The sequence below is a fragment of the Phyllostomus discolor genome, chromosome 6 (assembly GCF_004126475.2).
Source record: "Phyllostomus discolor isolate MPI-MPIP mPhyDis1 chromosome 6, mPhyDis1.pri.v3, whole genome shotgun sequence".
Lineage (NCBI taxonomy): Eukaryota > Metazoa > Chordata > Mammalia > Chiroptera > Phyllostomidae > Phyllostomus > Phyllostomus discolor.
Window position 1 is genome coordinate 158,310,242 of NC_040908.2, and position 72,089 is coordinate 158,382,330.

Below are 72,089 nucleotides of genomic sequence, written 5' to 3' on the forward strand. Positions count from 1 at the left end.
TATAACTCTTCAACTTAAACTATATCAATTGGGAATTCCATGTTTTCAAAACATTGATCAGTGTAATGCTATGAACATGTTGTAAAGGGAGGTAAAGTAACATACATTAAGCACACTTGATACATTAAGAAGATAGTGACGATCAGAGAAGGTCAAGGTCCTTGATCCCCAAGCATCATTCATACAGTTTCTGTAGAGTTGTCAAGAGCATGGATCTATTCCCCAGAGTGAGGGCAAGAGGCAAATCCAGAGTCTGATGTGAAGGCTATGATGTGCCATATAAATGTAGAGCTGCTGATCCTGCTGACCCCTGGGGTAGAATGATCAGAAATAGAGGATCTGAGAAGTTGTCTTCATGACATGATCTGTGTCCCTGGCACTTACTCAGCCTTGGGCAAAGAAGTACAGGTGAATTCTGAGTAAAATGAACATGCTAGAATAAAACAAAAGAAAGCTATTTTCTTTTCCATTCACAAAGGCTGCTTTTTACATGTGTGTTGCAGGGGGAACACCTTCATTCATTCAATCAATGTTTTTGAATGGCATCCTGAAAATGAGCATTGTAAATGACAAAGTAGAAATACCAGTGAAAGAGACACACAAGAGCCTTGCATTTATGGGATTCTGATCTAAGCCATAAGAGTTTTAATTTATTCTTATTCATTCATTTACTACTTATTACTTCTAAATCTTATGGTGGGACATTTATAGGATGGAACAAGCACAGATGAAGAAGAAAATGAAAGTTAACTTGAACTATTAAAACTCCTTTCTGGCACAAGTTTATCAAGATCATTGCTTAAAAAAGTGGAACTTTAAATACGTAAGAAGACGGTACGGTGCTCGTATCAGTCTGGGATATATATACTCATGAATAGAGCAGAGTAGTACACCAAGATCCTCTTTGCAAAACAGTAGAGTAAACCTATTACTTCTTTCCTTTGGTTCAAAGCGATAAAGATTCATAATGAATACTCTTCACATTCAGATTACGCACAAAGGTGGGTTAAGGAATATCCACAATTGTATTTGTGAGACTATAGAAAACTGTGCCAATGTCCATAAACTTTAGTTGTCAACATCTGCAAATAAAACCTTTGTGACTGAACACACTTTCACCCAGTACTTGATTTAATGCCAACTGCTTTTTTCAGGGCACCTTTCACATCCTTATTCCTCAAACTGTAGATCAGTGGGTTTAACATGGGAATGACAACTGTGTAGAAAACAGAGGCCACTTTGTCAGTATCCATGGAGTAACTGGAACTAGGTCTGAAATACATGAAAAAGACTGTCCCATAAAATATAGCCACAGAAGTTAAATGGGAGGTACAGGTAGAGAAGGCTTTGTGTCTGCTTGCAGCTGACTTCATGTGAAGGATGGTGGTCATGATGTAGCTATAGGAGAGGAAAACAGTGATGAGGCTTGACACCGCAATACAACTACAGGAAATGGTCATTGCTATTTCAGTGGTGGTTGTGTCTGAGGTGGAGAGGGCTAGTAAGGGTGGCACATCACAGAAAAAATGATTGATGATATTGGACTTGCAGAATGACAATCGAGTTGTGCAATAGGTAAAGATGGTGGTATTCATAAAACCTGCAGTGTAGGCAATGGCCACCAGCTGGATGCACACTCTCCTGGACATGGTAACAGTATACAGAAGTGGATTACAAATGGCTACATAACGGTCATATGCCATCACAGACAGCAAGGCACAGTCCACAGTTCCAAAAACACCAAAAGAGAACATCTGCACCATACATAAGTGATATTCAATCTTCTTTTGCTGAGATAAGAAATCAGCCAGCATCTTGGGGGAGACAGAAGAGGAGTAGCAGACATCACAGAAAGACAAGTTGCTCAGGAAATAATACATGGGCGTGTGGAGTCGTGGGTCCATGCTGATTAGCATGATCATCCCCAGATTGGCAATCAAAGTGATGCCATAGAGCAGCAGGAAGACCACAAAGAGTCCCTGCTGCACATCCTGCCTGTCAGAGAGTCCTAAGAGTATGAAGTCTGTCAACACGGTGCAGTTCTCAATGGTCATCACTCAGGTATGGAAATCCCTGGTTGTGGAGGAAGGAAATGCAAGTGAAGGGCAAATCATGTGACCGTCTTAGCAGTTACACTGCTGGTTCTTTCTGTTTGTCAGCAGTTAGAAAAAGAGCTCAACAATGCACATTCTCTTTAAGTAAACAGACTCTCTGCAATATTTTCAATTTACTATAATTGATGAAATGATAGTAATGCAGCTTATATAGAATAGGTGCCACACTTTGGTACAAAATAAATAATTTTCAAACCTATATAGTATTTTTTATCTTATAGATTAAGAGATTGATGTCCTCAGAGTTGGCCAAGTTGTTCTTAGAATGATTTAGTTCAAATAAACCCCTATCTAATTATAAAGTTGTTTCTGTTCTTGATGTAGTATAAGTGTTGTTATATTCTGTAATAAAAAAGCATAGTGAAGTGAGAGGTGCAGATAATGAATATATTTCTCGATTCTTCCCCCCTTATCCAATACTGTAAAGCATGCAGATCACTGGCTTGTTTCTTGATGTATTGTGTCCCCACTTCCACATGATCCCCTGGTCCTATCCAGCCTCAATCTACAAGGAATAAAGATAGTCTGTGATCCAGGACTCCCAGAGCAGGGGCGCAGGTCAGTAGAGAAGAAGTTGGCGGGGTCCCTGTGGATGATAGATTTGAGTGCTCACACTGGAACCTGTAGGGTTTACCTACCATGTGCCCTTAGACAGAACTGATTGGGGGAGTGGTGTTCGGACCCCATAATAGGAATTCTTTTAGCACAGGTGACTGAGAGGCAAGTGTGGATTACTGTGTAAGACCCTCTACTCTAATCTGTTAGAATCCACTTAATCTATTCAGCAAAAGATCACATGTGCAGGGTGCAAGGCAATGTCCTCATGTGTCCACAGTCCCACAACCTCAGAGAGATTTATAGCTGACATGGGTCCCATCCCATATCCCTAGAAATTGTAAAATTGCTTGAGTGTGTTCCTGATCCCCTTCCTCTTGAGAATCTCTGAAATCTGCTTTCCTTTGCTTAAAAAACTTGGTGCTTGGAAGGCCAATTAAATTCTATGTTCTGCTGTTATATTTCACACAAAGCAGGCATTTTGTTTATAATATAATATGTGACTTCATCTATTCTTTGGGAATATGAGAAATATAAAATGGACAAAGAATTGCATTTATATAATGATGTACTAATCCTTATGCAGGTCTGTAAAAATCCTGGTCTGAACTCATTCAATTTCCTGTGATAGTAGAGATATTTTTTTTAAAGTTCATATCAAACTTTACATATTTATAAAATATGTAAAAGGACAGGTGAGAGAGTAAAAAAAATTTTCCAACTACCTTCATAAGTAATAGTCACATTTTGTTCTTCATTGCCATTTATGAATGTCTTTAAAATAATGAAATTGATAAAAGTAAGTAAAAATTTGCATACTATTGCTTTCCCTCAATTAGTTTCATAACATGCTTTAGGTCAAATAAAGATAAAAAGCTAAAGAAATCTAAAATAGAAATTAGAAAACCATAATTTAAACCTGTACCTGTTCCAGATCATGGATTTTTTGTTGCCTGCATTCTGTCTGCCAGAGGGTTCAGCACTGCCCCCTCAGTGACCTGGCTTATATCACCATGGCTTTGCCTGGACCCGGTGCTGGTCTCTCAGGAACATGGGACAGGTATAATAAGATGTTTCATCATCTATTATTCCCTGCAGGCTGGATAATTGAGAAAGAAACGTAGGACTTTTTAAAATGTTGCTTTTTTCCCCACCTACCTTATGGCCTCATGTACTTACTTAGCAATACTACAATGACCATACTGAACACTCTTTACTTCCAGCTCACCAAATCTTATACATGTATGTTGTTTCCATCTCTTAATTGACAAAAAACAACCACTCAAATTGCACACTAAGACACACATATACAAGGACGTTCACACTGAACATTTTTAGAAAATGAAGGTTTCTGTAAATACAAAAATAATGCACTATAATCATACTGCTTAAGGAAAACTAGATTTTGGTGTCTATTATAGAATTTTTAATTCAAACAAAAATTCCATGATAATAAATATAGTTTATATGCAAATAACTTTTCTGAATTATGTCAATGTAGCCTTTCTTATATTAATTGATTCATTCTTCAATTGCTAGTATCCTATAGATTTATAAAGAATCTTTATACCATCAAATTTTGATTTGAGTATAATTATACATTCATAATTTATCATAGCTATGTTCTTCTTTAAAATAAATTGTAAGAGATGAACTTTAAGGGCATATAAATTTGACTGTAAATAAACTCAATTTTGGCCTTTTTACCAGAGTAAGATGTTTTATGTTGTTTAATAATCACCATATATTATCATATTGTTATGGCACATACATCGTGAGTTGTTTTTAATAAAGTCATTATTTGATACAGAAATGGAAAGGTACTAGAGGTAATAAGTGACTAGAGTCTTTTAGACATTTTCACTAAATTCATAAAAATTGCTCAAAATAGGTGTTCTCGACTGTTTGGTAAAATTCATCTGGGAAGACATCTGGTCCAAGACTTTCAGTTGTTTGAAGTTTTTTGGTTACTGCTTCAATTTCCCTAGTTGTATTCTGTCTATTCAGATTCTTTGATTCTTCCTGATTCAGTGTTGGAAGATTGTGTGTTTGTAGGAATTTATCTATTTCCTCCTGATTGTCTGATATGTTAGCATACAGTTGTTTGTACTATTTTCTTACAATCATTTGTATTTTTTGGTATGGGGAAGAGGGATGTCTCCTGAACTGTTTGTGACCTTTCAGACTGGTGCAGCCATGTAGAAAGTATGCAGTTAACTAAAAAAAAAAAAAAAAAATTAAAATGAAACTGTTTTATGAGCAAGCTATTCCATTTCTGGGAGTTTATGCCTGGTAATGACACCAAAGGAAATGAGTTTCATTAATCTCCTCGTTCCTGGGAACAATATTAGAAGTGGCAATACCATAAAAGTCCTAGGGGAGAACATAAGCAGGAAAATTTCAGATATTTCAAGCAGCAATAATTTCACCTATATCTCCCCTAGAGAAAGGGACATAAAGGAAAGAATAAACAAATGGGACCTTATCAAATAAAAAGTTCTGCTCAGCTAAAGAAAACAGCAAAATGAAAAGGGAACCTAGCACATGGGGAAATGTATTTGCAAATGATACCTTGTACAGGGATTCGTTCTCCAAAATATACAAAGAACTTACAGGACACCACTCCAGCAGAAAAAACAACCCAATTAAAAAATGGGCAGGAGACTGCTGGCCAACATGGGGGCATAGATAGACATACTGTGCATCATCACACAACCAAATTAAGGAAACAAACAAACAAACAAACAAACACAGAACTGACAGAAAATTGAACTGTACAGAAGTTCAACAACCAAGGAGTTAGACACATTCATCCAGTCTGGTAGGAAGGGTGGAGTTGGGTGACTGGCCAAGTTGGGTGCGGGGCTGAGACAGGTCGCAGCAAAAACAAAAAAAAAAATGTGGTGGCTTGCCATTCCCAGGTGTACACATGGCAGCAGACAGACCCTGGGTTTAGGGTGTCAGTGGGCAGAACAAGTGAGGTGTGCAGGGATGTGGCTGACCACGCAGTCCCATATTGTGTGTAGACAAACCAGGCAAAGCTGGGGAACAAGATAGACCACACAACACAGGGCCCCAGAGTGGGAAAATAAAGCCGGAAAACACTGATTGAAAACACCTGAGGGAGTTGAGGCGCAGGGAGAGACTCCCAACCTCACAGGAGAGTTTGTTGGAGGGACCAACAGGGACCTAGAATGTATACAAGCCCACCCACATGGAAATCACCACCAGACAGGCCCAATATGCTTATGGGAAATGACTGAAGGGACTGAAATGTGAGAGAATGAGGAGGAAGCGCCATTGTTCCTTCTGAAACCCGTCTCGGACAGACAGTGTCACAATCCAGCGATGGGGTTAACCCGCCCTGGTGAACACCTAAGGCTCCAGCCCTCACACATAACTGATGTGACAAGACCAAAAAAAAAAAAAAAAAAAAAAGCCCAAATGGAAGAACAGATCAAACTTCAGAGCAATTACTTTTAAGAGATGAAGAGATAGCCAACCTATCAGATGCACAGTTCAAAGCACTGGTGATCAGAATGCTCACAGAATTCATTTATTTTGGTGGCAAGTTAGACGAAAACATGAAGGATATGCTAAGTGAAATGAAGGGAAACACACAGGGAACCAATAGTGAAGGGAAGAAAACTGGGACTCAAATCAATGGAGTGAACCAGAAGGAAGAAAGAAACAACCAAAAAGAAAAGAAGGAAAAACGAAGAAGTCAAAAAAAAAATGAGGAGAGGAGAGGTTTAGGAACATGTAGGTCATCTTTAAAAGTTCCCACATCTGAATTATAGGGGTACCAGAAGAGGAAGAGGAAGAGCAACAAGTGGAAAAGTTATTTGAACAAATAATAAAGGAGAACTTCCATAATCTGGCAAAGGAAGTGTAACAGGGTGCAGCCAAGAGGGTAGCCTCAAATAGGGATCTGTAATAAGATCCAGAGGAGCCTGGAGATAATTGGCTCCACACCACAGGGTCACACCTGTCCGGAATCTGGCAGCTGTAGGCAATTGTGAGAGTGTAACAGGGTGCAGCCAAGAGGGGAGACTCAAATAGGGATCTGTAATAAGATCCAGAAGAGCCTGGAGATAATTGGCTCCACACCACAGGGCCACACCTGCCCAGAATCTGGCAGCTGTAGCCAATTGTGAGAGGAGCCGGAAATGGGGCTGCAGAGGAAGATTGGCACCGGGATTTAAACCGAGACGCAGCAGCCATTGAGGGGGAGAGAGATGCGCAGCCCTGCAAGAGAGAACCCCACAGCTTTGGCAGAGTGAAGACTCCCTTGGCCCTGAGAGGAGAAGGAGAAGCATGTGGACTTGACGTAGTGTAGACTCCTGCAGCCCTGAGAAGAGAACCACGCGGCGGCCCTGAGGAGAGAACCACCTGGCCTGGCAGAGTGGGGCCCCCACAGCTTTAGAAGGGGGAACCACCACCTGGTTTTAGCAGAGATCCCGGTGATTCAGCCGAGGGTGCCGGGAACCCAGGGAGGTCTCCCAGTCAAGAAGGAGTACTAACTGAGAAGAACCAGAGGACTAAGCCATGGACTTCTATTTCCTTCCCTGAGATACGGTACTCTGGACTGGGCAAAGGGGGAAGGAAGGAAGGACTGTGTGTTTGTGGGTGTTTTAAGGGACTTTGGGATTTTGGTGAAGACATTAGGTCACTACTTTAAGTTTGTATATAGCATTAAATAAACGTTTCCTTTCCTTTTCACAAATCTCTGGCATTGAGAGACGTCTTTCCTCTGGCGGCGGGCATAACGGACCCGGGGCCTTCTTTCAATAATAGTATATCATCCCAGGCCCCCCTTGTTGTGTGTTCTGTAACAGAAATAGACTTCTAGGAAGTCCAGGAAGCTCAGAGAGTCCCAAAGAAGTTGGACCCAAGGAGGAACACACCAAGGCACATCATAATTACATTACCCAAGATGAAAATGAAGGAGAGAATTCTAGAAACAGCAAGAGATAAGGGGACAGTCACCTACAAAGGAGTTCCCATCAGACTGTCAGCTGCTTTCTCAAAAGAGACCTGACAGGAAAGGAGGGGCTGGTAAGAAGTATTCCAAGTCATGAAAGCTAAAGACCTCCATTCAAGATTCCTCTATCTAGAAAAGCTTTCATTTAGAATGGAAGGGCAGATAAAACACTTCTCTGATAAGGTCAAGTTAAAGCAGTTCATCATCACCATGCCCTTATTATATGAAATGTTAAAGGGACTTATCTAAGATAAAGTAAATAAAAAGTATGAAAGGTAAAATGACAGCAAACTCACAGTTAGTAACAACCACACCTAAAACAAAAGCAAAAGCAAACTAAGCAAACAACTAAAACAGGAGAAAAACAACAGAAGTGGAGATCGCATGGACGGTAATTAACAGGGGTGTGGGAGGAGGAGAGGGGGGGAAAAGGTGCAGAGAATAAGTAGCATAGAGGGCAGGTAGAAAATAGAGAGTGGGAGGGCAAAAATAGTATGGGAAATGTAGAAGATAAAGAACTTATGAGACATGGACATGAACAAAAGGGGGGAATGTGGGTGGAAGAGGGTGTGCAACGTGAAGGCAAATGAAGGGGGGAAATAGGACTACTGTAAAAGCATAATCAATAAAATAAAAAAAAGACGAAACAAATTGAAAACAGATGTTCCAATGAAAAAGAAAATGGAAAAAAAGACATGAATTGAGAATTCTCCAAAGAGGACATACAGAGGGCCCAGAGACACATGAAAGGATGTTAACCCTTAGAGTGGGGCAAATTAAACCCATAATGAGATACCACTCCACACCATCAAAATGGCCAACATAACCAATCAACAAACAAGTGCTGGTGAGGCTGTGGAGAAAAGGAAACCCTAGTGCACTGTTTGTGGGAATGCAGACTGCTGTAGCCACTCTAGGAAACACTAGGAATTTTGTCAGAGAACTAAAAATGGAACTGCCTTTGGACCCACCAATTTCCTGCTGGGATTATGCACTTAGAATCCTGAAACACCAATTCAAAAGAACCTATGCACCCCAACATTCATAACAGCACAATTTACAATAGCCAAGTGCTGGAAGCAACCTAAGTGCTTATCAGTAAATGAGTGGATCAAAAAATAATGGTACAGTTACCCAGTGGAATACTATGCAGCAGAAAGAAAGAAGGAGGTCCTACTCTTTGCAACAGCATGGATGGGTCTGGAAGCATTAAGCTAAGTGAAATAAGCCAGGTGTTGAAAGACAAATATCATAAAATCTCACCCACATGTGGAACCTAATCAACCAAACAAGTGATCAAACAAAATATAACCAGAGACATTGAAATAAAGAACAAACTGTCAGTAACTAGAGGGGAGAGGGAGTGTAATAATGCAGCAAAATAGGGGAAGGGTTATCAATGAACATACATAAAGGACACATGAACAAAGTCAAAGGATGGTAAGATCGAGGATGGGAGGAGGGGATGGGTGATGCTGGTGGGAGTAGTGGGGGAAAATGGAGACAACTGTAGTTGAACATCAATAAAAAAGAAAGTACTCATATTTTAAAGACATATTTGCTTAAAAATGCAGTAATCATTTATCAGTGAAGTGACATTATCACAGAAATACTCCTTAAAAGTTGGTCTGTTATTTCCCAAAAATATACTGGAATTTATTGTAGATAAGGCAGCAGTGGAACTAAACCTTTTAGGACAATGAATTTCAGAAGTTTCTTAGAATCTAATGGAGCATACATAGATTTGCTTTCAGGATAACCTTTTTGGGATGTAATGTGCAAGAGATTACTTAAGTGGAAAGTATATAGCTAAATAAATTTAAAATAAATAATGTAGCCAAGACAAACAACAGATAGAACACTACCAGAATGACAAAAGCTGTCTACTTGAGGATATCCTTTTTGAAAAAACATTTTATTGATTTGTTTTTAGAGAGAGGGGATGGGAGGGAGAAAAAGAGAGAGAAAAACATATTGTGAGAGGGAAACAGCAGTTCATTGCCTCTTGTGCACTACTCCACAGGAGACTGAACCTGCATTCCACTCCTGTGCCTTGATTGGGAATCAAACTGGTGACTTTTCATTTTGCATATGACACCCACCAAACTGAGCCAGACTGGTCAGGGCACCAGAAATCCTCTTAAGTCACTTGTCTCTTCATCCAAATATGTAATTGCATTCTTTACTCTTATCATGGTTGAATAGTTTTGAACTGAGCACAAGCAGACACATAAAGTATGTGCTACTGTAGGCAGTTATACACTTGTTCACATCGTTGCATTTAGTTGCAAAGATGGATCCCACTGGTATAGAGCATTCTTTTGTACAACTATATTGATTGTATTGATCTACTTTAACCAGCATGGGAGGCAGCAGAGTTGTTTTCTCTCTTGTTATTTCCAACAATCTTAGTGTGAACACTCTGGTAATGCCCTTTGGTAGACAAAAACACCCATTTATCGTGTATATAAAACCGGGAGTTGAAAATGTCTGTGGGTGTGTATTTAAAATTTAGATTTAGTAAATATCGTCATACAGTTTTGCATGAAATCTGCCAATACATGTGGCCGTATCACGCTACCCTTGTGTGAGTGCCTTGTTGAACATCCTCACTAATAACTAACAGGTTTTTTTTCCTTTAAATGTAGCCATTATTTGGAATGTTTGATATTCCTGACAACGAACAAAGTTGAATATTCACTTTTACAAACTGTCTCAAAACAAAAATTCAGAACTGAAGGCTTGTGAAGTAGACCAGCTTGATGGCAGTGAGACTCCTGCATCCCAAACTCTGTCTGCTCTCACTGCAAGTTCCAGGTCAGGTCCGGTTTGCCTACGCCTCTATGGCATTCCATTGGAATGAGTGTATTCCCAGCCATCTGCCATTGCTCAATCATGCCCAGTGGGTACGTGCACTGATAGCCTCATGTTAATATAATCCAGGATGCAGTAACTTGAATAAAGAATTAAGATGATTCAGCTTCAGCCCCTCATTTGACAGAATGGAACCTGAAGTTCCAAGAGAGTGGTTTGTTGAAGGCCACAGATAGAGTGAGATAGGAGGAGGCATTTGGACTGAATGTCATTGTCAATGTCTATGCAGTAAGGGCGTGGTTCTACACAAGATTTCAAGCTCACTTGAGTATGCTGCCCCTTCAAATGGAGCCACAGGCTTATAGACATCATGAGAATTATATCTGTTTTGATTTAACAAATCTTGCTAATGATATATTATGACACATGCTATTGGGTTCGATTATTATACATAGACAGTAACTGTCATCCCTAGTAATGCTTGTGTTTGGAAGTATTAATGCCTGAGCAGAAATAAGGAATGATAGTTCTTTTTTTTTTTTATTTATGTTTAGAGAGGGGAGGAGGAGAGAGAGAGAGAGAGAGACAGACAGACAGACAGAGACAGAGACAGAGACAGAGACAGACAGACATCAATATGCGGTTGCTGGGGGTTATGGCCTGCAACCCAGGAATGTACCCTGGCTGGGAATTGAACCTGGGACAATTTGGTTCCCAGCCCGCGCTCAATCCACTGAGCTACGCCAGCCAGGGCCAGAATGATAGTTCTCTTACTAGTCTTACAGTGAAATACAGGGTTACAATATGTAACACTGATTGATTACACAAAATTTCTGAAGGAGACTATGCTCTGGGGCCAGAGATGGGAAAGGAAAACTACAGATGGTGAGACGACAGTGTGGTTGCCATCTGGGGAATGAACCCTACTGAAGTTAGGAGTGTAAGTTGAAAGCATATCAAGAGTGTCTGGAAAGAGTCCAGCCATTGTTAACATAAGAACAGCTTGTGTCACATCATTGTAACCTGTCAGCCAAAAAGAGTGGACTGGGATCCCCATGAATGGACAATGAGCACTTTCCTACACTAGTTGGATGGTAGAAGCCACTGAATGAGCATTTGTGTTGTGTGGCCAATGCATTCACAATGACTAAGCAAGTAGAGCAAAGAATCTGCATCACATTTGATATTAAGCTGAACGTATCTGTGTAAACTGTTAGGATAGCTCATGAGGACAGAGCTACAGGCAACTGGTGATTGGCAGCTTCATCTGGACAATGTGCCCCCTAGTGCATCATGTGGCCTGCAGGGCATTTGACTAAACATCTGATCACCCAGGTGACTAAGACCCCTCCAGCCCTGATTTGGCACCCTGTGACTCTGCCTTTTCCCAAAACTAAAATCAGCTTTGAATGTAATGAGATTTCAGAGCCTCAAAGAGATCCAGGAAAATATGACAGGGCAGGTGATGGCTACTGGGAGAACTGTAAGAGGTCCCAAGGTGCCTACTTTGAAGGGGAATGAGATATCATTGTCCTTTGAGCAATGTTTCTTGTATCATGGGTCTCCCTGAGTAAATGCCTCTCTTTTTCATGTTCCATGGCTGGATACCTTCTGGACAGACCTTGTACACCTCAGGTGAGTTTGAGTGGAGAGATGGAGTAATGAGGGAAGCCTTCTGACAGTGAAAATGTATGTTGGGTTACAATGTGGATTACTTTACCCTTTATTGCAATGGAAGCTATCTTCCCAAAGAGGGAGTTGTCTATGCAGATCAGTGGTGAGGTAGGGCTCTGGCCAAAATTGGGTTTCAGTAGAGAAGAATGGAATGGTGACCTATAAGTGAAGAGAATCAAATGCTTTTTTCTAAATACTGAGCAGAAAATGTCCAGAGTACAAGACTTCACTGTAACAGATAAATATTAGTTTCTTTGTATCTAATTGTAACATTATAGCCACAGTCCTTGGGACAGGGACAAACAGAATTCCACGAAATGAGGCACTCTAAGATTAATGATCTGAACTCATTTCTTGGCAGTGTGGGGTCTGGGGTTAGACTAATAGAGTAGGTCCAGGGATTTGTCCTGCACATGGGAATAGTGTGGGCAGCATAGGTGGCCATGAGAAAACCTCCATGCAGCTCTAAGAGTGAAGGCAGGGTCAGGACAGACAAGTTCTGAGATGGATGGCAGAGAGCCCCACAACCTCTGAGGCTAGGATGCACACAGGAATGTGACTGTGGGGTGAGCAGGCTCTACTGCAGATGAAGGTGGATCCTGGAGACTTCACTCCCTGACATGAGTACAGGAAGGATACAGTCTCTTCTTTCAGCACCAGGGCTTTATCTCCTGATGAGCAGAAGGTTGGCTCTGTATGATATTAGAAACTCTCTTCAAGAATCACAAACGTATGAATATATATATATATATATATATATATATATATATATATATATATATATATATACTAATAATGTATATATTAAGCCTGTGATAAAAAGATGAGGAATCTGAGACTTATAACAATTAAGTGCTTTAAGCTTACACAGTTAATGCAGACAGGATTTTTTCTCCCTTTTTTTTTTCTTTTTATTGAATTTACTGGGGACAGGAAAGGATTTGAACAGATTTGAATTCAGGTGTGTCTCACTTCAAAGTCCAGTTCTTATCCTAACCTGTCTGCCATTTGATCATTCCCTTAAAATGAAAGTAAGACACAAACGGGAACAAAAATTCCACTTGCTGATGATATGTAACAGCTATTCTTTCAGTATCTTTAAAGAAAAATGTAACAAAATGCTATATTTTCCCCGTAAACATATATGTGAATCATGACAATCCAATGCAAATTTATACATCATGAAGAGATTTCATTTTTATAAATATGAATATATTTAGTATGTTTTTAATAAGGTAGTTGAAAGTGGAAGGGGTTTGGACAATGATTAGAGGTTCTGATGTGTTAAATATTCTATGAACAACAACAGAATCATTTAATATTATAAAAGAATAGAGGTAAGAGTAATATTATTTTGTCTTAAAATTTTCAATCAGTAATTGAAAGCAATTTACCTGCTGAGAATTGCATGCTTTTAGTGTACTGTTTAATTCTTATAAATGCTTCCATGCTTGGAAGCGTGAGACATTCAGCACTTTTCATACACTGATAACACTAGGCACAGATAACACTAGGGATGAGGACCTAAAGAGAAAGTCTTCTATGACGCAGTACCTGTCCTTTTGGACTCAGAAAAGAATGTCTCCTTGTTCCCTTCCTGACAACTACATAAAATAAAATAAGCACTCATTGGAATCGGACATTGTGCTCTGTTTTTCATACCTGGTAATTGTCAATTGACTGCCAGGAGACCAACACAAGCAATTAACTTAATTAAGCTATTAGAATAGCAATGACATACTCAGAAATGACCACTATTAGAGTTGTCTATAATATGCTTCCAGTTTATTTCACAGATATACAGACAGCAAATGTAAATCATTACAAATGAAATACTACTAATTTTCCTTATTTTTCCATTGAACATGTATTTTTGTTTATAACTATGACTTTACAATTTAATCTGTATCAATTGGGCAATTCATTTTTTAAAATTTTGTTTTAACTAGTGTGGAGCTATACACACATCAAGATGGAGTTTTCCTTTCCAGTGACCTTGAGGAGGTCCTGGTGTTTTTAAGCCCAACTTCCATTCATGCATTTCTGTACATTTATCAATAAGGTAATGTCTGTTCTCCACAGTGAAGGGAAGGAGGGGAACCCATAGGCTGATGTGAATACTCTGAGGTGCAGTATGAATCTACAGCTCCTGATCCTTTGGATACATGTTAATAAATTTGGGGCAGAACGATGAGGAATAGAGGATTCAGGAAGTTTTCTGTATGTGATCTCTGTCCCTGAAACTTATTCAGCTTAGACTGAAAGACAAGGAGAACTGATGACCTTTGTGTAAGTTGGACATAACAACACAGAATAAAATAAAATGAAGGGAGTTCAGTATTTTTTAAAAAATTTACAAAGGCTCTTTATTGCTTCAGTTTTGCAGAGGGCACTCATTCAGTGATTCAATAAAAAACATCCTGGAAGAAGGGCATTGTCAGTAGGCAGGTAGAAATATTTGTGAACAAGAATGGAAAGGGTCATGCAGGAATGAAACTTTCAGTTCAGGGCAAAGGTTTTTTTAATTGTTATTTATTTATTTACTGCTTATACTTGTAAGTGTTCTGATGCAATATTTATAGAGTGAGACAATTACGCAGGAATTAGACAAAACAAACCTATTTTAACCCATGAACTCTCCAGAATGAGAAAGTTTATTACACCCATTGATTAAATAAATGGAACCTTGGGAGGGTGAGTTGAATTGACATGGGTAGAGGGGTTGCTCAGACCATGATGTCTCACTGGGACTTACCAGTGAATAAAGAAGGCAGGGATAAAGTCCTCTCTGAAACACAGTGAAGTTTACCTATTACTAGTCTCCCTTAGCTTGGGGAGAAGATTAAGATCAATAATAACTGTTTCCTATGTTTAATTTAGAACAATGAACAGTAAAGGAAAATATTTATCATTGGGCACTAGTGAGTCAATAATAATGTATACAGGCCCTGGCTGGCGTAGCTCAGTGGATTGAGCACGGGATGTGAACCAAAGTGTCGCAGGTTCGATTCCCAGTCAGGGTACATGCCTGGGTTGCAAGCCGTGACCCACAGCAACTGCACATTGATGTTTCTCTCTCTCTCTCTCTTTCTCTCCCTTCCCTCTCTAAAAATAAATAAATAAAATCTTTAAAAAAATAATAATGTATATCAAATACATGAATCAATTAAGATCATTAATGACTGGTCCCTATGTTTAATTTAGACACAATGATAAGTAGTGAAAAATACTTATAACCAGGCACTGGTGAACCCATACTATTGTATATCAAACACCCAAAATTTAGCTCTCAGGATCTTCAAATAAACACTTTGGGTAAAAACATGGCTTCCATCAGAACATAATTTAGTGTCAACTGTTTTTTTCAGGGCATCTTTCACATCCTTGTTCCTCAAACTGTAGATCAGTGGGTTTAACATGGGGTTGACAATTGAGTAGAAAACAGAGGCCACTTTTTCTGTGTCCATGGAGTGACTTGAGCTGGGTTGGAAATACATGAACAGGATGTCCCATAAAACATAGCCACAGCAGTTAAATGGGAGGCACATTGAGAGAAGGCTTTGTGTCTGCCCTTGGCTGATTTCATTCTAAGGATGGTATTTATGATATACTTGTAGGAGAGGAAGACAGTGACAATACTGAACCCCAGAACACAGCTACTGGAAGTGCACATCACTACCTCATTGATGGTTTTGTCTGAGGTGGAGAGGGCTACTAAGAGTGAGAAGATGCAGAAAAAGTGATTGATGATATTGGAATTGTAGAATGACAATTGAATTGTGCAATAACTAATAATTGCAGAGTTCACCACACTTCGGATGTACACAATGGCCACTAGCTGGGTACAGACTCTTCCAGACATGGCTGTTGTATGAAGAAGTGGATTACAAATGGCTACATAACGGTCATATGCCATCACAGACAGCATGACACATTGCACATCTGCAAAGGTACCAGAAAAGAACATCTGAACAGCACATAAATTATATGCAATCGTCTTTTGCTTAGATAAGAAATCAGACAGCATCTTGGGGAGAGACAGAGGAGAAGTAGCAGACATCACTGAATGACAGATTGCTCAGGAAATTGTACATGGGCATGCAGAGTCTTGGGTCCATGCTGATCAGCAGAATCATCCCTGGGTTTGCAATCACAGTGATGCCATAAACCAGTAGGAAGAGCACAAAGAGCCCCTGCTGCACATCCCGCCTGCCAGAGAGTCCTAAGAGTAGAAGTCTGTAAACACAGTGCAGTTCTCAGTGGCCATCACTCAGGTCTGGAAATCCCTGGTTGTGAAGGAACAAAATGGATGTGCAGTGTTAACGTCATCTGTCTTATTAGATATATTGCTGCGTTGTTTTTTTTTATAATTTTCAGTAATTAGAAAAAGCAGTAAAGAATGGTAGATCTCCATGAGGAAATCTGACTCTTTGGAAATACATGCTATATCATGTAAATATAATAAATGTTAGTGAAAATATCTCTTACATTTACATAGCATTCTACCAAGTTTTTGGCACAGTTTTTATATTAAGTCATGCTATTTCCATACCAACCTATGTAATATTTGTGATAGTTTCTGTTACTCCTTTGTTAGAGATTAAGAAATTGATGTTCTCACAGCTGAAGCAATAGTTCTTAAATTAATTGGGCCAGTAACCCACACCTCCTGATAAGATTGTTTTCTTTTTTTTAAAGCCTTCTATTTATGCTTAGTTTAAAGGTAGAACATAAGATTGAGAAAAGATTGCAACTGAAAAATCTGGTGAGTTCTGCTCATTGGGTTGGTTTTTGCATTGTTGTTCAAGTACAGTTGTCTCCATCCCCCCCGCCATTACTTTCCCCTGCTCTACCCACCTCCCACCTTTCACTATCTCTCCTCCCTACAGTTGTCTTTGTCCATGGGTCCTTTATACATGTTCCTTGACTTGACCCTTACCATTCTTCCCCCTATTTTTCCCCTTCTCCCTATCCCATCCTCACTGGTAACTGTCAGGTTCTTCTTTATTTCCATGTTTCTGTTTCTATTTTCCCACTTTGTTTGTTTTGTTGGTTAGGTTCTGTGTAGAGGTGAGAGCAGATGGTCTTTCCCTGCTTTGCCTATTTCACTCAGCATAATATTCTCCAATTCCATCCATGCTGTTGTAAAAGGTGAGAGTTCCTTTTTTCTTTCTGCTGTGTAGTGTTTCATTATGTAAATATACCACAGTTTTTTGATCCCCTCATTTACTGATGGGCACTTAAGCTACTTCTAGCACTTGGCTATTGTAAATTGTGCTGCTGTGAACACTGGCATATATAGGTTGTTCTGAATTGGTGTTGCAGGATTTTTAGGATATAATCTAGCAATGGAAATGCTGGGTTAAAAGGCAGTTCCATGTTTAGTATTCTGAGGAAATTTATTAGTGTTTTCTTTGATTCGTCTTTTCCTTGAGTAGCTCTGGAATCTGCCTCACTTTGCTTTAAATTGGTCTCAGGAGGTTAATTGCGTTTTATGTCCCACTGTTACAATTTACCCAATCAATATATCATGTATGTGATATGTGACCCCTTCTGGACTGTGAGAATATAGTGACAGTGGAGCTGAAGCTAGGAGAACAGAAAAAGAAAATCTGTATAATGATGTAGTGATCAGTATGTAGTTCCCCAAACACCTGGCATGAACTGATTTGAATATCTCTTTCCGTAGACACATCTTTTAAAAAAAAAGGAAATATTTCTTTTAAAAATATACAAAATATAGGAAATGGAGAAGTCAAAGAACTTATATATATGACCCATTGCCATGAACTAAAGGTGGATGTAGGGGGAATGGGGGTGTGAGGGGGTGTGAAGGTAGAAGGGAAATAAAGGAGGGGAATGGAACAATGTAATAACATAATAAAATAAATAAATAAATAAATAAATAAATAAATAAAATATCCACACTGACAGTAATTAAAAATATGAAAAGTACAGTTGGGAGATTAAAAATAAAAAATCCTCCCACTCCTGAATCTATGCTTGCATTTTATTTTATATCCTGCCATTTATGTATACATCTTTAAAGTATTTAGATTGGTAAAAATACTTAAAATTTTCTATAACCTTTTGTATCCTCTATAGCTTTCATAGCACCAATTCACTCCAAGGAAGATAAAAATTAGAGAAATCTAAAACAGAAACCAGACAAACAGCGAGTCCCTGCACCGTCCCGGTGCACTGACTTCCATATTCCATCCAGTCCATCTGCAGCAGGATTCAGCCCTGCCTCCCGACAGAGCTGGGTTATATCGCCAAGTCCGTGTGTGGTCCCTGGGCATTGAACATGATCTCTCAGGAATATGTGGTAGATATAATTAATTATATGTTTTATCATGTGTTATTTTTCTATGGGCAGGGTCATTGAAAAAGAACTACAGACTTTAAAAAAATGCTAGATGTGTTGAAAAACTACCTAAGAGTGTTTCCACCAGCTAAACTCAAGAGAGTGCTGCACCTGTTTGACTGAAGAGCTCTAACTGTAACTGGAAAAGACACCGGCGTTCACGTTGCCTGTCACTACCAAATCCAATAAGCAATGACAGTGATTGAATCTTTTATAGGCGCTTTATTCAGATGGCCAGCGATCCGAGAAGATGGCAGGTTCATACCCTAACAAACCATCTTTCCCTTTCTTTCTTGGCCAGATCTTTTATAAGGGGGTTGGGGGAGGGCAAACAGGAGTTAGTGAGAGTCTTTGAAATTCCAAGGGGAGGGGTAGTCACCTGGTAGGGATGTCTCCAGGTGGTATCTTTAGCCAGCACTCCAGAAGGTCACTTTTTTTTTTTTTCCTCAGGTGCCAGATGGGCCTTATCTGTAGTTTCTGAAACAAAAAGCTTAACATACACATGACTTGCTAGATTTATGACTATTTACCTTCAGCTAAATTTTCCCAAGTCTTAAACCCCTATCATAACCACTGTCTTATTTCTCTGGTATTCATGTGGAGGAGGCAGAGTCCTCCTTGGTCACCTTCTTCAGATTCCTCCCCACACTCATTCTCCTTCCCCTTCGGTGCTCCCTGTCTCCAGGGATGCAAGCTACCTCAGGCAACACTCCCTTCAAGAGGGATGCACAGGTCATCTTCATAAACATGAGAGCGCTGTAGTGTAACTCCCACTCCCAATGACATCCACAGTATGGAGTGCAATATGCTGTCAAAAAGTGGATAATTTAATTGATTCCCAGAGGTTTTATTTTCTAATAGAATAGCTTTCTTTAAGTATGCATTGAAAGGCAAAGATTCGCAACACAATTTAAGAGTTCAGAGCAAAGAAGAGAGAAAAAATATTCTATATCTACAGCGTTTTCCTGATATCACAGGTGCCCCTCTCCCCACAGCCTTGCACAAGGAATAGTTGTCTCAAAATATCGTTCTATCAGCTAATGGCGGGTTGGCCCTGAGGCATGGGACCTTATCACAAAGTACAGCACATGTCAATGCCTCCAAGGAAAACCAGTTCAGTGAGGCTTCCTGGTGCAGGAAAAAGGAAAGTGGTGAGTGAAGGCTGCTAAAAATACCTCTGATATATAAGGGAGGTAGCGCTTTCTGGTAAAACAACAATCTTTGAATGAAATAGTTTATGGAAGTTGTATGCTTTGTTAATTTTACCATAATATTTTGAAAATGTGTGTATATAAGAAACCGTTAGTGATTAAACATTAACGATGAAATCCCACAATCATTTATAATCTGATAGTAAATGGTCTTTGCTTTTAGAAACCCTTTTAAAGATATGTATATGCATATTATAAAATGTACAATTTAGAAAGTTAAAATGTCCCTGGACCCAAACTCTGAACAAAAATCAGAAAAATAGCCTTTCAGAGACTCTTTGTGGACCCTAACACAACTGATGTCAAAATGTAAATAGTTGTGTATGTTTTTATAAAGTGTACAGAATTACAATCATTCTTTTATTATCTCATGTGTGTATCCTTTGGTTCAGTACTATGTACCTGAGATTCCCCCAAGCCATTGCATGTAAGGACAGTTTATTCATTCTCTTTGCTGTGCAGGATTCCAATGAATAATCATACTAAATATTTATGTCAAAATCAAAATAATGCTACATCGATCATTTTTGTATGTACACACTTCCTCATTTCTACTGGGTATAAAACTATTGGTGGGATTTTAGGGGCAGTTGCAAACAGAAAACTGCCATATAGATTTCCAATTCTGATTTTTGTCAGTGAGTGAAAGCTATCTACATTTCACATTCAAACAGGTACTTGATATTAATGGATATTACTGATATCAGGGTAGCTGCTCGTCAGTCAGTCATGGCGCAGCATATACATACAGAAAATGCATAAGTGGTAAGTATACAACTTGTTTTTAAAAATACCCTAGTAAAAAGTATCCAGACCAAGACACAGATTATTTGAATCGCTAACCCTTCTACTTTCTCCCTTCTTTTCAGTTCTCTTTAGTTCACACATTACACTCATCTCTGTTTATAGTAGCTATAGCATATGCAATCTGAATTTAAGTATGTCTTAGGTGTCTTACAGGGGAATAGTGTGCTAGCTCAATGCTGTTATTTTTGCGCTTGTAGGGTTGACACCCATCTCTACTTGGGCATTAGTCTAGTCCAGTTGCACTCCTACCATGTTGCTGTTCAAGACAGGACCCAGTCCAGAGGTAAAATTTCCAAGGCCATGGGTTAAAATGGACGTATTAGTGCCACAAGAAGTATCCACTATTGTTTTTCCTCCATACTGTGTTTTAGAATCTCAGAAATAATACCTGCTTAGAGACAGAGCAGTCTTGTTGTCCTCCTTGGGTATCCCTAGCAATCTGAAATGTTTTTGAAATTGGTACAGAACCATGTTCATGCTGCCGGTCATGTGCCAAATTCAGTAAACAGAAACAGGGATTAAATTTTTATGGGCGCTTTGTTCATATGGCCAGGGATCTGAGAAGAAGGAGTGTTGGCATCCTAAAAAATCTGTCTTACATTTTCCTCCCAAGCCAACATATTTTCAACAGGGAATAAAGACGGTGCTTTGAGTGGTTTTAAAATTTGGGGAGAATTAGGTGAAAGAAACTTTAGCATTCTTCTGGGCAGTTAGCTGCTCCCTGGGGCAGGTGATTGTCTGTCCTTCCCTGGAACAAAATGGTCTGGATGCCTTCACTTTTCCACTGGGTAATCATCTTTGACAGTGCTCCAGGAGGCTGGCTGTCTTTCCCAGGAATCAGGATGGGCCTTATCTATCTATAGTTTCTGAAACAATAGCTTTAACATTTGTGTTACTTACTAGATTAATAACTATTTTCCTTAAACTAAAAATTTCCAACTCTTTAGTCCCCTATCATTTTCACTCAAAGGCATTTTGTAAGGGCATCTAGAAATGGAATGACTTCTGGTTTGTGTAAATAGTTAAGATTGCCCTTGCTTCTTATGTGATCCTTCAAATTCATATCCTTGTCCCTGTTTGCTAAAGAAGACACTTCCAGTGCTTGGATCATCAACAAATTTGAAGCTGTCAAATAGTTTGATAAATGTTGTTTGGTTTATTTATTTTTCAAAGGATTTATCTGTATGTCTTTAACATTCCCTTATTTTAATATCCACAACCACTTTATGTTCTTGCATAGAAGCAACAAAAAATGAAATGAAGGCATGTACTAGGCTGTGAGGGAATTTTTTCTGCCTTAGATGTAAAAACATTCAGTATCAGTGAACATGTTTGATATCTTTCTTTCAGGTGCCATGCTGGAGCTTGGGTAAAGAAATAGAAAGCACAGTCCTGAATCTCAGAATGCTTGAAACCCCACCATGATGACAATGATGGGAAAAAGAATCATAGATTCCACAATGTCCTAAGGCACATGATGGTGTATGGACCAGTTTAGAGAGTGCTGGAAGGAAGGACAGCCCCTGGAGGAAGCCAATGAATTGTGAATTGTAGCACAGGGATTGACTCAGGAGTCCAGTCCTCTTTGCTTTTCATACCTTAGCCACATTGGTGGCTAAGCTTTTAAATCCAGAGAAACGACATGGTTTTGTCCAACTCAAGGCCTCTCTACTAGCTGATCCATTAGCCTAGAATGCTTCTCTAACTACTCAAAGCTCTCAGTTAATTCCCACTTATCTTTTTGTTTGCAAGTAATTGTGTTCATATGAGGAAGCACATTTATTCTTCCTTCTATTTGATCACTATGCTTTCGAGATATAGGGCCTTGTCTTTCTTCGTTATGGAATCGTTAGAGTTTATTATAAATAATTCAAATGATCATTTATCAAAATTTGTCAGTTCCAATAGATGATAAGCTGCCTCAGTACAAAATGTGCAGGAGTTGCTGTGGGATAAAATCTCATAGAAGTGAAGTAGACACTTTGGAAATCTCAGTGAGTTTTAGAAAATTAAGTGAATGTACAATTAAAAGATCAATGCAATAAAAATTGGTAAGTATAAGTCCACAGCATTTGTACAAAAAGAGTGTACCACGTATACATTCAAGACATAAAAGAGGGCATACAGTATTTAGGAAATGACACATTTTTCTGTGGCTGAAACATAGTATAAATAGTTACTGGTTGATATGAAATGAATTAAAAGCAGTTCAGCTTTTTGCAACACAGTACATTTAACATTGGGAGATTATACATACACACACACACACACACACACATTTCCATAGCCCAATAAATAATTTTTCAGTGGAGCCATTGTTTGTTTCTAAGGTTTTCCAGGTCCTTTTTCCCATCTTCAGCTATAGGTTATAAGTCCCAGGGTTTAGCATGAGCATCGCAGGGTGTAAAACAATGATCACACTTTGTCTTCAACTATGAAGTAGGAAAAACTTGGCCTGAAATACATGAAGATCAAGTTCCCTGAGAAATTACCACCACAGTTAAGTAGGAGGTCCAGGTGGCATAAGGTTTGAATCTCCCCTCAGCACAGTTGGTTTTCATTAGTGCTAGGATATATAACAATTGGAACAAAATGTTCTGATACAGTAATCAGTTAATGAAGCCCAAAACTGTGAATATCACCAAGTCATTCACCTGAGAATCTCATCAATATAGCTGATGGTGAGGTGGGCCATCTCAGAAGAAATGGTTAATGTCATTTGACCCACAAGAACATTAGTACCAAATTAACATTGTATTTATTGAAGTATCTATAATTCCCATCATATGCTCCCCAGCCACAAGCAGGGTGCACACTTCACTGGACATGGTGAATGTAAAGAAGAAGTGGTTGCTACTTGCCTTGTGTCCATCAAGGGCCATCACTGCCAGTTTCAGACACTCAGACTCTGCAAAAATGCAGAAGAGCAAGAATTTCAGAGAGCAACCACAGAAGAGAATTGACATCTTGCCAAAGAAACCTACCAACATTCTAGTTCCAGTTGCTGTTGTCCAGTTGCTGTTCTAGAAGTCACTGAAAGAGAGGTGGCTGAGGAAAAAAATACATTGGCGTGTGCACCCAGAATGAGGCCAAAACAAAAAGAACATCACTAGCATCTCAGAAATTATCCCCACACCCATCACAAATTGATGTCCAGTATGCTAAATCAGTTTGTATGTTTTTGAGGTATACAGTAATCAAGTCATATAATATTTTACACATCCTTGTCTGGCTTGTTTCACTCAACACTATGTTTGTAAAATTTCTCTGTCCTGTTGTATGTGGAAGCAGTTCATTCATCTTCATTCCTGTGTGGTTTTTCAGTGTACAAACTCATCACGAAATAATGTGCCAAACCTAGACCTGGGTCAGCAAACTATAGCACATAAAGTTGTATTGAAGCTGGGATGCACCATTTCTTTATATATTATTGATGTTTTCCTTTTTTGAAACAAAAGCAAATCTCAGTGGTTGTGGAAAAATTTTATAGCCTGCATGTCTTTAAAAAATGTACTACTTATCACTTTAAGGAAAAGTTTGTCAACTTCTGATTTAATGTGTTGAGAAAAACTGAGTTGTTTTCACTTTCATACTGTTGTAAATAATTCAATGGTGAATATTTTGTACAAGTGTTGGAGTGAACACACTCATTGGTTTCTCTTGAGTATAGTTATAAGATTGTTATTTGGGTCGTAGACTATACATGTGATTAACATCGATGAAGTACTTCAAATGGCTTAGACAGTCTTCTCGACCTTCACTTAGTTAATTATGTAAAAATCAATGACAGGTACTATATTCTCCCCATTTCACAGAGTGTTAACTGAGGCATAGAAAAATTAAGTAACTTATTCAAAGTGCCACTCAGTGTCTGGGCACAGAGCTGGCATATGAATCAAGGGAATCTGGCTTCTTCCCTCATCCAGTGATCTACCCTTGTCAAAGGGTAATTTATAGATGATCGCACTCACTTACATATACATACACACACATCTTTCTGAGGTATTCACTATATCCTTTAAGGCAATCAACTATAATCCTTTGCCACATCGAATTTAAGCAGCAATTTTAAGAATTTTAAATGTTTTCTTATACTTTGGGCCTATAAACTGCATTAGACTAAGTGAAAAATGAGTGTTTGGTGAAATTCTTGTGAGAGAAGTTGTGTGTGTGCTGCTAAGTCTGTTTTGAGTTTCCAGTTAGAGCTTGTGGTTTGGGAAATAGACACATCTTGGAAAGTTGTATCTTACAAGGAATCTTCCTTCAGTCCTGTGGCTTTCTTAGTGGTGTCATTTATGTATTTGTTTGTCAAGCTGTAACTCAACAAGTTTAAGAAGAGGGTGACCATGGTGTAGAACTGAGACAAATTTACCAATTTATCTCAATACTTCTAACAATACTGGGAGAAGACTGCCCAGATGGGTGGACACAGAAGTCAGGTGAGAGTCTCATAGAGAGAAAGTTTTCCTCCTCCCAGTAATAAAGTGGATTTAAGACTGAGAAAAGGGTGAACAAGTAGGAGATGATGATGTGATGAAACCATGTCCATTAGTTGCCCTAAGTGGAGAGATGCCACTTGTTAAATGATGTATCTGTGCAGGCTGGCTTATCCAGGGGAGGGGACTACAGACAAAATGATTCACAACATTTTTTATCACAGTGCTTCAGAATAAATGCAAAGGATGTGTGAACCAAGGGACTCATGTTGTCTCCAATGTATGACAAGAGAGCAGCTTTCTTGAGTAACTGAATTTCAAAGTAACCATTATGCCAAAGCAGCATTTTGTGGGGTAGTATAACTTCTCTTCTTTAATTGTATAACATTGAATTCCCCTGGTACACAATTTTTTTTTTAATTTTACATATATATGTATGTATGCATTTTAAATCTATCACATTATCTATGTGATCTATATGGGTATAGATATGATTTTCTACATTCTCATAATTGTGAACATACAACTTATATGAATAATGACACAGTAAATGTGTGTTTTGAATATTTTCCTCTTTTTGGGCTGGTGGATATTCAACAGAGTATAGAAATTAACAGCCATTAAAAGCTGGATCTGATAATATAGTTCATTTGCATGGGGATCTTTTCAATCATTTATTTTCATTGTATTTTTTCATTACCGTTATCACATTTATAGTTTCACCCACTTCCACCCACTCTGTGAGTATGATCTTTTATTAAACATATGTTGTTGGTTTATGCTTAAAAATACAATGTATTCTACTATACTGTTGCTCATAATATACTTCCAGTGGAAAGTGGAGCAGAGATGGATGAAACAGACAAATCTGAGGAATATTCAGAGAGATGAATGCTGTTTGCTTAGAATGTAAGTCATATGCAGGTCTTTACAGATCCATCACTTTGGCATCCTCACCCATTTATGTACTTTCTGAAGAATGATGAAAGATGTATTGCCAAGCCTCCTACCCTAAGATTTGTTGTTTCAGTGACATCTAACTAGAGGTAAAATGTTATCAAGTACCTCATTTTTGCATGTATTTGTCTGTTTTGTCATAGTGTGTCACTGACATAATGCAGCTGCTTTGGATAATAGACAAGGAATGCTCAGTCCTTGAGCTAAGAACACTCACAATGTCATATAGGAGATGGTGATTTAATAAAAGAATGATATGAGTACAACGCTGAAAGGAGATAGATGTCTGTGACTTAAGAATGGGACCTTTGACTAGAGCTGAGAACTGTGTTGTTTCATTCTAATGATGTTTGAAGAATGTACATATAGCACACTTTATATGTTAAAGGGACGTGTGTGAGTGTGTGTATGTAAAGAGAAAGAGACCTAAATGAGAAGCCTTGTGCAGTCTATTATTCTGTCTTCCATGAAGAAGAAGAGATAGCCTCCAGGTTTTTTTAATAAAATGGAAACCTTAAAATTAAATGAGTATTCTGAAAACCTGAGATTATACAATGTTTTTATAACAGCATTGTTATTCAGTAATAATGTAAATACAAAGTACAATCACCTTAAATTATAAAATAGATCTTAGCATTACTTACCATCAAATCATTAAGCAATGAGCACAATTCAATTGTGTTTAGACTAAGGTTTCAGTTTATTTCACAGGTTGACAGAGAACCAATTTAAGTCATTACAACTGGAATAGTAATGTAAACACTTCTTGGTTGTTTCTTTTTCTCCATCAAACATAAATTTTTGTTAATAACTCTTCAACTTAAACTATATCAATTGGGAATTCCATGTTTTCAAAAAACATTGATCAGTGTAATGCTATGAACATGTTGTAAAGGGAGGTAAAGTAACATACATTAAGCACACTTTATACATTAAGAAGATAGTGACGATCAGAGAAGGTCAAGGTCCTCGATCCCCCAGCATCATTCATACAGCTTCTGTAGAGTTGTCAAGAGCATGGATCTATTCCCCAGAGTGAGGGCAAGAGGACACATCCAGAGTCTGATGTGAAGGCTATAATGTGCCATATAAATGTAGAGCTGCTGATCCTGCTGACCCCTGGGGTAGAATGATCAGAAATAGAGGATCTGAGAAGTTGTCTTCATGACATGATCTGTGTCCCTGGCACTTACTCAGCCTTGGGCAAAGAAGTACAGGTGAATTCTGAGTAAAATGAACATGCTAGAATAAAACAAAAGAAAGCTATTTTCATTTCCATTCACAAAGGTTGTTTTTTACATTTGCCCTTCAGTGGAAACACCTTCATTCATTCAATCAATGTTTTTGAATGGCATCCTGAAAATGAGCATTGTAAATCACCAAGTAGAAATACCAGTGAAAGAGACAGACAAGAGCCTTGCATTTATGGGATTCTGATCTAAGCCATAAGAGTTTTAATTTATTCTTATTCATTCATTTACTACTTATTACTTCTAAATCTTATGGTGGGACATTTATAGGATGGAACAAGCACAGATGAAGAAGAAAATGAAAGTTAACTTGAACTATTAAAACTCCTTTCTGGCACAAGTTTATCAAGATCATTGCTTAAAAAAGTGGAACTTTAAATACGGAAGAAGACGGTAGAGTGCCCGTATCAATCTGGGATAAATATACTCATGAATAGAGCAGAGTAGTACACCAAGATCCTCTTTGCAAAACAGTAGAGTAAACCTATTACTTCTTTCCTTTGGTTCAAAGCGATAAAGATTCATAATGACTATTCTTCACATTCAGATTAGGCACAAAGGTGGGTAAAGGAATATCCAGAATTGTATTTGTGAGACTATAGAAAACTGTGCCAATGTCCATAAACTTTAGTTGTCAACATCTGCAAATAAAACCTTTGTGACTGAACACACTTTCACCAAGTACATAATTTAGTGTCAACTGCTTTTTTCAGGGCACCTTTCACATCCTTATTCCTCAAACTGTAGATCAGTGGGTTTAACATGGGAATGACAACTGTGTAGAAAACAGAGGCCACTTTGTCAGTATCCATGGAGTAACTGGAACTAGGTCGGAAATACATGAAAAAGAGTGTCCCATAAAATATAGCCACAGCAGTTAAATGGGAGGTACAGGTAGAGAAGGCTTTCCGTCTGCTTGCAGCTGACTTCATGTGAAGGATGGTAGTCATGATGTAGCTATAGGAGAGGAAAACAGTGATGAGGCTTGACCCCGCAATACAACTACAGGAAATGGTCATTGCTATTTCAGTGGTGGTTGTGTCTGAGGTGGAGAGGGCTAGTAAGGGTGGCACATCACAGAAAAAATGATTGATGATATTGGACTTGCAGAATGACAATCGAGTTGTGCAATATGTAAAGATGGTGGTATCCATAAAACTTGCGGTGTAGGCCATGGCCACCAGCTGGATGCACACTCTCCTGGACATGGTAACAGTATACAGAAGTGGATTACAAATGGCTACATAACGGTCATATGCCATCACAGACAGCAAGACACAGTCCACAGTTCCAAAAATACCAAAAGAGAACATCTGCACCATACATAAGAGATATTCAATCTTCTTTTGCTGAGATAAGAAATCAGCCAGCATCTTGGGGGAGATGGAAGAGGAGTAGCAAACATCACAGAAAGACAAGTTGCTCAGGAAATAATACATGGGCGTGTGGAGTCGTGGGTCCATGCTGATTAGCATGATCATCCCCAGATTGGCAATCACAGTGATGCCATAGAGCAGCAGGAAGAGCACAAAGAGCCCCTGCTGCACATCCTGCCTGTCAGAGAGTCCTAAGAGTATGAAGTCTGTCAACACGGTGCAGTTCTCAATGGCCATCACTCAGGTATTGAAATCCCTGGTTGTGGAGGAAGGAAATCCAAGTGAAGAGCAAATCATGTGACCGTCTTAGCAGTTACACTGCTGGTTCTTTCTGTTTGTCACCAGTTAGAAAAAGAGCTCAACAATGCACATTCTCTTTAAGTAAACAGACTCTCTGCAATATTTTCAATTTACTATAATTGATGAAATGATAGTAATGCAGCTTATATAGAATAGGTGCCACACTTTGGTACAAAATAAATAATTTTCAATGCTATGTAGTATTTTTTATCTTACAGATTAAGAGATTAATGTCCTCAGAGTCGGCCAAGTTGTTCTTAGAATGATTTAGTTCAAATAAACCCCTATCTAATTACAAGGTTGTTTCTGTTCTTGATGCAGTATAAGTGTTGTTATATTCTGTAATAAAAAAGCATAGTGAAGTGAGAGGTGCAGATAATGAATATATTTCTTGATTCTTCCCTCCTTATCCAATACTGTAAAGCATGCAGATCACTGGCTTGTTTCTTGATGTATTGTGTCCCCACTTCCCCATGATCCCCTGGTCCTATCCAGCCTCAATCTACAAGGAATAAAGATAGTCTGTGATCCAGGACTCCCAGGGAAGGGGGGCAGGTCAGTAGAGAAGAAGTTGGCGGGGTCCCTGTGGATGATAGATTTGAGTGCTCACACTGGAACCTGTAGGGTTTACCTACCATGTGCCCTTAGACAGAAGTGATCAGGGGAGTGGTGTTCGGACCCCATAATAGGAATTCTTTTAGCACAGGTGACTGAGAGGCAAGTGTGGATTACTGTGTAAGACCCTCTACTCTAATCTGTTAGAATCCACTTAACCTATTCAGCAAAAGATCACATGTGCAGGGTGCAAGGCAATGTCCTCATGTGTCCACAGTCCCACAACCTCAGAGAGATTTATAGCTGACATGGGTCCCATCCCAATTCCCTAGAAATTGTAAAATTGCTTGAGTGTGTTCCTGATCCCCTTCCTCTTGAGAATCTCTGAAATCTGCTTTCCTTTGCTTAAAAAACTTGGTGCTTGGAAGGCCAATTAAATTCTATGTTCTGTTGTTATATTTCACACAAACAAGGCATATTACATATAATATAATATGTGACCTCATCTATTCTTTGGGAATATGAGAAATATAAAATGGACAAAGAATTGCATTTATATAATGATGTAGTAATCCTTATGCAGGTCTGTAAAAATCCTGGTCTGAACTCATTCAGTTTCCTGTGCTTGTAGAGATATTTTTTTTAAAGTTCATATCAAACTGAAAAGATTTATAAAATATGTAAAAGGACAGGTAAGAGAGTAAAAAAAATTTTCCAACTACCTTCATAAGTAATAGTCACATTTTGTTCTTCATTGCCATTTATGAATGTCTTTAAAATAATGAAATTGATAAAAGTAAGTAAAAATTTGCATACTATAGCTTTCCCTCAATTAGTTTCATAACATGCTTTAGGTCAAATAAAGATAAAAAGCTAAAGAAATCTAAAATAGAAATTAGAAAACCATAATTTAAACCTGTACCTGTTCCAGATCATGGATTTTTTTGTTGCCTGCATTCTGTCTGCCAGAGGCTTCAGCACTGCCCCCTCAGTCACCTGGCTTATATCACTATGGCTGTGCCTGGACCCGGTGCTGGTCTCTCAGGAACATGGGACAGGTATAACAAGATGTTTCATCATCTATTATTCCCTGCAGGCTGGATAATTGAGAAAGAAACGTAGGCCTTTTTAAAATGTTGCTTTTTTTCCCGCCTACCTTATGGCCTAATGTTGTACTTACTTAGGAATACTACAATGACCATACTGAACACTCTTTACTTCCAGCTCACCAAATCTTATACATGTATGTTGTTTCCATCTCTTAATTGACAAAAAACAACCACTCAAATTGCACACTAAGACACACATACACAAGGACGTTCACACTGAACATTTTTAGAAAATGAAGGTTTCTGTAAATACAAAAATAATGAACTATAATCATACTGCTTAGGGAAAACTAGATTTTGGTGTCTATTATAGAATTTTTAATTCAAACAAAAATTCCACGATAATAAATATAGTTTATATGCAAATAACTTTTCTGAATTATGTCAATGTAGCCTTTCTTATATTAATTGATTCATTCTTCATTTGCTAGTATCCTATAGATTTATAAAGAATCTTTATACCATCAAATTTTGATTTGAGTATAATTATACATTCATAATTTATCATAGCTATGTTCTTCTTTAAAATAAATTGTAAGAGATGAACTTTAAGGGCATATAAATTTGACTGTAAATAAACTCAATTTTGGCCTTTTTACCAGAGTAAGATGTTTTATGTTGTTTAATAATCACCATATATTATCATATTTTTATGGCACTTACATCGTGAGTTGTTTTTAATAAACTCATTATTTGATACAGAAATGGAAAGGTACTAGAGGTAATAAGTGACTAGAGTCTTTTAGACATTTTCACTAAATTCATAAAAATTGCTCAAAATAGGTGTTCTTGACTGTTTGGTAAAATTCATCTGGGAAGATATCTGGTCCAAGACTTTTAGTTGTTTGAAGGTTTTTGGTTACTGCTTCAATTTCCCTACTTGTATTCTGTCTATTCAGATTCTTTGATTCTTCCTGATTCAGTGTTGGAAGATTGTGTGTTTGTAGGAATTTATCTATTTCCTCCTGATTGTCTGATATGTTAGCATACAGTTGTTTGTACTATTTTCTTACAACCATTTGTATTTTTTGGTATGGGGAAGAGGGATGTCTCCTGAACTGTTTGTGACCTTTCAGACTGGTGCAGCCATGTAGAAAGTATGCAGTTAACTAAAAAAAAAAAATGAAAATGAAACTGTTTTATGAGCAAGCTATTCCATTTCTGGGAGTTTATGCCTGGTAATGGCACCAAAGGAAATGAGTTTCATTAATCTCCTCGTTCCTGGGAACAATATTAGAAGTGGCAATACCATAAAAGTCCTAGAGGAGAACATAAGCAGGAAAATTTCAGATATTTCAAGCAGCAATAATTTCACCTATATCTCCCCTAGAGCAAGGGACATAAAGGAAAGAATAAACAAATGGGACCTTATCAAATAAAAAGTTCTGCTCAGCTAAAGAAAATAGCAAAACGAAAAGGGAACCTAGCACATGGGGAAATGTATTTGCAAATGATACCTTGTACAGGGATTCGTTCTCCAAAATATACAAAGAACTTACAGGACACCACTCCAGCAGAAAAAACAACCCAATTAAAAAATGGGCAGGAGACTGCTGGCCAACATGGGGGCGTAGGTAGACATACTGTGCATCATCACACAACCAAATTAAGGAAACAAACAAACAAACAAACACAGAACTGACAGAAAATTGAACTGTACAGAAGTTCAACAACCAAGGAGTTAGACACATTCATCCAGTCTGGTAGGAAGGGTGGAGTTGGGTGACTGGCCAAGTTGGGTGCGGGGATGAGACAGGTCGCAGCAAAAAGAAAAAAAAAAATGTGGTGGCTTGCCATTCCCAGGTGCACACACGGCGGCAGGCAGACCCTGGGCTTAGGGTGTCAGTGGGCAGACCAAGTGAGGTGTGCAGAGATGTGGCTGACCACGCAGTCCCATATTGTGTGTAGACAAACAAGGCAAAGCTGGGGAACAAGATAGACCACACAACACAGGGCCCCAGCGTGGGAAAATAAAGCCGGAAAACACTGATTGAAAACACCTGAGGGGGTTGAGGCGCAGGGAGAGACTCCCAACCTCACAGGAGAGTTTGTTGGAGGGACCAACAGGGACCTAGAATGTATACAAGCCCACCCACATGGAAATCACCACCAGACAGGCCCAATATGCTTATGGGAAATGACTGAAGGGACTGAAATGTGAGAGAGTGAGGAGGAAGCGCCATTGTTCCCTCTGAAACCCGTCTCAGACAGACAGTGTCACAATCCAGCGATTGGGTTAACCTGCCCTGGTGAACACCTAAGGTTCCAGCCCTCACACATAACTGAAGTGACAAGACCAAAAAAAAAAAAGCCCAAATGGAAGAATAGATCAAACTTCAGAGCAATTACTTTTAAGAGATGAAGAGATAGCCAACCTATCAGATGCACAGTTCAAAGCACTGGTGATCAGAATGCTCACAGAATTGGTTTATTTTGGTGGCAAATTATATGAAAACATGAAGGCTACTCTAAGTGTAATGAAAGGAAATACAGAGGGAACTAATAGTGAAGGGAAGAAAACTGGGACTCAAATCAATGGAGTGAACCAGAAGGAAGAAAGAAACAACCAAAAAGAAAAGAAGGAAAAACGAAGAATTCAAAAAAAATGAGGAGAGGAGAGGTTTAGGAACATGTAGGTCATCTTTAAAAGTTCCCACATCTGAATTATAGGGGTACCAGAAGAGGAAGAGGAAGAGCAACAAGTGGAAAAGTTATTTGAACAAATAATAAAGGAGAACTTCCATAATCTGGCAAAGGAAATGTAACAGGGTGCAGCCAAGAGGGGAGCCTCAAATACGGATCTGTAATAAGATCCAGAAGAGCCTGGAGATAATTGGCTCCACACCACAGGGCTACACCTGCCCAGAATCTGGCAGCTGTAGCCAATTGTGAGAGGAGCCGGAAATGGGGCTTCAGAGGAAGATTGGCACCGGGATTTAAACCGAGACGCAGCGGCCATTGAGCGGGAGAGTCATGCGCAGCCCTGCAAGAGAGAACCCCACAGCTTTGGCAGAGTGAAGACTCCCTTGGCCCTGAGAGGAGAAGGAGAAGCATGTGGACTTGACGGAGTGTAGACTCCTGCAGCCCTGAGAAGAGAACCACGCGGCGGCCCTGAGGAGAGAACCACGTGGCCTGGCAGACTGGGGCCCCCACAGCTTTAGAAGGGGGAACCACCACCTGGTTTTAGCAGAGATCCCGGTGACTCAGCCGAGGGTGCCGGGAACCCAGGGAGGTCTCCCAGTCGAGAGGGAGTACTAACTGGGAAGAACCAGAGGACTAAGCCATGGACTTCTATTTCCTTCCCTGAGATACGGTACTCTGGACTGGGCAAAGGGGGAAGGAAGGAAGGACTGTGTGTTTGTGGGTGTTTTAAGGGACTTTGGGATTTTGGTGAAGACATTAGGTCACTACTTTAAGTTTGTATATAGCATTAAATAAACGTTTCCTTTCCTTTTCACAAATCTCTGGCATTGAGAGACGTCTTTCCTCTGGCGGCGGGCATAACGGACCCGGGGCCTTCTTTCAATAATAGTATATCATCCCAGGCCCCCCTTGTTGTGTGTTCTGTAACAGAAATAGACTTGTAGGAAGTCCAGGAAGCTCAGAGTCCCAAAGAAGTTGGACCCAAGGAGGAACACACCAAGGCACATCATAATTACATTACCCAAGATGAAAATGAAGGAGAGAATTCTAGAAACAGCAAGAGATAAGGGGACAGCCACCTACAAAGGAGTTCCCATCAGACTGTCAGCTGCTTTCTCAAAAGAGGCCTGACGGATAGGAGGGACTGGAAAGAAGTATTCCAAGTCATGAAAGCTAAAGACCTCCATTCAAGATTCCTCTATCTAGAAAAGCTTTCATTTAGAATGGAAGGGCAGATAAAACACTTCTCTGATAAGGTCAAGTTAAAGCAGTTCATCATCACCATGCCCTTATTATATGAAATGTTAAAGGGACTTATCTAAGATAAAGTAAATAAAAAGTATGAAAGGTAAAATGACAGCAAACTCACAGTTAGTAACAACCACACCTAAAACAAAAGCAAAAGCAAACTAAGCAAACAACTAAAACAGGAGAAAAACAACAGAAGTGGAGATCGCATGGACGGTAATTAACAGGGGTGTGGGAGGAGGAGAGGGGGAAAAGGTGCAGAGAATAAGTAGCATAGAGGGCAGGTAGAAAATAGGGGGACGGCAAGAATAGTATGGGAAATGTAGAAGATAAAGAACTTATGAGACATGGACATGAACTAAAGGAGGGAATGTGGGTGGAAGAGGGTGTGCAACGTGAAGGCAAATGAAGGGGGGAAATAGGACTACTGTAAAAGCATAATCAATAAAATAAAAAAAAGACGAAACAAATTGAAAACAGATGTTCCAATGAAAAAGAAAATGGAAAAAAAGACATGAATTGAGAATTCTCCAAAGAGGACATACAGAGGGCCCAGAGACACATGAAAGGATGTTAACCCTTAGAGTGGGGCAAATTAAACCCATAATGAGATACCACTCCACACCCATCAAAATGGCCAACATAACCAATCAACAAACAAGTGCTGGTGAGGCTGTGGAGAAAAGGAAACCCTAGTGCACTGTTTGTGGGAATGCAGACTGCTGTAGCCACTCTAGAAAACACTAGGGATTTCATCAGAGAACTAAAAATGGAACTGCCTTTGGACCCAGCAATTTCTTGCTGGGATTATGCACTTAGAATCCTGAAACACCAATTCAAAAGAACCTATGCACCCCAACATTCATAACAGCACAATTTACAATAACCAAGTGCTGGAAGCAACCTAAATGCCTGTGGGTAAATGAGTGGATCAAAAAATTATGGTACAATTATCCAATTGAATAAACACAGCAGAAAGAAAGAAGGAGCTCTTACTCTTCACAACAGCATGGATGGATCTGGAGAGCATTATGCTAAGTGAAATAAGCCAGGAGTTGAAAAACAAACACCATATGATCTCACCCAAAAGTGGAATCCAATCAACCAACCAAGCAAGCAAGCAAAATATAACCAGAGACATTGAAATGAAAAACAAACTGAGGGAAGGGGGGAGTGTAATAATGGAGTAAAATAGGGAAAGGGTCATCAACGAACATACATGAAGGACCCATGAACAAAGTCAGAGGATGGTAGGATCGAGGATGGGAGGAGGGGATGGGTGATGCTGTGATGTTGGTGGGAGTAGTGAGGGAAAATGGAGGCAACTGTAGCTGAACATCAATAAAAAAGGAAGTACTCATATTTTCAATAAGACATATTTGCTTAAAATATGGTAATAATTCATAAGCAAAGTGACATTATCACAGAAATATTCCTTAAAAGTTGCTCTGTTATTTCACAAAAATATACTGGACTTTATTGTAAACAAGGCAGCACTGGAACTAAACCTTTTACAAGAATAAATTTCTGAAGTTTCTTAGAATCTAATGGTGCATGCACAGATTTGCTTTTTGGGTAACCTTTTTGATATATAATGTACATGATATTAATAAATGATAAATATATAGCTACATAAATTTAAAATAAATACCCTTGTAACCAAGACAAAACAACAAATAGAACACTACCAGAATCACCAAAGACATCCACTAGAGGATATCTTTTTTAAAAAAATATTTTATTGACTTGTTTTTAGAGAGAGCAGAAAGGAGGGCAAAAAAGAGGGGGAGAAACATGTTGCCAGAGAGAAACAGCAGTTCGTTGCTTCTTGTGCACTACCCCACAGGAGACTGGATCTGCAGCCCACTCCTGTGCCCTGATTGGGAATCAAACTGGAGACTTTCCATTTTGCGTATGACACCCAACAAACTGAGCCACACTGGTCAGGGCACCTGAAATCCTGTTAACTCACTAGTCTCTTCATCCAAAGAAGTAATTACATTCTTTATTATTATCACGGTAGAATAGTTTTGAACTGAGCACAAGCAGACACCTAGAGCATGTGCCGCTGTAGACAGTTATACACTTGTTCACATTGTTGCATTCAGTTGCAAAGATGGATCCCACTGGTGTAGAGCATTCTTTTGTACAACTATATTGTTATTTATTGATCTACTTTAACCAGCATGGTAGGCAGCTGAGTTGATTTCTCTTTTGTTATTACCAATAATTTTAATGTGAACACTCTGGTAATACCCTTTGGTAGACACAAACACCCATTTATCTTGCATATAAAACCAGGAGTTGAAAATGTGTGTGGGTATGTATATAAAATTTAGATTTAGTAAATATCCTCATATAGTTTTGTATGAAGTCTGCCAATGCACCTGGCCATAACACACTACCCTTGTGTGAGTGCCTTGTTGAACATCCTCACCAGTAACTAACAGGATCTTTTTTTTAAAATGTAGCCATTATTTGGAGTATTTGATATTCCTGACAATTAACAAAGTTGAATACTCACTTTCATAAAGTGTGTGTCACAGCAAAAATTCAGAACTGAAGGCCTATTCTGAAGTAGACCAGCTTGATGGTGGTGGGACTCCTGCATCCCAACTCTCTGTCTGTCTGCTACCACTGCCACTTCTGGTTCAGGTCCGGTTGGCCTACAGCTGTAATGTATTCCATTGGTATGAGTGTATTCCCAGCCATCTGCCATTGTCTCAGTCATGCCCAGTGGGTATGTGCACTGATAGGCTCATGTTAATATAATCCAGCATGCAGTAACTTGAGTAAAGAATTAAGATGATTCACTTTCAGCCCTTCATTTGACAGAGTGGAACCTGAGGCCCAAAGAGAAAAATTGGTTTGTCGAAAGTCACAGGTAGAGTGAGATGGCAGGAGCCACTCTGAATGAATGTTGTTGTCATTGTCTCCGCAGCTCAGAGTGTGTTTCTACAGAAGATTTCAAGCTCAGTTGAGTATGCTGCCTTTTGACATGGAGCCACATGTTTATAAATATCATGAGAATGATTTCAGTTTTGATTTAACAAATTTTGCTAACAAGATTTTTACCACACAGAGCTATTTGCTTGGGTTATTATCATTGACCCTTCATCCTTGGTAGTGCTTTTGCTTGGAGATATTAATGCCTGAGCAGAAATAAAGAACTATAGTTAAGGATTTGACATGAGACACTGATTGACTACACAGAATTATTGAAGGAGACTTTGCTCAGGTGCCAGAGATGGGAAAAGGGACCTACAGATGGTGGGATGAGGGTGTGGTTGTCTTCTGGGGAATGACCCTTACTGAAGTTAGGACTGTAAGTTGAAAGAAGGTATATGAGGCATGTCTGGAAAAAATCCAGACATTGTTAATATAAAGAGAACAGTTTGTGCAACATTGATATAATTGTCAGTCAAGGAGAGTGGACTAAAATGCACCTGTGTGAACAATGACCACTTCCTGCACTGGTCAGTGGGGGCAGTAGATGCCATTGAGTGAGTATGTGTGCTGTGTGCCATCGCATTCAGAATGACTGAGTGACTAGAGCAAAGAATATGCAACAATTTTTATGTTAAGTTGAACATTCCTTTGGAAACTGTAGGGATGACTTAGAAGGCTGCAGCTATGGGTGGTGGTGACTTCAGCTTCATCACAACAATGTGCCCCCTAGTGCATCATGTCTCCTGCAGGGCTTTTTGACTAAACATCTGATCACCCAGGTGACTAAGACCCCGCCAGCCCAGATTTGGCACCCTGCAATTTATGGACTTTCCCTAAACTAAAATCCTTTGAAGTGGAAGAGATTTCAGAGCCTCAAAGAGATTCAGGGAAATATGACAGGGCAGATGATGGCTATTGGGAGAACTTTGGGAGGCCCCAAGGTGTCTACTTTGAAGGGGACTGAGATGCTTTGTCCTTGTTATTGTCCAATGTTTCTTATGTCTTGCATCTTTTTCAATGAATGCCTCTCTTTTTCATATTCCACGGCTGGATACATTCTGAGCAGACCTTGTAGCCCCAGGGGAGTTTGAGTAGAAGGACAGAGGATGGAATAGTGAGGGGAGCTTTCTGATAGTGAAAATGTATGTTGGGTTATAATCTAGATTACTGTACCCTTGATTGCAAGGGAAGCTATCTTCCCAAAAAGGGACTTGTGTTTGCAGATCAGTGGTGAGGTAGGGTTCTGGCCAAAGTGGGGTTTCAATAGAAAAGAATGGAATGGTGACCTATGAGTGAGGAGAATTAAATGCTTTTTTCTAAATACTGAGTAGAAAATGTCCAGAGTATATGAGTTCATTGTAACAGATAAATATGAGTTCCTTTGCAGCTAATTGTGCCATTATAGCCACAGTCCTTGGGAAAGGGACAAACAGAATACCATGAAGTGAGGTACTCTGGGATTAATGATCTGAACTCATTTCTTGGCAGTGTGGGTTCTTGGGTTAGACTAATAGAGTAGGTCCAGGGATTTGTCCTGCACATGGGAATGGTGTGGACAGCATAGGTGGCCATGAGAAAACCTCCACACAGCTCTAAGAGTGAAGGCAGGGTCAGGACAGACAAGTTGTGAGATGGACGGCAGAGAGCCTATACCCCCTGAGGCTAGGATGCACAGGAATGTGACTGTGGGGTGAGCAGGCTCTACTGCAGATGAAGGTGGATCCTGGAGACTTCACTCCCTGACATGAGGCCCGCAAGGACATAGTCTCTTCTCTCTGCAGCAGGGCTTAGCTCCTGATAGGCAGATGGTTGGCTCTGTAGGTCTTAGAAACTCTCTCCAAGAATCACAAATGTCTGATTATACATATATATTTCTCCAAATAATGTATACATTAAGTCTGTGATAAAAAGATGAGGCACTGAGGCTTAAAAGGATTTAGTGCTCTAAGGTTACAGAGCTAATGAGGAAAGGTTTTTTTCTCCTCTTTTTCTTTTTATTGAATTTACTGTGGACAGGAAAATTTAATTTGAACAGATTTGAATTCAGGTGTGTCTCACTTCAAAGTCCAGTTCTTATTCTAACCTGTCTGCCATTTGATCATTCCCTTAAAATGAAAATAAGACACAAACAGGAACAAAATTCTGCTTGCTGATTATATGTAAAAGCTATTATTTCAGTATCTTTAAAGAAAAATGTAACAAAAAATATGGGATATTTTCCCCCTAAACATATATGTGAATCATGACCAACCAATCCAAATTTATACAACATAAAGTGATTTCTTTTGTACAGATATGAATATATTTAGCATATTTTCAATCAAGTAAGTGGGAGTGGAAGGGGTTTGAACAATGATTAAAGGTCCTCCTTATTTAATAATCTATGAGCAACAAATAAATTACTTGATATGATAAAAGAAACGAGATAAGAGTAAAAAATTACTTTTGTCTTAAAACTCTCTCCAATCAGTAATTGAAGGCAAGTTACCTGCTGAAAATCACATGCTTTCAATGTACTGTTTTATGCTTATACTTGGAAGCACATGACAGTCAGCACTTTTCATACACTGAAGGCATAGATACATAACACTAGGGATGAGGAACTGAATGGAAAGCCCTCTATCACCCAGCACCCTGTTCTTCTGGACTCCGAAAAGAATGTCTCCTTGTTCCCTTCCTGACAACAACATAAATGAAATAAGCACTCACTGGAATCTGAAATTGTGTTTTGTTTTTCATAACTGGTAATTGTTAATTGACTGCAAAGAGAACAACACAAGCAATTAATTTAATTAAGCTACTGGAATAGTGATGACATACTCAGAAATGACCACTATTCAAGTCGTGTATAGTATGGTTCCTGTTTATTTCACAGATATACAGACAGCAACTGTAAATCATTACAAATGGAATACTACTATTTTTTCACTGAACACATATTTTTGTTTATAACTATGACTTTACAATTTAATCTGTATCAATTGGGCAATTCATTTTTTTAAAGTTTTGTTTTAACTAGTGTGGAGCTATGAGCACATCAAGATGGAGATTTCCTTTCCAGTGACCTTGAGGAGGTCCTGGTGTTTTTAAGCCCAACTTCCATTCATGCATTTCTGTACATTTATCAGTAGGGTCATGTCTGTTCTCCACAGTAAGGGTAAGAAGGGAAATCCATAGGCTGATGTGAATACTCTGAGGTGCAGTATGAATCTACAGCTCCTGATCCTTTGGATATTTTTTTAATAAATTAAGGGCAGAATGATAAGGAATAGAGGATTCAAGAAGTTCTCTCTATATGATCCCTGTCCCTGAAACTTATTCAGCCTAGGCTAAAAGACAAGGAGAACTGATGATCTTTGCCTAAGATGAACATTATAACATAGAATAAAATAAAATGAAGGGAGCTCAGTATGTTTAAAAAAATTTACAAAGTCTCATTATTGCTTCAGTTTTACAGAGGACACTCATTCATTGATTCAACAAAAAAACATCCTGGAAGAAGGGCATTGTCAGTAGGCACGTAGAAATATTTGTGAACAAGAATGGAAAGGGTCATGCATAAATGAAACTTTCAGTTCAGGGCAGGGGAATTTTTAATTCTTATTTACTTATTTACTGCTTATACTTATAAGTGTTATGATGCAATATTTATAGAGTGAGACAATTACATAGGAATAAGACAAACAAACCTATTTTAACCCATGAACTCTCCCTGAATGAGCAAGTTTATTACACCCATTGTTTTAAAAAAATGGAACCTTGGGAGGGTGAGTTGAATTGACATGGGTAGAGGGGTTGCTCAGACCATGATGTCTCACTGGGACTTACCTATGAATAGAGAAGGGAGGGATAAAATCCTCTTTGAAAAACAGTGAAGTTTACCTATTACTAGTCTCCCTTAGCTTGGGGAGAAGATTAAGATCAATAATAACTGTTCCTTATGTTTAATTTAGACACAGTGATAAGTAAAGGAAAATATTTATCATTGGGCACTAGTGAGTCAATAATAATAAATATCAAATACAAACAATCAATTAAGATCATTAATGACTGGTCCCTATGTTTACTTTACACACAATGATAAGTAATGAAAAATACTTATCATCAGGCACTGGTGAACCCATACTAATGTAGATCAAATACCTGAACTTTAGCTCTCAGGATCTTCAAATAAACACTTTGGGTGAAAACATGGCTTCCATCAGAAGATAATTTAGTGCCAATTGCTTTTTTCAGGGCATCTTTCACATCCTTGTTCCTCAAACTGTAGATCAGTGGGTTTAACATGGGGATGACAACTGTGTAGAAAACAGAGGACACTTTGTCTGTGTCCATGGAGTGACTTGAGCTGGGTCGGAAATACATGAACAGGAGTGTCCCATAAAACATAGCCACAGCGGTTAAATGGGAGGCACAGGTAGAGAAGGCTTTGTGTCTGCCCTTGGCTGATTTTATTCGAAGTATGGTGGTTATGATGTAGCTGTAGGAGAGGAGGACAGTGACAATACTGAACCCCAGAACACAGCTACTGGAAGTGAACATCACTATCTCATTGATGGTTGTGTCTGAGGTGGAGAGGGATAGTAAGGGTGGCACATCACAGAAAAAGTGATTGATGATATTGGAATTGCAAAATGGCAATCGAATTGTGCAATAAGTGACGATTGCAGAGTATACCAGACTTTGGATGTACACAATGGCCACTAGCTGGGCACAGACTCTTCCAGACATGGCTGTTGTATAAAGAAGTGGATTACAAATGGCTACATAACGGTCATATGCCATGACAGACAGCATGACACATTCCACATCTGCAAAGGTACCAAAAAAGAACATCTGAACAGCACATAAACTATATGCAATCTTCTTTTGCTGAGATAAGAAATCAGCCAGCATCTTGGGGGAGATAGTGGAGGAGTAGCAGACATCACTGAATGACAGATTGCTCAGGAAATAATACATGGGCGTGTGGAGCCGGGGGTCCACACTGATCAGCAGGATCATCCCTAGGTTGGCGATCACAGTGATGCCATAAACCAGCAGGAAGAGCACAAAGAGCCCCTGCTGCACATCCCGCCTGCCAGAGAGTCCTAAGAGTATGAAGTCTGTAAACATAGTGCAGTTCTCATTGGCCATCACTCAGGTATGGAAATCCCTGTTTGTGGAGGAAGGAAATGGATGTGCAGTGTTAACATCATATGTCTTATTAGTGAAATTCCTGATTCTTTCTATTTTTCAGTAATTAGAAAAAGTAGTAAACAGTGCTAGAATTCCATGAGGAAATCTGACTCTTTGGAAATACACACTATATAATGAAATCAATAAATGTTAATGATAATATCTCTTACATTTACATACCATTCTACCAAGTTTGTTGCATTTTTTATATTAAATCATGCTATTTCCATACCAACCTATGTAGTATTTATGGCAATTTTTGTTACTCCTTTCTTAGTGATTGAGAAATTGATGTTCTCATAGCTGAGGCAATAGTTCTTAAATTAATTGGCTCAGTTACCCACACCTCCTGATAAGATTGTTGCTGTTTTTCAGTACTGCAGAGGCTGTATTATATCCTGTAATTGAGAAACATAGTTAGTTGAGGTTAGTTACAAATAATGACTATGTTGTTTGATTTTCCTTCATTTTTACAATTGTGGATGGGCAGAGATATGGTGGGTTTCTGGATATAACATTCCCCTGTTTTCCTATTCCCTATTAACCCTCTTGTCCCTTCTAACTTCAGTGGATAGGGATAGAGATAGTCTGTGATTCACGACCCACTGGAGCAGGAGGTGCTGGTTGCTGGAGAAGAGGCTGGGGGTTCCCCATGAGTGATAGTTAGAGTACAATGGGCCTGGGCTAACCATGCTCCCTCTGACAGTGGCTGTACAGCGGAGCTTCTGCAGAATGTTTGGGACCTGACTCCAGGCATGCTGGTCTCAAGGGTGACAGAGAGGTTAGAAAGGGCTGATGTATTTCTGTGTGAGTCACTTTCCTCTAATCAGCTAGAATCCACACCATGTATTCACCAAGAGAACACATGTGTCAGTCAAAGGATAAAACTCCTCATTTGTCCACAGTCCAGTAAATTCAAAGAGAAATCATGTTGAATTGTGTTTCCATTTCCCTAAAAATTGAAATATTGCTTCTTGTTTTCTTTGATCCCTATTTTTCTTAAGTAGCTCTGAAATCTTCCTCTTTCTGCTTTAAAATAATTGGTCTGCGGGAGGTCAATTGAGTTCTATTTCCCACTGTTATGGTTACCCAATCAATATGTTGTGGATGCCATATGTGACCCCTTCTGTTCTGTGAGAATATAGTGACAGTGGAGTGGAAGATAGAAGAACAGAAAAAGAAATCTCACTAATGATGTAGTGTCCATGTGCAGTTCTCCAAACCCTTGGCACAAACTCATTTGAATATGTGTTCCTATAGAAACATCTTTAAAAAATATTTTGCTTAATAAAAGGAAATATTTCTTTTAAAACATACAAATTGCAGATAAGAGATCAAAAATAAAAAATCCTACACTTCCACAATCCATGCTTGCATTTCACTATATTCCTGCCATTTATTTATATGTCTTTAAAACAATTAGATTATTAAAAGTACTGACAATTTGGTATAGTATTTCATACCATCTTTAGGTTTCATAGCACAAATTCAGTCCAAGGAAGATAAAAATGAGAGAAATCTAAAACAGAAACCAGACAAACAGCGAGCCCCTGCCCCGTCCCGGTGCACTGACTTCCGTGTTCCATCCAGTCCGTCTGCAGCAGGATTCAGCCCAGCCTCCCGACTGAGCTGGGTTATATCACCATCTCTGTGTCTGATCCCTGGGCATTGAATATGGTCTCTCAGGAATATGTGGCAGATACAATTAATTATATGTTTTATCATGTGGTATTTTTCTTCAGGCAGGGTGACTGAGAAAGAACTACAGACTTAAATGCTAGTAGTGTTGAAAAACCACCTAAGTATTTTTCCACCAGCTAAACTCAAGAGAGTGCTGTACCTGTGGGAGTGAAGAACTCTACTACTACTGTGTTATTTCTCTGGTGTGTATGTGGAGGAGGCAGAGTCCTCCTTGGTCATCTTCTTCCGATTCCTCCCCACACTCATTTTCCCCTCAGGTGCTCCCTATGTCCAGGGATGCCAGCTGCCTTAGGTGACACTCCCTTTAAGCAGGATCCAAAGATCATCTTCATAAACATGGTAGCCCGTGTAGTGTAACTCCCATTCTCCATGACATCCAGAGTATGGAGAGCAATATATTGTCAAAAAGTAGATAATTTAAATTCATTCCCAAAGGCTTTATGTTCTAATAGAATGGCTTTCTTTAAGTATGTGTTGAGGGTGGAAGATTCACAACACAATTTAAGATTCAGAGCAGACATGAAAGAAAAATATTCTATACCTACAGGGTTTTCCTGATATCACAGGTGCCTCCCACACGGTATTGCATAGAGAACAGTCTTCTCATAATCTCCTTCTCCCTTGTAATGGCTGTGTGGCCCTGAGGCATGGGACCTTATCACAAAGTGCAGCACAGGACAATATCTCCAAGGAAAACCAGTTCAGGGATGCTTCTTGGTGCAGGAACAAGGAAAGTAGTGAGTGAAGGCGGCTAAAAATACCTCTGATATATAAGTGAGGTGGCACTTTCTGGTGACAAAAGACAATCATTTAATGAAATAGTTTATAGAATTTGTATGCTTTGTTAACTTTAAAATAATATATTTTTAAAGGTTTTATTTATTTATTTTTAGAGAGGGAATGTGGGAGAGAGAGAGAGGGAGAGACAGAGAGAGAGAGAGAGAGAGAGAGAGAGAGAGAGAGAGAGAGAGAGAGAAACATCAATGTGTGGTTGCTGGGGGCCATGGCCTGCAACCTAGGCATGTACCCTGATTGGGAATCGAACCTGCGATGCCTGGTTCACAGCCCGTGATCAATCTACTGAGCTACTCCAGCCAGGGCTACAATAATATTTTGAAAATATGAGTATATAAGAAACTGTTAAAGATTAAAAAATTAATAAAATCACACAATCATCTGTAATCTGATTGGAAATAGTCTTTGCTTTTTGAAAAAATGTTTAAATATATATATATATATTTTTTAAAATGTACATTTTCAAAAGGTAAAATGTTCCTGCATCCAAGCTCTGAACAAAAATAAGAAAACTAGCTGTTCAGAGACTGTGGACCCTAACACAATGGATGCCAAAATGGTAAATAGTTGAGTATGTTTTTAGAAAGCGTACAGAATTACAATCATTCTGCTTTTATTCTCTCATGGCTGTATCCTTTTGTTCTGAACTATGGCCATGAGATTCCCTCAAGTCATTGCATGTGAGGACAGTTTATTAATTCTCTTTGCTGTGAAGTATTCCAATGAATAATCATACTAAATATTTTTGTCAAATCTCAGTAATTCTACATTGATCATTTTTGTACAACTTCTGCATGTACATACTTTCTCATTTCTATTGGGTAGAAAACTACTGGTGGGATGTTAGGGGCAGCTGCAACAGAAAATCGCCATATAGTTGTCCAAAGTTGAAAGTCAATTCTAACTTCCGTCAGTGAGTAAGAGCTATCTACATTCCACATTCAAACAGGTACTTAATATTAATATTGAGAATCTTTCTCATGGTAGCTGCTCTTTATGTGAGTCATGGCATAGTATGTACACACACTAAATGCTTAAGTGGTAAATATACAACTTGTTTAAAAAGTATCCTAGTAATCAGTATCCAGAACAAGAAACAGAACATTATCAGACTCGCTAAACCTTCTACTCTCTTCCTTCTTTTTAGTTCTCTTTAGTTCACACATTAGAGTCATCTCTGTTTATAGTAGCTACAAGCATAGGCAATCTGATTTTAAATACATTTTAGGTGTCTTACAGGAGAACAGTGTTCTAGCTCAATGCTATTATCTTTGTGCTTGTTGGGTTCACACCCATCTCTGCTTGGGCTTTAGTCTAGTCCAATTGCGCTCCTGCCATATTGCTGTTCAAGACAGGACAAAGTCCAGAGGTAAAATTTCCAAGGCCATGGGTTAAAATGGACATATTATTACCACAAGAAGCATCTCCTATTGTTTTACTACCATACTGTGTCTCAGAATCCCAGAAAAAAATACCTCCCTAGAGAACAGAGCAGTCTCATTGTCCTCCTTGGGTTTTCCTAGCAATGTGAAATATTATTGAGACTGGAAAAGACACCATGTTGGTGCTGCCTCTCAGGTGCCAAATCTAATAAGCAGAAATGTTACTGAGCACAACCAGGGGGGGGGGGGGGCTAAGGGGAGCTGAAGGGCGATATACTATTACCCGAAAGGGACACCCCCAGATTCGTTATGTCTGCCACCAGAGGAAAGATGTCTCTCAATGCCAGAGATTCATGGAAAGGAAAGGAAATGTTTATTCAATGCTATACAGACTTAAAGTAGTGACCTAATGTCTTCATCAAAATCCCAAAGTCCCTTAAAACACTTACAAACACACACAGTGCTTCCTTCCCCGCTTTGCCCAGTCTGGGGTACCGTATCTCAGGAAAAGAAATAGAAGTCCATGGCTCAGGCAGCCCCCGGTTCTTCCCAGTAATCTATTTCAGCTGGTAGGCCTCCCTCAGTTCCCGGCACCATCAGCTGTGTCTCAGAGATCTCTGCTAAAGCCAGGTGATGGTTCTCCCTACTCAAGTTGCAGGGGTCCCCACTCTGGCAAAGCCGCAAGGTTCTCTCTCCACTGCCCCAGCTGCATGGTCCTCTTGGCACAATGGCTGAGGGAGTCTCCACTCTACCAAAGCCCTGTGGTTCTCTCTCCTCAATGGCTGTCAGGAGTGGCGGCGTGGGGGGTCACCACTGCCAAAGCCGAGTGGTGGTTCTCTGCTAAAGCCGCATGGTGATTCTCTCTCGCAGGGCTGCACCTGCCGGCACTCTTATATCCTCCCAGCTTTACTGGGCTGCCATCATAAGTCTGGGCAGGCCTAGCCCCTTTTCGTGGAGCCAGTCTTCTGCAGGCTTTCATGTAGGTGCTGTAACTCGGGAGACCTGCCCCCCAGTTACTTCTTGGCGGGGAAGTTACTTCCATTCCCTTGGTTCAGAGCATGGCCACAGCTATTTAACATATCTATGTAACCACTTAAAGGTTATAGATATGTTAAATGACCATACCAGAGATTAGCTGCAAAGCTGTTGCTGTGCAAAACAGCACTCAATGGCCCTGCTCCATTTGTCCCTTCCACCAACCCACATCTGTGTGGGGGGGGTGAGGACATCCTAATATTTCCTGGACACCTTGAGTTCTGGACCCCATTTCAAATCTCTATTTAGGGCCCCCCTCTTGGCTGCACCCAAGGATTAAATCTTTATGGGCACTTTATTCAGATGACTGGGGATTTGAGAAGATGGTGGGATTGCACTCTAACAAAACTATCTTACATTTGTTTCCAAGCCAACATTTTTTTAATAGGGAATAAAGAAGGTGCAGTGATGGATTTTGAAATTCAGGGAGAATTAGGTGAAGGAAACTTTAGCATTTTTGTCCTGGGAAGTTAGATGCTCACAGGGGAGGGTTCTTGTCTGTCTCTCCCTGGAACACAATGGTCTGGATGCCTCCACTTGTCCCCTGGGCAGTGGTCTTTGGCAATTCCCTAGGAGGTTGGCTGTCTCTCCCAGGAACCAGGATGGGCCTTATTTATCTGTAGTTTCTAAAACAATAGCTTTAACATATGCATTACTTACTAGACTTATAACTATTTGCCTTAAACTAAAATTTTCCAACTCTTTAGTCCCTTATTATTTTCACTCAAAGGCATTTTGTAAGGGCATCTAGAAATTGAATGACTTCTGGTTTGTGTAAATAGTTAAGATTGCCCTTGCTTCTTGTGTGATCCTTCAAATTCATATCCTTGTCCCTGTTTGCTAAACAAGCCACTTCCAGTGACGTGATCATCAAAAATAGAGTAGAGGCATGTGAAGTTGTCCAATATCTTGGTAAAGGCTGTTTGGTTTTTTTTATTTTTCAAATAATTTATCTGTATGTCTTTAACATTCTCTTATTTTGATATCCACAACCACTTTATGTTCTTGCATAGAAGATACAGATGAATTGAAGGCATGTACTAGGCTGTGAGGTAATTTTTTCTGCCTTAGATGTAAAAACATACAATAACAGTGAACATGTTGGATATCTTTCTTTCAGGTGCCATGCTACTGCTTGGGTAAAGAAATAGAATGCCCATTCCTGAATCTCAGAGTACTTGAAACCTCACCTTGATGGCAATGATTAGGAAACAGAGTCATAGATTCAACAATGTCTTAAGGCACATGGTGGTGTATGAACCAATTTAGAGAGTGCTGGAGGGAAGGACAGCCCCTGGAGGAAGCCAGTGAATTGTGAATTGCAGCACAGGGATTGACTCATGAGGACAGTCCCCTTTGCTTTTCATACCTTAGCCACACTGGTGGTAAGCTTTTAAATCCCAGAGAAAGGACATGGTTTTGTCCAACTCAAGGCCTCTCTACTAGCTGATCCATCTACCTAGAATGTTTCTCTAACCACTTGAATCTCTCAATTAATTCCCACTTATCGTTTTAATCCCAGGTAATTGTGTTCATACCAGGGAGCACATTTTATCTTTCTCCTCTCTATTTGATCAGTGTGCTTTGGATATATAGTGCACAGTCTTTTTTCACTATGGCATAATTATAGTTTATTATAAATGATTTGAGTGATCATTTATCAAAATTTGTCACTTCCACTCGATGATAAGCTTCCTCAGTATAAAATCTGCAGGAGTTGCTGTGGAATACAAAGTACATAGAAGTGCAACAAACACTTTGGAAACACTTTGGAAACTCTCAGTAAGTTTTAGAAAATGAAATTAGTGTACAAATAAAAGATCAATGGAATGAAATTTGGTAACTAGAAGTCCAGAGCATTTATACAAATAAAGAGTACAACATATACATTCAAGACATAAAAGATAGCATGGAGTATTTAGGAAATGACACATTTTGCTGTGGGTGAAACATAGTATAAATAGGTATTGGTTCATACCAAATGAATCAAAAACAGTTCCATTTTTTGAAACATAGTATATGTAATGTTGGGATATGTATAATGTCCTTGGATATATATATCCATATGTATATATGTATGTATCCATATATATGTATATGTATCCATATGTATCCATATAGATATCCAATGTGGATATATATATCCATATCCCAGTATATAATTTTTCAAAGGAGCCATTTTTTGTTTCTAGGTTCTTCCAGGTCCTCTTTCCCACCTTTGGCTTACAAGCTATAAGTCCCAGGGTTTAACATAGGCATTTCAAGGATGTAAAACAATGAGCTCGTTTTGTCTTGATCTATGAAGTAGGAACAACTTGTCCTGAAATACATGAAGATCGAGTTTCCTGGGAAATTACCACCACAGTTAAGTACAAGGTACAGGTGGAATAAGGATTGAACCTTCCTTCAGCACAGTTGGTCTTCATTAGTGCTAGTATATATAACACTTGGCACAAAAAGTCCTGATACAATAATCAATTAATGAAGCCCAAAGTTGTGAATATCAGCAACTCATTCACCTGAGAATCTCATCAATATAGCTGAAGGGGAGGTGGGCCATCTCAGAAGAAATGGTTAATCTCTTTTGACCCACAGGAACATAAGCAGCATATTAACATTGTATTTATTGAAGTATCTATAATTCCCATCATGTGCTCCCCAGCCACGAGCAGGGTGCACACTCCACTGGACATGGTGAAGGTAAAGAGGAAAGTGTTGCTAATGGCATTTGTGTCCATCAAGGGCCACCACTGCCAGCTTTAGACACTCAGACTCTGCAAAGGTGCAGGAGATCAAGAATTCCAAAAAGCAGCCACAGAAGGGAATTGACTTCTTGGCAAAGAAACCTACCAGCATTCTGGGTCCAGTTGCAGTTGTGTAGCAGAAGTCACTGAGAGAGAGCTGGTCGAGATAAAGGTGCATTGGTGTGTGCACCCAGAACCAGGCCAAAAGAAAAAGAACATCACTAACATCTCAGAAATTATCCCCACACCCATCACAAATTGATGTCCAGTATGCTAGATCAGTTTGTAGGTTTTTGAGGTATGTAGTAGTCAAGTCATATAATTTTTTACACATCTTTGTCTGGCTTGTTTCTCTCAACATTATGTTTGTAAAATGTATCTGTGGTGTTGTATGTGGAAGCAGTTCATTCATCTTCATTGCTGTGTAGTTTTCCAATGTGCAAACTCATCATGAAGTAATTTAACAAACCTAGACCATGGGTCAGCAATCTATACCATGTCCAGTTTCATTGAAGCTGGGACACACCTTTCTGTATGTATTGTTGATTTTTTTTTTATCAAACAAAGACAAATCTCAGTGGTTGTGGAAATATTTTAGGACCTACCAATCTTAAAAATGTGTACTACTCATCACTTTAAGGAAACGTTTGTCAGCTCCTGATTTAATGTGTTGAGAAAAACTGAGTTGTTTTTGCTTTTATACTGTTTTAAATAATTTAATGGTGAATATCTTGTACATGTGTTTAGGTGAACTTTTGAGCATTGGTTTTTCTTGAATATAATTCTAAGATTGTTATTTGGGTCACAGACTATATATATGATTAATATGGATGAAGTGCTTCAAATGGTTTAGGCAGTCTTCTCAACCTTCACTTAGTTAATAATGTAACAATCGATGATGCAGGTATTGTCTTCTCTGCATTTCACAGAGAGTTAACTGAGGCATAGAAAAATTAAGTAACTTATTCAAAGTGCCACTCCATATCTCGATACAGAGCTGGCATATGAACCAAGGGAATCTGGCTTCTTCCCTCATTCAATGATCTACTCTTGTCAATGGATAATCTATACATGATTGCACATACATGCACATACACAAACTTTTCTGAGGTATTTATGATATCCTTTAAGACAATCCGCTATAATCCATTGCCAAATTAACTTTAAGAAGCTATTTTAAATCTTTGAAATGTTTTCTTATACTTCAGGGCTATAAACTGCATTGAACTAAGTGAAAAATGAGTGTTTGGTGAAATTCTTGTGAGGGAAGTTGTGTGTGTGCTGGTAAGGGTATTGCAGGTTTCCAATTAGAGCTTGTAATTAGGGAATTAGATGCATCTTGGAAAGTTGTATCTCACAAGGAACCTACCTTCATTCCTGTGGCTTTCTTAGTGGTGTCATTTACATATTTGTTTGTTCAACTGTAAAATGAACAGGTTCAGCATGAGGATGACCATGGTGCAGAACTGAGATAAAATTTATCAATATTGAGAGAAGACTCCCCTAATGGGTGGCCACAGAAATCAGGTGAGAGGCCCATAGAGAGAAGGTTCTCCTCTTCCCACTGAAAAAGTCTTTAAGACTGAGAAAAGGGTGAAAAAGCAAGAGATGATGATGTGAGAAAACAGATCATTTCCATTGAGCTGCCCTGTGTGGAGAGATGCCACTCATTAATTGATGTGTCTGCATAGGGTAGGTTAAGGAGGGGAGGAGATCACAGAAAAAAAGATTCACAACATTTTTTTATCACAGTACTTCAGAATAAATGCAAAGGATTTGTGAACCAAGGGGCTCATGTTGCCTCCAATGTATGACAAGATAATCCACCATGTACAAATTCCCTGAGACATCACAACTGGGTACAGTGAAGGGTTACAGATGGCAACATAGCAGTTGTATGCCATAGCAGCCAAGGTAAAAGATTCTGGGTCTGGAAAAAGCAGAGAAAAATTAAAACTCTAAGGCATGGCCATAATAAGAAATAGGCTTGTTCTCTGAAAGGAAATTGGTCAGAATTTAGGGAACAATGACTGAGAAGTAAGAAAATTCTAAAAAGATAGTTCGCTAAGGAAAAGTTGCACAGAGGATTGAAAGCATGGATTAATCCTGATTAACATCATTAATCCAGTATCCCTATTAAAATCATACCATAGAGTGTCAGAACCATAAAGAATAAGACAATCTACAGTTTGGGGGAGATGGAAATCCTAAGAGAAGCTCAGTCTTCTCGGTGTAGGTAGGAGTTACAGATTCTATGTTCTGTGTTGTTTTGTTTTTATGAGAATTCTAACACCCTAAAATGCTATATTGATGGAAAGAAAAAATAGATATCATTACAAGGTTATTTCATTGTTTCAACAAACTTATCAACCAGTAATAAAATAAAGAGCTTCAGCCACACTCTCTTTCAAATACAAACTCTGAGAAATATATATAGGAAATTAGTAGCTATCAGATTTTAAGGTTGCTGATTGCATTTTATTTATTTGATTATAAACACTTTCTTCCATTGGATAGCTGGTTTCCTGCATGCCGAGATTATGTCAGATTCTATTTACCTTTTGTAACCAAAATATAGCACAATAGTTGGTCCAGAAGATTAAAGGAAGTAGTGAATTAATTAATGGACTGATAAGGATATGAAGAAAAGAAATCTACAGATAGTAAAAATAAATCCACTTATAGAATATGTCCTGGAACAATAATTGCAGAACAATTTGGTCTTTCTGTCAGCATATATAATAGATAGTGGTGCACTGCAATTGTAACAGGGTACAACCAAGAGGGGAGCCTCAAATAGGGATCTGTAAAAAGATCCAGAAGAGCCTGGAGATAATTGGCTCCACACCACAGGGCCACACCTGCCCAGAATCTGGCAGCTGTAGCCAATTGTGAGAGGAGCCGGAAATGGGGCTTCAGAGGAAGATCGGCGCTGGGATTTAAACCGAGATGTGGCAGCCATTGGAGGCGGGGAGAACCATGTGCAGCCCTGCAAGAGGGAACCATACAGCTTTAGCAGAGTGAAGACTCCCACAGCCCTGAGGGAGAGAACCACGCGGCTCTGGCAGAGTGGGGACTCCCGCAGCTTTAGGAGATACAGTACTCTGGACTGGGCAAAGGTGGAAGGAAGTAAGGACTGTGTCTGTTTGTGGGTGCTTTAAGGGACTTTAGGATTTTTGGTGAATACATTAGGTCCCTACTTTAAGTTTGTATAGCATTAAATAAACATTTCCTTTCCTTTTCACAAATCTCTGGCATTGAGAGACATCTTTCCTCTGGTGGTGGACATAAGGGACCTGGGGGCTTCTTTCAATAATAGTATATCGTCCCAGGCCCCCCTTGTTTGTTCTGTAACACAATCATGAGTGTACAGATGCAATGATAGAATGAAATATGTGCCAATTGTTTTTTTTAAATATAAAGTAAAAATGATCTTAATGAAGTGGAAAGAATTTTAACAAACAAGTCTATGAGTATATTTTTGATTGGCAAAACTTTAGAGTAATCTTATAAATTGTCATGATACTAGATCAAGTTGTTTAAACTATTTGTCTTGTACCTTTATGTTTATGACAATTCTTGGTTTTAGTAAATGTGCAGTGAATATTAGTTGATTTAGTAAAATGGGCAAACACTTAGTAATAAGTTGACTTACAATTAAGTAGAATACATCTGTATGGCCTCCCCTCTGATTACATGCTGTGAGCAAACAAAAGTAGTTAGCCCCTATTGATCTTATGCTAGTGTAATTCAGGGTGCTGGGTCTTAACAATTCTGTCAATACTTGCTTTGGAGGTCTGAGAATGTTTCCAGGAGTAAGAAGAATTTAAACTTGACTTTGGAGTATAAGAAATTTTATCTTTACCTTGAAGGATGGGCTTGTAAATACGTGAAACTGAACACAAGCGCCCAATGAGTTGTGTTACTGTTGCCATGGTGATCAGGAAGGGAATGGTATGACTTGTAGTTATTCTCTCATTTATGTAAAAAATGTTATGAAAATAACAGGGCCTAAGAACTTTGTTTATATCATCTAATCACTAAATCCACCCTATGGCATAGGTACAGAGAAAGTGAAGAGAGCAAGGAGCATTAATGTGCTGTCTTATGCTGTGGCCTCAGAGAGTATGAATGAGAGGTAACACTACAATAGTAATGGGGAAATGTCCCCATTACTGATGCTATGTTAGTGGTTAATTTATTCTTACTTTGCTTGTTTTGAAAGTAATAAAGGTATTTAGAGAATATAAGACCTTATTACCGAGTTAGAATTTGGTAACTTGGCTGCAATTTGGTCACTTTGGCTGCAAATGGGCTTTAGGACCTTGCCCAGTATAATACATATGTCTTAATCTGCCCTGTGAGAATGACAACAAATATCTCACAAGGTGACTGTATGGGCTAAATTAGAAAAATTACGTACCTGTCTGTCTGTCTGTCTATCTATCTATCTGTCTATCATATACACTCTATGGAGAGACTGACACATTGCAGGTAAACAGGTAATATTAGTTTCAATAGCTCCACTGCTCTCTCCTTCACTTATGACTAGGGTTATGTGACAAGGTTTTTGTTAACAATAACTATCATTTACATAATGATTATGATTTGCAATGTAATATTCTAAATTCTACGTATAACTGATCTAATTGCCTGTCCCCACAAAAAAAAAGCATTAAATTATGGGCGTTGGCAATAAATTGTTAGAAAAAGCAGTAAGTACACATAAGCTTTCTTTTGGTATTCTGATTACAGTGATTCCATATGGGTGTAAGGTAGGTTAAATAAGTATGTTCCTAAAGTTTATTGATATTCTAACATCTATAGATATTGCCAGGCATCTGAGGTAGACCATAGCACTACTTATTTACCCTTTAAATAAATACCCTTTGAATATTTATTTTCACTTACACCATTGCACAACCATTAACTATGTTTTATTCACTTATTTACTTCACTGTAGAGTCTGATATTGGGCAATGCAGTGAATGAGTCACTAGAACTTTCTAGGTTTACATGCTACAGTCACTCCAAGGTCTGTTCTTGATGTAGCCTCTTCTCTCATTCTTTGATACCCTCTCTACATTATTCCTTACTGTCCAAGTGGAGCAGTACATCTGAGGATCAAACTAAAACTAAGATTACAAAAAAAAAAAAGAGGAAAAACAATTGACAAGCAACAGAAACACATACGTACTTTAAAAAAGAAAAGAGGTGAGAAGAGACTGACTTTCATTATACCCTACATGTACTAAATCCATAGCTACATAGGCTGCTTCAGCACTTGGCTCTTGTATGTCCTAAGAATCCTGAAACCCTAATTCAAAAGAACCTATGCACCCCAATGTTCATAGCAGCACAATTTACAATATCCAAATGCTGGAAGCAACCTCAGTGCCCATCAGTAAATGAGTGGATCAAAAATGATGGTACATTTACACAATGGAATTCTATGCAGCAGAGAGAAAGAAGGAGCTCCTATCCTTTGCAAAGTATGATGGAACTGGAGAGCATTATGCTAAGTGAAATAACCCAGGCAGTGAGGGACAAATACCATATGATCTCACCTTTAACTGGAACATAATCAACAAAAGAAAAAAAAACAAACAAAATATAACCAGAGACATTGAAATGAAGAACAATCTAACAATAGCCAGAGGGGAAGAGAGAGTGGGAGAAGGGTTTTCAGGAACTACTATAAAGGGCACATGGAGAAAACCAAGGGAGAGGGTGAAAGCAAGAGAGGGAGGTGGGTTTGGCTGGGGCAGAGGAGGGAGTAGTAGGGAGAAAATGCAGACAATTTATTGTTGTTGTAATTGAACAACAATAAAGTAATTAAAAAAAGAAATGATTTTCCACCAAAGCTCAAAAAAAAAATCTGGCACATTCACACAATGGAATGCTACACAGGAGAAAGAAGGAAGGAACTCCTATTCTTCATAGCAGCATGGATGGATGTGGAGAGCATAACACTAAGTGAAATAAGCCAGGTGGTTAAAAACAAATATCATATGATCTCAAATATAAGAGGAACATAATGAACAAAATAAACTAATGAGCAACATAGAACCAGAGGCATGGCAGCATGGAACAGACTGAAAGTGACTAGAGGACAGGTGGAAGGGGGATAAGGGTGGAAAGAAAGGAGGGTACTAGTCAAAGAACATGCATGAATGCCCCGCGGGCATGGACAACAGAGTGGGGAATGACTATAGGAGTAGGAGGCGGGGGGGTGGGGTGGGTAAAGGAGGGCAGAACGGGAAAAATTGGGCCACCAGTAATAGAAAAACTATAAAATACTCTTTAAAGTGTCTATGTAGGTCCTTTGTCTACTTTTAAGCAGTTATTTGGGGTGGGTTTTGCTACTGAGTTATACACATTCCTTATCTAATTTGGATACTGACTCCTTATGAAATATATGATTTGCAAATATTTTCTCCAATTCTGTGGGGTGCCTTTTCATTTGGTTGGTTGTTTCCGATGATGTGCTATACAGTCTGGTTTCGAACTTGTGACCTTGGACTTCAAGGTGATGTCAGGATGGGATGAGATCTTAGATGGCCTGGCAGCTTCTGCTGCTTCCCACTAGGAGCCCTGAGTTGCCATTTAACAAGTATGACAATGTCACTGGAGAGACTTTTTTTATACAGTCCTTTATGTACATGGAAGAAAAAAAAAATAAAGAAGGACACAGAACAGCCTAATATCCTAGCCATACCTGCTAGGCACCATTCATAGGAACAAAGTCATCTTCGACCCTCCTTAAATGCCCAGCAATCACCTGAACACTAGAGAGTGACCTCAGTCCATGCCAAAACAATTGTTCAGTCTGTTTTTCCCTGAACTAAAGAAAGAACAAAAGGAGGATGAGGAGAAACAGCCCTAACATTGAACCTTATAGATATATAAAACTGGACAGAGTAAGCCCTGACTGGTGTGGCTCAGTGGACTGAGTGTGCACTGAGAACCAAAAGGTTGTCAGTTTGATTCCCAGTTAGGGCACATGCCTGGGTTACAAGCCAGGTCCCCAGTGGGGGCCACATGAGAGACAACCACACATTGATATTTCTCTCCCTCTTTTTCTCCCTCCCTTCCCTTCTTAAAAAAGAAAAGAAATAAAATCTTTCAAAAACTTTTGACAAAGTAAATAGCAATTTTTAAATTACTAATGGGATTACTCATAAAACAGATTATTTTACATATTTGGGAGAAATAAGCTTAGATAGTTTTTATATCTAAAAATTAATTCTATATGGGTTAAAATTTTTTTGAAAGTCATTTAAAAAAAGTAAGATGTTAAAAGGTATAAAATCTTTTAAGAAGAAAATGAAATTTTCCAAGAGTGATATGATAGAAGAAATCAAAAAGTGAAAGAATATTAAAAGATAGCATATTTATCTAAGAATACCCACAATTATAGCATAAATAACATAAGGGAAATATTTGTAGCAAATATCAAAGAAGAACAAATATTTGTAGCAAATATGCATATAAACTTAATCTAGAAAGAGTTAATCAAAATTCATCAGTAAAATTCTCATTCCAATTGATCAAGAATTCAAGAATAAAAGTGACAAAGTCAATGGAGTGGATTCCATGTCCCGGCCATTGTGCAGGGAACAGGGAGCACAAAGACAGTGAAGTAGCTTTCCCTGACTTCACAGAGACCATTGAATGCAGACAATTAACCAAGACTTTTATCTTATCACATGAAGTAACTATGCAAATATCAAAATTAACTAAATGCCTGTCTTTGTCCTTTGAGCTGCCATAACAGAATACCATAAACTGGGTGGTAGACAATGAACAGTTACTTCTCACAGTTCTAGAAACTGAGAACACCAAAGTCAAGGTGCTGGCAGCTGCAGTGTCTGTTGAGGGCCTGCTTCCTAGTTCACAGACAGCCATCTTCCCTGGGTCCTCACCTGGCATAAAGGATGAGAGAGCTCTCTGGGGTCTCTGTAAAGGGCACTAATCCTATTCATAAGGACTCCACATTCATGACCAAATCACTTCCCAAAAGTCCCATCTCCAAGTGCAAGCACATTAAGAAAAAATTTAAGTCATGAATTGGGGGTGGGAGGTAGACATGGAACACATACATTAAGTCTATAAAAATGTGTTAAATTGGAAGAATTAATTATAAAAATTCTGATAAAATCAAGTGCTTGGTATTATTTAATGAATAGTGCTATGTTTGGGAAGAATTTAAGATGATATAAGAGACCTTTATGTAATAAGAACAGGGGTTTAACTCAAGATACAAGGTTTCAATACAGTGTGATGTACCCTAGAAAAGGACCCATTGCCTCCCCACCTTAGCTCCTTATATAAATGTAGACTAAATACAGAGGCAGAATCATGCGTTTCTTTGAACACTTCTTTCTTACCATCTGAGAGACAAATAATATTTTGTTTCTAGCCTGGTTCATAGAGAGGATGTTATGATTGAGGTCTCTGTCAAATAAAACAATATATTCTCGTCTCTTTATTACCTAATAATCTATATTCCATAACTAAAAGGATAGGAATAACACATATTGCCAGCATCTTTCTTAACAATGGTATCACCCAAAATATCTAGTCAAGTTCTGTATTGCATATTTGAAGCACATGGATTAAGGATTATTCTAATTATATATTGTGTATAAGGAAGAACCTGGGTCCCTATAGAAGGCCATGAAACACTGCAAGCAAAAAGGAGATGGACTATTGAAAAATGCAGGAAAGTTATTAAATATTCTAAATTATCTGGAAAAATTAATGGATCCTGTTCATCAAAGTGTAATCCACATGAGTAGATAATAAGATTTTCCAATCAGCAAAATGTGTAAGATTTAGTTATTTTTTTTACATATGTGCCTTCATCATTCAGATTATTTTTATATACAGAATCTAGTACAAATAATGTCCCTTTTTAATTACAAAATCTTTTTTTACAAAATCACAAACATGTCATTCTGTAACATAACAATAGAACAGTCAAGCACACCATACGACGTTGTAGGTGAAATGCTCAAATTAAAACTCTAAGTTTTTACTTCCATATTATTACCCTACCGACCATACTCAAGCAGGCATTACTTCTGCTGGACACTGTATAATACTTAGCCCCTCTATATTAATGTTAGAACTATGAATCACTATTATTCTTCAACCTTCATATGCTAAGCAATATAAAAATTATATATTTAAAGTATTTTGTAGATGCAAAAATAATATTCATACTTCAAATAGTAATATGGTCTATCTTTATATGTGGAGAAGTCGACCAAGTTCTTATGTCTTATTTTATTTTCTTCAATCTGTAATCAACAGTATTGATTCTGAAAAAGATTATATTATTTAAGAGAAAACAAGAAAAAATCTTCCATTAACTAAAAGAAATTTATAGTATAAACTACAGCAAACTCATCATATAGTTCATAAATCCATAGTCTTAAGAGAGAGATTTTATACATAAAATTTGAACATAACACTTTCCCAAGAAATTATGAAAATCTTAAAAATATATTTTGACCATTGAAAATATTCACCTAATAAATGTTTTTCATCTTGTCCAAGTTATTAAACCTGAGGAAGAGTTTGCTGTAGTTAAACAACCACACATGGTTTTCCTGGAAGGATCAATTCTTCATTAAAAATCAGTGACACATAAATCTGCTGCCTCATTTTCTTTTTCTGGTCCAGAGTTTCTTCATGGCACTTTTCATTTCTGAATTTCTCAGGGTATAGATTAAGGGGTTTAACATAGGGGTGATAACAGTGTAGAACACAGTCAGGGATTTATCAATAGGTAGGGTAGAAGAAGGTCTCACATATATAAAAATACAAGGGACAAAGAAGAGGACCACCACAGTAATGTGGGAGCCACAGGTAGATAAGGCTTTGCGCCTCCCTTCCTGACTATGATTCCTCAGGGAGTACAGAATGGCCCCGTAGGAGATGAGTAACAGCACAAAGATGACCACACAGATGCCCCCGTCATTGACAAGCACAATGAGGCCAATAATGTAAGTGTCAGTGCAGGCAAGTTTTAATAATGGGAACATGTCACAGATGAAGTGGTCAATGACATTGGGACCACAGAAGGGCAGGTTGTAAACAAAGAGAAGCTGAACTACAGCATGTAAGAAACCTCCGAGCCAGGCCAACAGCAGCAGCAGAACACATGCTCGTTGATTCATGATGGTCAAATAATGCAAGGGTTTGCAGATGGCCACGTAGCGGTCATAGGCCATGACCACCAGGAGTAAAATCTCAGCACCACCAAATAAGTGTCCCATGAAAAGCTGGCTCAGGCAACCTTGGAAGGAAATGGTTTTGATATCATAGAGTAAGTGTACAATCATATTTGGGGTAAGTGTTGTAGAATAAACAGCATCCATAAGTGACAAGTAGCCAAGAAAGAAGTACATTGGGGCGCCCAGGGCTGAGCTGACCACGACAGTCACAACAATGAGAAGGTTGCCTGCCAGTGTCACAACATAGATGAACAAAAACACAACAAACAGTATTTTCTGGCCCTGAAGGCTCTGAGTGAGCCCCAAGAGGACAAACTCGGTCACATTGGTCCTTTGTTCCATAGGTCTTTCTGTATGTCTTATTGCAGAGTTCAGGACAAAATTACCTGCAAATATAATTATTACTTGTGACTTCCTGAAATCTTAAGATAATTTGTCTATTCATTCAACAAAGAGGCATCATGACATATTATGTTGCAGGAATTTCTGAGATTATAAGAATTTAAAGTTGATTAAAACATGGTCCCTAACCTCAGCAATCTTACAGACTCGTGGAGGGGCAAGTATTAGGGATGTGTGTGGGAAAAGAAGACATTATAAAATAAGTAGGTTTCCATCTGAAAGCTAATGAAAGTATACATATGGTTCATACTTTATACAAAAATAAAAACAATAAAGGTTTAATGAAAAACTAAAGCAAGATTTATTTTATGTTTACTTTCTAGTAATAAAAGAGATGACTTTCTACACTCTAGAGGTGAGAGAATCTTCTTATCATTAAAATCCCAAGTAGACATATTAAATTGTTTGAAGGATTTAGGAATAGATACCATGAAGTCAATACAAAAGTAGTTTGGGAAAAAGATTGATATTTTAGATGACAGATAGACTTAATATCTAAAATAGACAAAGAACAGTAAGTAATTAACAAATGAAAAAAGAACAAACCAATAGCAAAGTGGGTAAATCACATAAACAGGCAAATAAAGGAAGAATCAATAGAAGTGACAAAAAAAGTATAAGACGCTGAAACTCACCTGCAACAGAAAAATACAAATTGAAGAGCCTCTTTCCTGCAGTATTACCTTGGATTTTTGAAAGTGAATCAAGTTCTAAAGATGCTACAGTTTCCTCTCATTTTTAATAACTGATAAACAATGCTTAGCAAACATATAAATTGAATCTGTCATGAGAGTGAGAAATATCTGCCTATTAAACTATGCCCAAATATTTATACTTAAAATTAGTGTCCAAGAATACTGAAGTCCATGATTTTCTAACCACTTTGTTGTACATCTGAAACTAATATAGCATAAAATGAATGTAAACTATAATTGAAAAGTGAACATTAAAAAAGAATACTGATAAAATGGTAACATTGTCATGGATCTTTATCATATGAAAATGTCCATCAGACTATTACAGAACTGAATTAAGTCCCACACCTTTTGGTAATCAAAAGGACATTGCTGAGTATGAGAATGACATAGGAGAACTTTTAAAAGATTGAGTTTTCACACCACCAAAGCCCAGTTCAGAATCGTACATATAAATGCACTTCCTGAGTTACCTTTTTAATGAGAGAGCCATTCAATTCGTGCTCTGAGCTGTGGAGCCTCTCCCTGTCCTCTGCACACTGATGCCATCTCTGTGGACACAGAGAGCAGCTCAACACACGCAGCATCACTGGACATCAGACTCCCCACGTTACCAGCTCTGGCTGTGCTTAAAGGAAATCTGATTCATCTGTCTTTCATAAAAATATTACCTTTCAAATTGTTGGGAATTTCAAAATGAATATGAATGTCCTGTAACATAAAGAACTCTGAATCTTTTTGTATTGTTGTTCAATTACAGTTGTCCCCATTTCCCCCCCATTACTGTCCCCTGCCTTACCCACCCCCACCTCCACATTCAATCCCCCCCATTATCTTTGTGCATGGGTCCTTTATACATGTTTCTTGATGTCCCTTCCCCTTCTTTCCTCATTATCTCCTCCTCCCTCCCCTCTAGCTACCTTAATTGTAAACAGAGACCCAAAATATTCATTGCCAGAAGAATTTGTCCTATTAACAAACAAATGGCAAATCAACATCTTGATGAGAGAGAAAATTGTATATGAATTATTTAGATAAATATTTTCTAGTTTGTGTTTCACAACAATAAACATGAAATAGCCTTTACAACATCATGATTCCTAGTCAGTTACACTGGTCTGTCTTCACACAGCATTGTTCATCTTCAGGTTACTGGCAGGATGGAGAACCATTTCATGTATGTAGTTTATGTTTTGAGTCCATCATTTCAATTTCTGAAAAAAGCTGGTCACATGAGTACAGACATAGACAAGTACTCTCTGAGGTAAAGACAAAGTAGCAAAGTTGTGAACTACCAGTTTCATAATCAATTTATTTTTATATCCACATCTATTAATATAGATAACAATATAGGTGCTATTCATTTTGTTCTTTATAATTTCTAGATTGTTGTTAATTTTCTATAATAAAATGTATAACCTTTAAAATAAGAAGAGAAAAATATTATGCCTCAAATTTTAAGAGCCGGTTGATGATGGGGACACATATAAAGCACATTCACAAATACCCAAAGATGCGTGTATTTTACTCCAAAATTGCTGGATGTATTTACCTGTGAAAAATACAGTTTGTTCTATTAGTCTAAGTCATATGAGAAGACTCAAAGACATATAAAGATCCTCTCATGAGCCATTGTCTTCCCTGCTTTGCCTGTCTGGAAGCTTCTCTGCTTCCTCAAAACCAAAAAATAGAGTTGCTTCCTCCTTCCAATCTCAGAGTTTGTGGTGACGGTTCATTATAGCACTCGACACCTTGTCCCACACTCATCTTATTCATTTTTGTATCCTCAGTGCTGGTGAAATAATAATAATAATAATAATAATAATAATTGTCACTCATCACATATTAAGTGAGAGGAAAAGAGGGGAAAAGGAGGCAAAAGAGAATAAACTATGGAAGAGAATATAAAAGAGAAATGGAGAAGTAGAAATGCATTAAAAAGCAAAGAAAGAGAAACAGACATAAAATCCAAAGACTGACTTTGGGAGTCTGGGATCTACCCCTTATTAACCATAACATTAAATTATCTCTTTGTGTGTCAATTTTTTTTTAAATTGAAATATGGCAAGAATATTTTATTTTATTTTATTTTATATTTTATTTATTTATTTTTTAGAGAGGGAAAGGAGAGAGAGAGAGAGAGAGAGAGAGAGAGAGAGAGAAACATCAATGTGCGGTTGCTGGGGGTTATGGCCTGCAACCCAGGAATGTACCCTGGCTGGGAATCGAACCTGGGACACTTGTGTATCAATTTTTTACCTATTAAAAGGAGGGATAAGTATGTTACATTTAGGACTGCTGTGAAGATTAAATCATTTTGAACTTAACTGCTACTGTTGTTATGTGATTTTATTGTTCCCATGCAAGAATCATTAAGAAAAGTTTCAAAAGCTGCCTCTTAAGGCAAAGGTTCTGAACCAAGATATATTGGTTCAGAAATACAGTGAGCTATAACCAAGTGAGGAGACGAGGACATGGGAAACAAGAATAAGTGTCAAAAAGGCCATTAGATTAAAAAAATTAAGCAAGCTATTAAAAATATTTAATATAAAGATTGAATTATTGTTTAGTTTGCTTGTTTTTTTGTGTGTGTGTGTGGGATTTATTGTCCATACATTTCATTTACTCATTTGCTAAAGACATATTCCAATGTATGAAAAACGTACGCCTTCTAAACTTGAGTGACTGAGGGTAGAGTTCTCCAGGAGACAGGAAACTTAATTTAAACCCAGTTCATTATTCAAATCAATGCTTTGTAGAATGTTGTGCCTCACTAGTTTTATGATTTATTTTTATATCTATAATGCGTGCCAGTATCAGATATTATAAAGCATTTGTTGAGTGCAAGAAAGGGGTATGACAAGAGAGAAGGAGAGGAGAAGAGATGGGAGAAGAGGAGAAGAGGAAGGGAGGGGAGAAAGAAAGGTGAGCCAAAGAAAAAGAGAAAAAAGGGGGGAAGAAAACATGACTCTTTCTTAGTAATCTAAGAAAAATTTTAAGTAGGTGTGTCATAGTATTTCCAACAAGCATTGTACTTGAAATCCAAACTTTCTATCAAACTCATTTTTGATTATGGCTCTTAGGCTAAATAGCAGGAAAAAATACTGACAAATAAATAACTGACAGGTTGCTTTTATAAATTAGTCAGGAAAAGAAATTATTCTGGCCCAGCTCAATATTGATGGTTATAAACTACTGTCTTGTTATGAGCTGACTCTTTGTCAATTCAATAATACTTAAAATCCATCAGGATTTTCTTTAATCCAGAATCATGGTTATATAAATTTACTGTAAATAAATCAAAGTGTTTCCAGAAATGGAAATGCTGAAGTAAAACCTAAAAGAAGAAAACTGTGCTTCTATATACTAATGCTGACCACATCCTGTTTGTCTAAGACTTTGCATCCCAGCCTGCTGTTTCAACTAAGAATCCCAGATAGTAGACACATGCATGTCTTATTTAAAAGAAACCTGATTTTGGAGAAATGGGGAAGATTTCAGTAGCTCTAGCACATTTCTATTTTCATGGCACTCATAGAAATCTATGTATTGTAAGTGTTTATGTAGAAACTGATGTGATAGCGTTGGTGCAGCTCCTAAGAACATGATCGCTATTTCTAAAGCTAGGAAAGCAAATTCAATTACCAAACCATCAGCAGTTGATTAAAGGTCTCTTGGATAAGGAACTCCTTGAAGACAATTCTTCAAGCCTTTTTCAGAGCTGAGCCTTAGAGTTCAGGCCCTGGGACTTGCCCTGCCTTCTCCCATCATTTGTGTAGAAGCTCACATCTAGCTACAGAAGAGGTCAGGGAGAGATGTTGCCTTTGTGGTTCACTCTGCCAAGAAATTCTCAGTCCCACCCCTCAACTCCTTTAATTCTCACAAAATAGAGATGAGTTTTACTCACGTGGGCAACTCACCTCTGTGCTGTTTCCTCCAGGGAAGAGAAATTAATCTAAAGAGTCTTTGCCAAGATGGAAACCAACTACCTCTCCCTTCACATTTTGACAAGGGTTAGAATTCATCTACAACACTGGGATAATCATCAGACTACAGCCATAAGCTGAATTCTTCATTTCTTTGTTTTTCTGATAAATGTTCATTAAACATGTAAAAGTACCAGGCAGTGGTGTTCAATGATAAAAATAAAAATAACTATTGAGTGACATATGCTAGGCCCTGTGTTAAACACATGATATAATAACAGTACCCTTTGTGATGGGTACTATTATTATTCCCATTTTACAAATGAGGAAACTGAGGCACTGTGAGTTTAGGTAAATCACCCAGGATCAGGAATGAGTAATGGCAGGACTGAACTTTAAACACAAGTAGTCCCCTACAGCCCAGATAGTGTCCCTGCTCTCATGTTATAAGCATTCAATTAATTAGAAAAGAGAATGTGGTGAGCACTATAAAACAATCAAGAGTTCTAAGTCTTTGTAATATAAACAGGGTAGTAGGAAGAATGCCTAGGGAAGGTATTCTGAAGGAAGTAATGAAGCTGAAGCCAAAAAAAAATTACCCAAAGTCTAGAGTAGATAAGTAAGAGAGGGTGTGGGAAGATTAACAAATTTGGGAATTGAGCTGTGCTGCATCTCTTGGTGAATTGTGCATAAGGTACCTGTGTGAGCACACCTGGTGCATTTGTGATTCCACCTTGTTATGAGGTAAACCAATCCATCGTGCTTTTCCAAATATATACTCAAGTACACTACACACTTTCACTGTTAACTATCAACTAGCTAGAAATTACTTGAGCAGAAGAGTGATGACGCATCAAGCAACTGAGAAACCCCAGTTATAACTGGCTCACTAACATGAGTAACAGCTTAGTTAAAGCACATAGACATTGGATAAATGCAAATCCATTCTAATCTAAGCTGTGCCATGTATATGCTTTATTACCTTGAAATTAGTTACTTAGTTCTTCTTGGCCTCAATTTATCTCATCTCCAAAGCAGAACTAATAATACATGCCATTGTTTTGAGAATTAAATAGATAAAATATTTAAACAGTTAAAAAATAGACAACAAATAACAGCCGTATGTTTACTAGCTTAAAAAAAAAACAGCATCTCAACTTTGAGATGGAATTTCCACTAGAACTTTGAGAATGTATTTTCAAGTGATGAAAGAAATCTACCTTCTCAGACACTCATGAATTACTTCCCCTCACAGAATACCTAAACAGTCCCTCTCTCCCTGGAGCTGCTTGCTCTGCAGGCCTTCAGCGCAGAAGCCTGCAGCGGTGCCTGGGGTGCATTCTTTGGGCTCAGGCACCCTTCCTGGTGGTGCTTCACAGCTGATGTTGGTGTTTCTGGTTCATAACATTTCTTTTTGCTATTTAATTTAAAGACTACATGCAAAGAGTAACTAGGAAAATGGAGTGACTATGTTATTATCAGACCAAAAAAAAAAAAGACTTTTAGAAGTCTTGTAACAGAAGTCTGTTACAAGAGAAAAGGCAAGACAACATGTAATGATAAAAATATCAATCCATAAAAGACAGATATCATTATAAACAAAAATGTAAAAATTGACAGATTAAAGGGAGACTAGACAGTTCTCCAATAAGAGTTACAGATCTCAATATCCAATTTTCAATAATGTATAGAATAACTAGAAATAAGATCGATAAGGAAATAGGGTATTTAAACAACACTATAGACCAACTAGAACTGAAATATGTATGACCCAAACATACTGGAATACATGTTCTTCTCAAGTGAACATGACAAATTCTTCACGCACAGCTACAGGTTAGGTCACTAAACAAGGTTCAATATATTTAAAATGATTGAATCATCTAGAGTATCTATTCCCACCACAAAGGAATGAAATTAGAAAGTAATAACAGAAAGGAAACTGAAAAATTCACCAATATGTAGAAATGTCACAACTTACTGTTAAACAACCAATGTGTCAAAGACAAAACACAAAGGAAATTAGAAAATATCTTGAGACAAATGTGAATGAAAATACAATACACCAACACTAAGGGAATGAGCAAACAGCAGTCCCCAGAGGAAAATTTATGTCTGTGAACACCTATGCTGTAAAAGAAAAGGTTCTCACCTTGATAAATAAGAAAAAGAAGAAAATATTAAACTAAAAGCAAGTGGAAGGAATAAAATAACTATTAGAATAGAAAAAATGAAATACAGAATAGAAATAATAGAACCAACCAAACCAAAAGCTTGGTTCTTTGAAAAACTTGACAAATATTTAGGAAAATTAATCAAGAACAACAGAGATGACACTAATTATTAAAATAAGGAATGAAAGCAAGGATATTACTAGCAAAGTTATAGAGATTTTTAAAGTAAGAAAATAGTAAGCAACCTAAGTGCCCAGCAGTAACTGAGTGGAAAAGAAAAACTATGGTACATTTATACAACGAAATACTAGACAGCAGAAAGAAGGAGCTCCTACCCTTAGTGACAGCATGGATGGAACTGGAGAGCATAATGTTAAGTGAAATGAGCTAGGCAGTGAAAGACAAATACCATATGATCTCACCTAAAAGTGGAACCTAGTCAACAAAACAAACAAGCAAGCAAAATAGAACCAGAGACATTGAAATAAAGAACAAACTGACAGTTACTAGAGGGGAGGGGGAGAGGAATAATGGGGGAAAATAGGGGAAAGTCTATGAAGAAACATGTATGGAGGACACATGGACAGAGTCAAGGGGGTGGATTGGATTGTGGGAGGCAGAGACAGGCCTGTGGTGGGATGAAAATGGAGACAACTGTACTTGAACAACAATAAAAAAGTATCTATTAGAGATATTAATCTTTTTAAATGTTTTTCTTTTTGTTAGTTATCTCTTCTCTCTCAAACATTTTTTTCTATATTGTACCAGAAGGGCAATGAAAATGAAGGACTTTTCAATTTCTGTCTCAGTTCTTCCCACTTATGATAGTTTCGGGGTTATGCAATTTCTGCTTGGGAATTTTCTTGCAATTTTTTGTTATTACATTTTTCCCCCTGTATGCACTGATTTCCATTAGATTTTTATAGTTTCTGATAGCTGCATTTTCTTAGAATCTTGGTGATTCATCAATTGCTTGCTTTGCTCTCAGCCAAAATTGATTCTTTTCCTAGGTTTCTACCAGGGTTGTTCATACATCATCTGGCTGTTTTCTTCCAGGGAGAAAGTAATACTGCTCTGATCTACTTATGTGGAGTGAATCATTCCCATGTAAATGTAAGCAAAATTGACATGTTTTTTAATGGGAAAAAAAGCTTTAAGAACTTTGCAAGCTTCATCACATTCTTTTAAACTCTGAGTGTTGGTGACAGGTCCTGGTCCCGCAGAGACCTGTTGCCTGTCTGTGTCAAGGGCTCATTAGCCAAGCACGTGAGTTGGAAAATAACATCCACAGAACGGGACTCACACCCACAATGAATCAAATTTATTTTCTGCTTTGTATGACTGCATAAATACCACAGGTTTATTGTAATACACTGCTGAATTTCAGTTAAACAAAGAAAATTAATAAAATGATTTACTCTGAGATTCTCATAGTTAACATCAATGATTATATTCTTCTTGATCATTTCTGATGTGTGTGCATACTTGGTGCACAAAGTATGAGTGTGATACCTGTGTTTTTATAGGAGATGCTCACTTTCATACACATTTATTTCCCTTCCCTTAGATTTCCTCTTCTGTTTATCATCTCTAGGAAAATATACTTAAAAACAGTAACTTGTGAACATTCCCATGATTACTCCAAGCTCTTCTTATTATATGCAAATATTTTAATAAAAATAGTTGTTCTATGATATCAGTGGGTTATATTATATAAAATATTTAATTTGATATACACATAAACCCTGCCTAACACTCACTGGTATCATCATAGCAACATCATTTATTGTAGAAAACCACATTCCTAATGAAAGATGTTTTTCTTCTCTGACAACATAATTTCTCTATCAAGTCATTGCTAGGCCTAAATAGACATAAAATGTTAATTAATATTCCATTACCAATCTGGTTTTAAAAATTTCTGTGACAAAATTATGAAAATGAGTGACATAGTTTCCAATATATGCTATAGCAGAGACTATATTACAGTTGAATCCATTACATTGATCCTTGTCAAAAGTTCTTACTGAGAAGGAACATTTCACAATAAAATTATACCACTTACCTAAGAGTGAATCACTATTTCTGGACACATGTACAACTTTTCAACTGAAGACAGAAAGTCTCTCAAAGTTTTAACTAACTTTTAATATGGAAATAGATAAATTGATTTTAAGATAAACAGCTGTTGAAATTTTATTAAAGATCTGCCAGACATCAATCAATTCCTGTAAATAGACTCACCTTTTATAAGTGAAGTAGATTATTTACATAGCAGTTTCTTCAGTGCGTTTATGACATCCTTGTTTCTTAGACTGTATATCATGGGGTTAAATAAGGGAGTCGTGATGGTGTAGAAAAGAGAAAGCACTTTGTCAGTTCCTGCTGAGTCTTGGGTCTTGGGTCTTAAATAAGTGATAGTGCCTGATCCAAAAAACAGTGTCACCACTATAAGATGAGATGAGCAGGTGGAGAAGGCTTTGGCCCGACCTGTGGCTGATGGCAATTTAAGAATTGTAGAGATGATTTTGCCATAGGAGGCAAGGATTGACAGAAATGGAACTGTGACAAACATCACAGCAGCTATGTAGACCATCGTTTCACTCACAGTGGTGTTCCCACAGGCCAACTTGATTATTGGGGGGATGTCACAGAAGAAGTGGTTGATGAGGTTAGAACCACAAAAGGACAGAGAGAAAATCTGGAATGTCTGCCCTATTTGGACTGGAATGCCACCCATCCAAGAGCCAGCCACGAGCCGGACACAGACCTTGTGGTTCATAACTAGAGGATAGTGCAGAGGGTGACAAATGGCCACATAGCGGTCATAGGCCATCACAGCCAGAAGGAAACACTCAGTGGCTCCCAGCATGAGGAAGAAGCACATTTGTGCAGCACAGGCAACTAAAGATATTCTTCTTCTCTGGGTCCAAAGATTCGTGAGCATTCTGGGGAGAATAACTGACACGTAGCAGATTTCCAAAAAGGAAAAATTGCCCAAGAAAAAATACATTGGGGTCTGGAGAGCAGGGTCTAGTTTTGTTAATAGAAATACAGTGCCATTGCCTATCAATATCATGATATAGACGATTAAGAATAATCCAAATAGAAACCACTGGAGATGGGGGACATCAGCAAAGTCCAGGAGAACAAATTGCATCGGTTCAGTCATATTTCCCTCTGGTGGCTTTTCTTGGTGCTTCATCTGTGGACAGAGGAAATGAACAGTGTGCTTTTATTTTTACCCTCATGGGTGAGTGCCTCTTCTTTAAATTGTATCTGGAGGTGAAGATAGGTATTCACGATCACTGCAATGGTTTCTAATTAATACATTTCTCATTTTCTCAGTGCAGACATTACAGATTATCACTGCAAAATTCCCTTAAATTACTTTTAAGATCATTGTTTGTACTTTCTGAATACAGCCAGAATAAACCAAACTATGTCCTGCTCAACACAGACACTGGAGAAACTGGGAGTTGTTGAAGACAGACCCACAGCTTGGCCATATAACCTCCCTTTTCATGAATTATGCTTCTCGACAATCCAGCTCTGTATTAAAATTGTCTTCCTGTACTTGAACAACAATACAAATGAAAAGTATTTAATAAAAAAGAAATAAAAAAGTCTTCCTTATACTTTTTCAACTGCCTATTTATTGCAAACCTTCATTTTTCTTCCATCATTAGATTATCTTGGAGATACATGTCCTTATTATACAGTTCATATTATTAGGTAGTTGACACACAGAGAAAGAGAGAGGGAGAGAATTTTATAGCACATAGTAGAATAAAACAAATTATTTTTAGTAGAAAACTGAGTGGGGAATATAAGAGGGTTCTATTCTGGAAAATCTGCCTGGGAACACAGACATGGATAGAAGCAGGAAAGAGGAAACCCTGGACACACAGAACTGGCCTAGAATGTGGGAGCCAACCTGTGTGCACGGGTGCGGCAGGGGGAAATGTCTTACCTGGGATGTTTACCGCATGTGCTGAGTGCCCCTCCACTATCTCTGTAGTTCTTTAGAAACAACACTTTAAGTAAGCATTTCTAAACTCCCTTTTTTTTAGACATAAAGATACTGACACTGACTAATGGCAGATACTTTGATCATTTGCACAAAAGTTTTTTTCCCAATGTATTGCTATTTTAATTTGGATAGCTTAAGAAAATTGGTGCATTTGCACAAAAGTTTTATGATGTCAAGTCAGAGCCTAGGATTTCTTTTCTTAATTATTGGACTTGAGTGTGAATCCTAACTCCAAACTCTGTGAAATTAAGCAATTGCTTACATTTTCTAAGTTTTACTTCCAATATCATGATTGGTAAAATTTTTTATCTCTTTTAATCTGGTATTGGTTATGGTTTCATAATTATAAATATGAATGTGAGTTATGTTCCTAAATTTTTATCCCTCAGGGTTGTAACACATTGCCTAGTAAAATTGTACTTAATAAGGTT

At 38.3% G+C, this 72,089-nt stretch overlaps 6 protein-coding genes across 8 annotated transcripts; all 6 read right to left on the reverse strand.

Moving 5' to 3' along the window:
* Positions 1 to 1,095: 1,095 nt before the first annotated feature.
* LOC114499062 (olfactory receptor 1052-like) lies at positions 1,096 to 2,054 on the reverse strand. Its single transcript, XM_028515018.2, has one exon. It carries the CDS (start codon positions 2,052 to 2,054, stop codon positions 1,116 to 1,118), a length of 939 nt encoding a protein of 312 aa, XP_028370819.1. The 3' UTR covers positions 1,096 to 1,115.
* Positions 2,055 to 15,398: 13,344 nt separating this feature from the next.
* On the reverse strand, positions 15,399 to 16,259 carry LOC114499063 (olfactory receptor 1044-like). The gene is given in 3 exon segments (XM_028515019.1): positions 15,399 to 15,646; positions 15,649 to 16,189; positions 16,191 to 16,259. Coding segments are annotated over 3 exon segments (858 nt in total).
* Positions 16,260 to 27,587: 11,328 nt separating this feature from the next.
* LOC114499064 (olfactory receptor 1052-like) lies at positions 27,588 to 28,782 on the reverse strand. The gene has a single exon (XM_028515020.2). The coding sequence runs from the start codon at positions 28,780 to 28,782 to the stop codon at positions 27,844 to 27,846; it is 939 nt and encodes a 312-aa protein (XP_028370821.1). The 3' UTR covers positions 27,588 to 27,843.
* Positions 28,783 to 41,411: 12,629 nt separating this feature from the next.
* LOC114499065 (olfactory receptor-like protein OLF2) lies at positions 41,412 to 42,485 on the reverse strand. The gene has a single exon (XM_028515021.2). The coding sequence runs from the start codon at positions 42,483 to 42,485 to the stop codon at positions 41,475 to 41,477; it is 1,011 nt and encodes a 336-aa protein (XP_028370822.1). The 3' UTR covers positions 41,412 to 41,474.
* A 17,199-nt stretch (positions 42,486 to 59,684) lies between these two features.
* On the reverse strand, positions 59,685 to 65,255 carry LOC114500360 (olfactory receptor 4A15-like). 3 transcript variants are annotated; one of them, XM_028517034.2, is made up of 2 exons: positions 65,171 to 65,255; positions 59,685 to 60,814 (listed from the first exon to the last, which is right to left on the reverse strand). In XM_028517034.2, the coding sequence occupies exon 2, from the start codon at positions 60,768 to 60,770 to the stop codon at positions 59,853 to 59,855; it is 918 nt and encodes a 305-aa protein (XP_028372835.1). In that variant the 5' UTR covers positions 60,771 to 60,814; positions 65,171 to 65,255; the 3' UTR covers positions 59,685 to 59,852. The 3 variants fall into 3 exon arrangements, 1 of the variants encoding a protein (XP_028372835.1); XR_004903587.1 differs by lacking the exon at positions 59,685 to 60,814 and adding an exon at positions 61,476 to 61,588; XR_004903588.1 differs by lacking the exon at positions 59,685 to 60,814 and adding an exon at positions 61,958 to 62,076.
* Positions 65,256 to 69,754: 4,499 nt separating this feature from the next.
* On the reverse strand, positions 69,755 to 70,900 carry LOC114498451 (olfactory receptor 10AG1-like). The gene has a single exon (XM_028514355.2). The coding sequence runs from the start codon at positions 70,828 to 70,830 to the stop codon at positions 69,889 to 69,891; it is 942 nt and encodes a 313-aa protein (XP_028370156.1). The 5' UTR covers positions 70,831 to 70,900; the 3' UTR covers positions 69,755 to 69,888.
* Between the last annotated feature and the right edge of the window lie 1,189 nt (positions 70,901 to 72,089).

What these genes read in the sequence shown, in the direction of transcription:
- LOC114499065 (XM_028515021.2), bottom strand. Translation starts at nt 42,485, where the DNA reads ATGGCCAATGAGAACTGCACTATGTTTACAGACTTCATACTCTTAGGA.
- LOC114499062 (XM_028515018.2), bottom strand. Translation starts at nt 2,054, where the DNA reads ATGACCATTGAGAACTGCACCGTGTTGACAGACTTCATACTCTTAGGA.
- LOC114498451 (XM_028514355.2), bottom strand. Translation starts at nt 70,830, where the DNA reads ATGAAGCACCAAGAAAAGCCACCAGAGGGAAATATGACTGAACCGATG.
- LOC114500360 (XM_028517034.2), bottom strand. Translation starts at nt 60,770, where the DNA reads ATGGAACAAAGGACCAATGTGACCGAGTTTGTCCTCTTGGGGCTCACT.
- LOC114499064 (XM_028515020.2), bottom strand. Translation starts at nt 28,782, where the DNA reads ATGGCCATTGAGAACTGCACCGTGTTGACAGACTTCATACTCTTAGGA.